We start from the raw sequence: 72,089 nt of genomic DNA, 5'->3' as shown, positions 1-72,089 counted from the left end.
GGGATTTTGAATTCAGCACACAGATAAAACAAACAAAATGAAATGAAAACATGCCACAAACCCAATTGCCAGCAGTGTACCAAAGTCAATGTAACAAATTGCTCAGATGGTTGCAGAACTGGTCTAGCATAAGTGATGAATGGTAACTTCTCTTACTTCTTTTTTTTTTTGCAGTGAAATATAGAGTTGAGCTCTTTTTTTTATAAAGACATAAAAGCTTGTATACCCAACAGAAAGCACAGTGTAAACCTCAGTGCTCTCAGTGCTCTGCTTTACATGTTTCTGCCCTCTAGGTACTTCCAGAAATGCCACTAAAACAGATGTCCTGTTGCTGCCAAGCTGTTACTTGAATGAAACACATATGTCCATGGGTAAATTGAGAATTCAATTTCATAGTGACGTCATTTGAAGGTATCAAAACATTTGCACTGTTTCATTATAATATTACATTTATTAAAACAATATAGCTCTGTATATAATTGACCACACAAATAAACAAGGATGTGACAAGCATCTACAATTAACATGTCAATAAAACACCATCTTATAGGAATCCAAATCACAGCTTCAATGAGCATACATGTATCTCAACCATCAGAACAACACAAACCTTGCGTGAAGGAAAGAAAGCATTGGGTATCTTGTTATAGACAAGCCATTCAATCTAAATGTCAGACTCCCTTGAAGAAAAGGGTCTTCTTATTGAACAATGATTTTCTTTTTTTCATTGTAAACTTCCTTATTTTTACATTACTTACATGATTCAATTATTTTTTAAAAAAAGAATGGATAATGCAAGTTTTTTTCTCTCACATTTGCCGTGAAATGTACTGCAAAAGATTCCCATGCTAATTCTTAAAACCTTTTTCAGCCTTTTTTGATGAGCAAGTCAGATAATGAAATGTAATGATTTGATGTCTCAACCACATTTAGGAACATATTGAATAAACTCTGCTCTGTGTGGGGATAGATACAAATGTTGTATTTGAACATGTTTTTTATATATATTCTGGGAGATTTAAGTCTGTAAACACATACATCCTCATTTATCTACAAGCATAATTTCATACCATGAGTCCTGTTTCTTGGTAATGTCAATTCAGGCTTTATTAAATGTCCCTTTCTTAATAAATAACACTATCTAACACTATCTAACTTTAAGGTCAATCAGCTACAAATAATTAAATCAGAGATTGTCATTAAAACAGAACACACATGCCTATCTGTCTACTTACCCCCATAACACATCTCCTAATTAGATAATTAGCAGTTTGAGCACACTTCCAGGCAGATGTTGTTTAAAATACTGTTGTTCATAAACTATAGCTAGCTTGTTCCTTAGCTAGTCTAGTTTCAAAATACACTCATTTATTTAGAAGTCACTTTAAAGATTTTTCTATTATTATTTTTAAATAATTTTGTTGTGTGAGGTTATGGCTGTACAGCTGCCCTTTGTGCAGTAGCTCACTTCACTTCATTTATTGCATGTACCCTTCAGGTTTTCAGAATCATAGTTCAGACAAATTCAGTTACAAATTTCAAATAAAAAAGGGAAAACCATACAATAATTGTAAATATGGTAAATATATATACAGTGCAGTGAAAAAGTATTTGCCCCCTGTCTGATTTTCTGCATTTTTGCATATTTTTGACACTGAATGTTATCAGATCTTCAACCAAAACGTAATATTAGATAAAAGGGACCCTGAGTGAACAAATAACACAAACATTTGATACATATTTCATTTATTTGTTCAAGAAAGTTATGCAACACCCAATGCCCCTGTGTAAAAAAGTAATCACCCTAGACTCAATAACTGCTTACGCCACCTTTAGCAGCAATAACTGCAACCAAACGCTTCCTGTAGTTATTGATTCGTCTCTTACAGTGCCGTGGAGGAATTCTGGCCCACTCCTCCATGCAGAACTGTTTCAACTCAGTGACATTTGTGGGTTTTCGAGCATGAACTGCTCGTTTCAAGTCCTGCCACAACATCTCAAAACTTTAAATGTCTTGTTCTTCAACAATTCTGATGTAGACTTGCTTGTGTGTTTCGGATCAATGTCTTGCTACATGACCCAGCTGCGCTTCAGCTTCAGCTCACGGACGGATGGCCTGACATTCTCCTGTAGAATTCTCTGTTACAGAGCAGAATTTGTGGTTCCTTCAATGATGGCAAGGCGTCCAGGTCCTGATGCAGCAAAGCATCCCCAAACCATGACACTACCACCACCATGCTTGATCGTTGGTATGAGGTTCTTACTGTGGAATGCAGTGTTTGGTTTTCGCCAGACATAACGGGGCCCATGTCGGCCACTTTTGACTCATCTGTCCATAGAACATTGTTCCAGAACTCTTGATGATCGTCCAGGTGCTTTTTGGCAAACTTGAGATGAGCATTCATGTTCTTCTTAGTGAGCAATGGTTTCCGCCTTGCTACTCTGCCATGAATCCCATTTTTGCCCATTGTCTTTCTGATGGTGGAGTCATGAACACTGACCTTAGCCGAGGCGAGAGAGGCCTGCAGATTCCTGGATGTTGTTTTAGGGTTCTTTGTGACTTCCTGGACGATTTTACGCCTTGCTCTTGGAGAGATTTTGGCAGGAAGGCCACTCCTTGGAAGATTCACTACTGTCCCAAACTTTCTCCATTTGAACAATATGGCTCTGACTGTGTTTCGGTGGAGCCCCAGAGCCTTAGAAATGGCTTTGTAACCCTTTCCAGACTGATAGGCATCAACAACTTTTTCCCGGAGGTCTTCAGGAATTTCTTTTGTTCGTGGCATAATGTGCCTCTAGAACCTGTGTGCTGACAACTTCACTCTGATAGTAAGGGCCAAAGTTAGTCAGTATTCAAACAGCTGACCCTAATTATCCCTTTACTTGGGTTGAGTTAACTAGGGGGGGCAATAACTTTTTCACACCTGAAGATTGCATGTTTGATTACCTTGCACACCAAACAAATGAAAGAAGCACCAAACTTTGGTGTCATTTTTTCTCTCAGACTCCCTCTATATACTACTACAACCCACAACATAATCTGACCAAATACAATGTGAAAAATGTGCAAAAATGCAGAAAATCAGACAGGGGGCAGATACTTTTTCACGGCACTGTATAATATATTTATTGAGTACTTTTTTTCGAGCTATTAATTATGTTTGGTTTTCATGCCTCAACATTTTTTGGTGTTTGTAAATACAGTGAAGTTTTAAAGAAAGAGGAAGAGTGCATTTAGCCTTCTTAGTATTTCCGTGAGGTTTTCTATATTTTTCAGGAGGAGTGAGGTGTCGTGCAGATCAGGGAGACTTGGCGGTATTTCTGGGAGACTTGGGCTATTTGTGTTTTGTGTGGAGGAAACTTAAAGTCTACACTATATTGACTCCTCTGTTGTATCCTGGGACACTATCACCCTTCATTTAAATATGCTTTATTTTGCTCTTATCTGCCCCCTATTTTACTGCATTTAATCCTGTACCTCAGAATATTGTAATTTGCCAAGTGTTTAATCTGTAGTATTTTGTACTTAATCATATCCTGATGTAACCATCACTATTTAATCATATCCTGATGTAACTTTCACTATTATCTGCTGTATTATTGAATTGTGGTTTGTCACACTTGAAAAAAATTATTGTATTTCTTGCTCTATTGTATGACTTGTATTGTAACACTTGAATGTATTTGTATTTGCTTGCGATTGTAAGTCGCCCTGGATAAGGGCGTCTGCTAAGAAATAAATAATAATAATAATAATAATAATTTTATCTTATGACCCTAACTTCCAGAAATTGCTTCAAGCACATATATGTAGCACAGTGCCTAATTCTGTCAGGATCCCTTGTGGAAGTCTGAAAAGACCCTGTCACTAAGAAGTGAAGTGCTGATGTGATGCTGACAGTTACAGCGGGACACGGCTCTCAGAAACAATCTCCAGATCGCTTGTTCACATCCTCTATGGCTTTCACCTAAAACAGTGTAAAATGTGGACCTTGCTTCTGTTTGGGGATTTGATTAAAAGATTTTGACAACAAAACAGTCCGCTTATTGCCCATTTTATTCCACTCAGACCCTTTGCTTACCTTACCATCTTAGTATCCCAAAATAGATCCCCCTGCAGAATGTCTGGATTTAATTTTTTTTTTAATATTACCCCCCAACAACTGGATTTCTGTAAAAGTGACTCCCTATATATTATAAATTATATATTGTCGAGAATTATATATGTTATTATTATTATTATTATTATTATTATTATTATTATTATTATTATTATATTCTAAATATTCTAAAAATTGCATTATTGCAATTAATCAAACTGCAATTACATTAGAGTGCTTGAGAGTATGGATTAAATGATTTTGACAATTACTGCTACTGGTGTTGGAGGTGGCTTCTGTGACTGCCAAATTGAAAACAGGAATTATAGTATATTATCTATATTAATACCAACTATATATATACTGTATATAGTTGGTAATTTAATTATCAATCATTAAAAATTCACGGTATAAAAAGAAAGAACCACTCACAAACATGGGGTGCTAAGAGTAAATTGAAAACAATTCTGCAAAACAGCAAGAGATACAGGACACCGTTGTGACTGTGTCCCCAACTCAGTGCCGGTCCGGCTCCTGCTGGTTATTTCCAGTGTCAGCCCCACTGTGATGTTAATGAGACAAGAAGACATACTGCTGGGAGATTGGGTAATTACAAAGGCAATGGTTTGTTTCTTCCTGGACTCCTCCATCTCCCCTTCCCCTTCTCTACTTCTTTCTCACCAGGTTCTACATTCTTTGATCAGTAGATGTTTTCTTTTCCAAACACAACTCTTAATTAAATGTTGGATCCCCAGCCTTGTTTTAAACGACTTGCCAAACCAACACTGAACAAGCTGCATGTTTGCTGTTCTGAGGTTATAGGTCACAGTCCACCCTTACTTGATAAAAACTTGCCACAATAAGCTTGAAAGCTTTTGTGTATTATTACTATTTTACTTAAGACTAATGTTAATTTTATTCAGGAGCAGCTTTTTATATATATATATATATATATATATATATATATATATATATATATATATATATATATATGGTTTTATTACAAGTACCCCCTAAGCATCAATGTCCTTAACACAAAATGACATTTTTGATGTAATGAGAAATGTGGCCAGTTATCACCAGTTACTGCAGGAATTGACATAGCTTTTTTTTATATCTAAACCAAAAAATTGACAAAAAACAACTATATGTCATAGGTAAGTAATGCCAATACATTGTGCAAATAAGGTGAATGAAACTTTTGAAAAATTAGATTCAATAAGTCGAATTAATGCAAAATCTGGGAAACAAGTGAAAGAAGCAAACGATAAAAAAATATATACTACATCACGAAAGTTGAAAATGAAATGAAGGTACAAGATACGAAGGAAAACGCTATGATACATTGGGCCCACAGTCTTTATGAAGCTCACATACAGTGGTTAGCAGCCTCTTGCATTCTGTTGACAGCAATAGTAATAATACATGCAATAATTGCAGTGTCTTATAAGCACATTCATAAACAGATGACTGATTGTAATTGCAAGGGTAGCTCTGTGTTAGCAGTACTAACTGTGTCAGGTCCTGAATAGATAATATAAGATCCATAACTGTAGCTACAAGAACTGAAAACTCAAGTTTCCAACCTCTGTTATTCATACAGCATTTCATTTGGGCACCATTTCACGCTCCTATGAGCAGGTCTTCTAATCTCTATTCTCTCACCAATGCAGTTCTTTTATAATTTATTAAAAGCTTGTCACTCCAGAATTGAAAACTTGGCACACTGACTGCAGAACACTGTGCTCTATTAATGAAAGTCGTGATGGCTCTTCAGAATTGCTCTCGCTGTAGGATGTACCCATAACCCTTCAAAGGACAGCAGCTATTTAAAGTATTATGCCTTGAATGCTGAATATTTCCATTTTTTTACAATCCCACAACCTTTTTAATACTGGAATGTATTTCATTAACACAAAACAATCTAGCAATAGGCAATAGGGTTTTTAAGTTTCCCTTGGGTGTTATATAAATAAGTGGCTAGAAAACAAAAACTTGATTAGCAGATTCGCTCTGTTTCGTTCTCACTGAGAATCCCGCTGAGACTACTGGTCCCAGTTCTCATCTATTTTATAGGAAGTCTAACATGTTTTCAGGACAATATCTCTATAGCATCAATCTTGAAGCAAATGTAATCAGCTGATCATTTCTGTCGGTGCCACTTGTTAGGGGCAAAGCTACAAAATTAAGCATTTAAGTAAGATAGAGAGATTCAGTAATTGCTGAGCGGATTAACCTGTATGACATTTCAAAAGGCAGATTTCTTTTATCCTCCTCCTAAAAAAAGACTAATCAGAGCTCATTTCTGAGTAATTAAATTCACACAGATGAAAAAATAAATATTCAATGCATTTTAACACTTTAGCATTGTGTACAGGGGTTAGACACAAAATTAAAAACACCTGCCATACCATTGTCAATAGTGTGTAGGACCACCAAATGAATCACTCATGTGAGGAGCAGTCAATTTATGTAAAAGTGTACTTCAAATGTGCTTTAACACTCTCAAATGTTTTGTCCAAGCCCTGTTTCGGAAGACCAGTATGCATTTCAAAAGGTGGTTAGAAAAACAATTTTGCCTCAATGTTTTATTACATTCTGATATCTGGACATATCAATCATATATGTCACTTTTATTTCATGTTTCTAAACAATTCATCTGAAGTGACATTGCCCTTTGATTCTGCTCCTGGGGATACTTTGTTTTTCTTCATAAAAACTCTTTCAATTTTCTTACCTGTTCAATATCATATTATGGGGTAGATGTACTAAAGTGTTGCGCCTGTCGCAATAGTGGCAAACCAGTTTCAAATGAGTCGTAAGTCTGGGGTGAAATGAACTAAACAAGCGCAATGCTGTTCATGACTTTTTAAGGAATGCTTTGCAGCAGCAGTTTTTTCTTTGCGGTTCAACCTTAGATGAATATGTAATTAAGGGGGTGGAGACAGTACAAATGAGGGTTCTCAATTATTATAATGAGATGTTTCTAAAGCTGCCGACAATTGCAACACTTACAATTGCATCAATTTGTTAAGAACTTTTGAAAGCATGTTTTAAACAGTTGTAATTGTAGCTGGCATTTCCCAGTCCGCTTTTTCTCGTGTGTTGCCAGTTGTGCTCAATGCGTTTTTGAGGCGAACACCCAAGTACCTAATTTTCACTAAAGTCAGGGTGTCCTTACAAGACTTTGAAAGCAAATTTCTATGACATTTCTGGTTTTCCCAGTGTTTTGGAAGCAATAGACTGCACACATGTGCCACTACCCCCTCCAGCTAATTTTGAGCATCTATATAGGACCATGATCTATTGTGTGTTAATTGTCTAGGCTACTAAGTAGACCAAGTTAAACATAATAATAATTAAAATAAAAAACCTTAAAATCATTTAGTTTCAATTTAAAATAATCTTTTATTTGCATTGTATCCAGCAGGATTCATTTTGTGTTACCAGTAGGCTAAAGTTAAAAAAGTGTGATAGGTATTATTTTGATTCTTGCCCTTGCATGTATAGACGTTATCCTTCGGGCGCTCTCTGCTGCAGCAAACCACAACTCAACTGTCACTATTTTATTTGAAAAAATGTCGCACAACTCTCAGTAGACATCTCGCTAAGATGACACAAATAATATTTAAATTAGTATATTGAGGCTCACATCATTAACATATTTTTTCTTAGTTCATACGACAAAATGTGCACTTTGCGAACTGTCGCAACGGAAATGCAAACTGCGGTATGTTTGCACTGTGACTGGCCCGTCTTAGTACATCTACCCCTATGTGTTTCTGCTTAGAATATTATTTACAATGCTTGCTAACTACTCCACCAAAAAACTCCCTTTTTCATTTTAGAAATGACTGCTAGGGATGTGCAACTGTAATTTCTGCCTCTCCGGAGCAGTAACAGCTGTGAGTTAAAAAATTAAAAATTAAAAATCGCTATGTTTCAGTTTCAGAGGGAATAGAAATTACAGCTGTACAGCTTGCCTTTGTATCCTTTTTTCACTTTACTTCAGAAAATCATTGTTTTGAATTGTCTGAAATGGTGTTTGGCATTTTTTGCTGGAATATAGTTAACATGGATAATAATTATCTAAGTGGAAACAAACGTAGACACATATAATAATATATTAAACTGGAAGAAATGAAAAATCCTGAAAATGTACAAGGTGTCCATTACAGTGTGGTAGTAGTATTGAAAGCAGCTAGGCTATTTCTTTCACTGACCAGGATTCAGGTGGGTTTGTATCCCACCCAAAAGCAATTTGTATTGATAATACAGATCCTGAGCTGTTTTATTTATAACTGTGTCTGTGAATCAATTTAGAAAGAAACTACAAAGGCAGAATCTGTATTTGAACAAACCTGCCACAGCATTGATTCTTTAACTTTCTAAAACACAATGATGAGGTACATAAACTTCACCCTGAATTTTCAATATTATTTCATTGGGAGCCGTTTTGGATTGAAGAGTTCAGTACTGTGATATGTTGTTGTGTGCGTGTGAGATGTGAATGTGTAGTTGTTTCACAAACTGGCAGGTAATCCAAAATGTTGCCCACTAAAGGTCTGTCCCTTGCTCAGATAACTTTCCCTTTCCTTGGTGTTTACAATTCCAACGGTATTGGAAGCCTATTGTACAAGGCATTTTCACTTCAAGGCACAAAATGATTGATGGTAGATGATGATGTTTCTTGGGAGTCACAGCCAAGAGAGGCAAAGAATAATGCGAATTGTCATGCTTAAAGTGAAATAAAGCTATTCAGTGTAATTGTCTTTTAATTAAGACACACAGTAGTCCGGCTTAGCAAGTTGGATATTAATTTGCATTCATTAACTTTATGAATATTCCCTATTTAATTTTAGCATATGAAAAACCTCTATTTTGTTGAAGGTCTAGGAAAAGTATTTTAGTAATTTAAGGCCATTATATTATAAAATAAAGTAAAGATTTTATGTGATATCTAACAGGTTGCCAATAAGGAAACATGATGATGCCCTTTTCATACTTTATATTAGTAATTATTTTATTGTTGTCTTATGGGAGGCTGTCCCCTTCAGTATTCTATCAATTTTAAAATGTGTAATAATTAGGATAAACAAGAATACTAATATGTTGTGTGTTTTTGTTTTAGGATACTGCTGGACTACAGTATACTGCTATATTTGGTGACATGTGAGATCAAGGTTTCTTTCTCATCTCTTTGAAAAATATAAAAGGTCACTTTGACACCTACTGTACAGTACAATGTTGGTTAACTAACTTTGCATGGCAGCATAACCTGTTTTTAATATAGATTGACATAATTTAATTTTCTGCTCCACATAAGTGCAGCATTCATGGAGAATGTTGGCACTGTTTCAAGGGAATTACTCAATTTAAGCAGTAATGAATACAAATCGTAATCTAGGAATAGATACAGGATATGATTGTCCTGTAAAAAGGCAGCACAGAATATAGGTTATTAAATCTTAAAGGTGGAATAACAAAGACATGAAAAACTCACCTCCTACTCTCTTAAGTCCTTCATTGTTTTGCTGTTTGAAGAGAAATTAATACCAAAACACTTCATGAAGAGCCTGACCCTTACAGTTATTTTCCATGCTGCCTGTGGATAAACATAATTTTGGTTCAATAAGCACCCATGCATTACCCCAATGTACATTTCAAAACACACTATGCGATTTCCTGGTCCCCACCGTTTTCATGGGGAAATGAAAACTAAGCTAATCGGTCCTGAGTTTTTCCATATTTCACATATTAGTCAGCAGAAAAACAGGATAATATGTATTCTTGAAGGAGAAAGCAGATAATAGATATTTTTATGTTTTGTATGAAAAATATTGGGTAGAACGTCGGTGCCAGAACTGTCCCCTAGTATGCGTTGAGCCTTTTGTATAACATTGCCCATCCTTATTTTGCAGTTAATAATATACAGTAGTAGTGATATTTACTTCAGAGCTGGCGATATATGGTGGTATTAACTTTGGAGTTAGTGATATAGTAGTGATATACTGTAGTAGCCATGTTACAGACCCTACTGTTTATTTTTGTATTCAGTCTTTCAGAAAATATTAGGGGTGGGCAACGATATGAAAATTGTATATCAATATCGTGCACGTATTTCGATATCAGTAATATCGAAGTCTTCCAGAACACAGAATAATATAATAACACAATTGCAATATCAAACATATTGTGGTGTCACGGGGTCTCTTGTTTTGTTTTTAACAGAATAAATGGACAGACTCAGGGATTGCAGGTGCTAACGGGATATCCGCTTTTTATTCTCTACCGTACACTCGGTCTCTATGGCCTAAGACCACACCAAAACAACAACCCCCCTATTCTCTGGCTATCCGATCCTCCACTCCTCTGTACGGTGTCCATATTAGGACATTGTCATTTCTCACGTCTCAGCATCAGTTATCAGGAATTTCTTTGTCATGGATCATTTAGTTTGGCGATCAGTCGTCATTTCTCAATCATTTTTTCTGTCATCCCTCATGTGTTTTTTTTGTCAGCCATTGTTTGTATCAGGTATCATTTGTATTTTGTGTCCGCCATCACTCAAGTCACGGAAAACCTCGGAAAACCACGGAATTTCAAGTCAAGGAAAACCTCTTTCACTCAAATTTCGAGTCATGGATAACCTCTGTCAATGAAATTCTCTGTCAACCATCAGACAGCATTTTTTCTGGGACTTAACATAACAGCCAATCACGTTTCTAAGTTTGCATATCCTAGATTTCATTGGCTACTGCAAATGTCAATCAACTGAAAACAAAAACTTTTCTACATGATTGTTGTGGGGATTAGCTGTGGGTTGTATTTTATGTATTTATTTGTTTGCTATAAGCCTAATATATTTGAACATCTACAAATACCCTAGCTTAAACCTCTTTCATGAATTTAAAATATGAAGACAAAAAAAAAAAAAACTTGAAGCAAATGTTAGTATTGCTACATGGACAAATAAAACACAAAATAACGCTTTATTCCTTAAGTGTCATTAGGAGACTCTATTATTAGAAATGTATTTACGCGTGGATACACCCATAAAGGAATTGCAATACATTTTACAGTCATATATAGTATTAAAATGTGAGCGTGTGGGGGGGAGGGGGAATACACTATACTTACGATATGCTTTTTTTCGTAATGGCTTCGCTTTATGGGTGTATCCAATTCTTATCAGCTGTTGGCGAGCAGGCTTCAGCAGCACCAAGGACAGCGACACCAGCTGCATCGCCTTTGCGGAGTGGCAGTCGGGAGATGGTGAAAGATGGTAATGTTTGGGAAATTATAAATCCCAGTGGTATGGCTTTGGGAAGACGTGCTGCAGAAAACATTTTGACTGATCTGGTTTGAACACCATTTGCAAAACGCAACATCAATAACCCACTGAGTGCTTTCAATTTATTGATTGATAGGACACTGAACATCTAAAATAGTGATTCCTGGACACTGTCTATCAAGGAATTAGAAGCATTCATTGCAATCCTCTATGTTCACGGCATGTATGGGGGCAAAAGCATTTCCTTGGAAAGCTACTGGTCATAACAGCAGGGTATTCCCTTCTTTAGGGAGACGATATCATGAAATCGCTTTCAAGAAATCTTGAGATTCCTCTGATTTGACTTGAGAGCAACAAGAGCCGCCCGCCTTGAGACAGACAGATTTGCCCTGGTTTCCGAGGTTTGGAACAACTTAATCAAAAACAGTATTGCCTACTACAAACCAGGACCTAACATCACAGTGGATGAGCAGCTGTTTACTATTATTATTATTATTATTTATTTCTTAGCAGACGCCCTTATCCAGGGCGACTTACAATTGTTACAAGATGTCACATTATACATTATTTCACATTATACAGATATCACATTATTTATACATACAATTACCCATTTATACAGTAGGGTTTTTACTGGAGCAATCTAGGTAAAGTACCTTGCTCAAGGGTACAACAGCAGTGTCCCCCCACTGGGGATTGAACCCACAACCCTCCGGTCAAGAGTCCAGAGCCCTAACCACTACTCCACACTACTGTTTACCAACAAACCTGACAAGTTTTTAATCAAATTCTGGCTGGCAACAGACGTGAATTCCAAGTACCTGGTAAATGGTGGTTGATTTATAGCTATTGAATGTTTGAAATATATGAACTTGGGTTCTTAGAAAAATAAAAACACCAATCAATGGAATAAGATGGTTAAATAAGACTTTAATGTGTAGTGTTTGCCTATGAGACTAACAATGATTGGTATGTATAGGGTTTGTTGTATCTTAATATAAAATAAACTTGATTACACTGCATTTGTATTTTTAGTAGTGTTAACAATAAAAAGTATGTCTCTGTGAGCCTACCTGATTTTTAATTTTTTTTTTTAAATCCCACTATATCGCGATATGGAAATTATTATCGATATCATATCAAAATATCGATATTGGTGCCCACTCCTAGAAAATATGGATATTCTAACATGGTCAAATCAATGTGTGCCCTATAAAGTTATACAGTAGGGTCCAAAATGCCAAATATATAATAAAGATGGTCACACAGCCAAGGTTGTATATTTAAAATTTTTCACAAACAGGTTGCTTTTAAGCAACACATGTATAGTACTTCTTCCTATGAAGTCAATATATATATATATATATATACATATATATATATATACATATATATATATATATATATATATATACATATATATATATATATATATATATATATATACGTGTGCGTGTGTGCGTGCGTGCGTTTCTGGTCCAGTGGTTAAAGAAAAGGGCTTGTAACCAGGAGGTCCCTCAGCCACTGACTCATTGTGTGACCTTGAGCAAGTCACTTAACCTCCTTGTGCTCCGTCTTTCAGGTGAGACGTAGTTGTAAGTGACTCTGCAGCTGATGCATAGTTCACACACCCAAGTCTCTGTAAGTCGCCTTGGATAAAGGCGTCTGCTAAATAAACAAATAATAATAATAATACTAGAACAGTAATATGCCAGTCCAGCTTACCAAAGTCTTTAATGCGAAGACAGAACTTCAATATCCCTGCAACTTTTTCTATCTAATTAAATAGTGCCACAGGCAACTTTCTCAAAAAAATAAATCAATAAACAGTTTTAATGTTGTGCTTCATGCTACAGTAATTAACATTCTTTCTCATTGAAAATGGTTCATTGATTTATATACCAATAATTAAGGATATTCTAAGTTTTAGATGATGTATCACAACTGCAGTGTGTACTGTAGTTGGCTAGGCAAGGTCAATTGTGGTGATAGGGATACTATTATCTCATAACATAAGGTTAATTTTTAGCCTAAATCCAAGCTATCAATCAGTTTCCAGAACAAGTTTTCTGTCACTTATTCTAATCAACGTTTATATACAAACACAAAAATATATGAATGTACCAAATAACTGTCTACACTATACTTTCCACTTGTAATAGTACTTCAATGGAAAAATCAGTTATAAACAGATGTAATAATATAATTGTATTGCTTTATTTATTGTCGACCATGAAGCATACATGATAGACATGCTTAAAGAAAACTAGCAAGTAGTGTTATTTAACATTCAGTTCCTTGCATAGACTCCATCTCCATTGCTTGTCCAGTCCCCAGATATTGTACAGCAGAAATCTAATGAGATCAATACAGTGATCTGTGTCACAGAAAGGTTCCTGTCATCTCTAATAAGGGGTCGGTTATACTATCTAGAGAATTTAACAATTATCCAGACTTCACTTAGACATAAAAATGGTAGGCTGATGCATGACAGATACCAGTCTAATAAATGTTATATGAGGTTGGGGAAAAAAAAAAAAAACCTTGCTTGACACTGTCCCATATCTCCTGCTGGAGAGAATAAGGTTACTGTCATATGTAGAAGTCTGAAGAAATAAAGCACAAAAATTAACATGACTGCATGACAGATGAATACTGTGAACGATTTTACTATTTGTAAAGGTTCGATAGCCCTTTTTAAGCAGACCGAGACACAAAAACTGTACTTTTAAAGCACTTCCGTGCACTTTTATTGATTACAAAAAATAAGACAAAAACCTAACTCCCACATGCAGTACAAAACTGTTTTTCCCGAACCTAACTAAAATCTGACGGTTAAGCTAATTACCAACTAAAAAAGAAGATTTTTTTCTACAAAACACACACGCAAAAAAAGCTTTACTCACTACCTTTTTTTTATAAACCACACAGGTCTCTCCACGATGACGGCCTTTTTCCTTCTCACAGACTGCAGACTGCCTAGAAAACACTTTTGGCCCAGTTTAAATACCTGCCTGCTAATCCTAGGCAGGTGACACAAATTAAATAAATTAACCAAATAATTACACCTGTAGATGTGCAAACATAGCCACACCATTTAAACTTTTTGTGTATTATTTTTTAAATATTTTCTTCTTGTCAATCTTCATGTTTGTATACTGCAGTTCTACCTTCTCTGAAACCTGTTATATATATATATATATATATATATATATATATATATATATATATATATATCATGCTAACATTACTGTGTTATAAGTGTTCAAACTGCTGTGGAATTTGTTCAAATTACTGTCTGCTTTAATAATACTTTCAGAGATAAAAATGAGTCCACTGACCCTTTGCTTGGATGTTTCTGTAGCTTTTTGCAAGTTAGTCTTTAAACTAGTAAAGCTTTTATTAAACCCCATGTAATTATCATTTGGGAAATCTATTTTATGATTATTTTATCCCTGAAGAATGTGATGTTAGAGCCATGTGATATGTTGAATGAAAAGTATGTAAAATAAATTCAATTTTATAAATCTAGTAGCCCATACCAGTCTGTGCTCATCAGATATTTCTTGTAATTTATTGAAAATTGTGTTTCTTAAAAAAGAAAAAAAAAGAAATAAGTTAATCTTCCAATTCACTCACATCCACAACTTTGCTGTTTCTAGTAGCAGGGATGTTGGCAGTTGGTTCCAGGATTAAATTCTGTGTGCAGTGATGACAAATATTGTCTAGTTTAGCTTTTATTAAAATAGGCGCACCCATCTGAATAAAAAATATGTTCTAATTATAATAAATTGTCTCTGTCCCATATTTCCAAAGATTTAATTGGAAGCCATTTAAAATCTATATTTTCTGCCTGTATAAAATGTGTACAGTGTAATCAAACAAATGCAAATTATGTTGTGCTATTTTAACTCAGATATACAGATCACTTCAAGTGTTAATAAATTCAGGCTCACTCAATATTGTTATTATTGTTAACTTCTGTGAAAACATTAGTAGGTTGCCTTGTTGTGATTTGGCTTAGGGTTGAGGGTTGTAAAAGCAGGTTTTGGGTCAGCCACACGTCTGACCTCTGTGGCCTGGTAATGAAGCTCAGCAGTGCTGTGGACATTTGGAATGAATGTTGAGGGAGTGCGTGGCTAGCTGGCGGGTAGGTAGCAGTGGAGTGTGTAGGTGTGTTTTTACAATACCATAAGAGTGGCTCTGCAGTGTGGTGTTCTTCGTTGGAAGTGTTTGTTTATGAGCTGGTGCTGCATGTTACTTAAACCCACCCAAGTGCTCATGAGTTGACACTCTCATAACATAAGAGACAGAATAAACTGTATATACAAGCTGTACATCAATTAAATAAACTCAACAAATACAATAATTGGTAAAAAAAGCTTGTAGGATTCCAGAGCGCTGTGTGTTAAGTTTTATCCAACGGGAAATGAGGAACTCACTATCCTCTATTATGGCTGTTGGTACAGGAGACAGGTGAACACGTTATCTAACAAGTTGCTTTTTTATTTATTTATGTAATTATGTTTACATGGAGGATGACACTTCACTGTTTTTTATACGTCAGTCATTACTGCTTCCTTTACATTCTGCAAAGGTTTATGGCATCAAAGGTTTACATTGCAAAGTGTGAAAAGTGATTTTAAAAAGTCCTTATTAGAAGGAGAGCCTTTAACATTTGGTGATGTGAAAATAGTTATAGTCATATGTGCAAAAAAGCCTATCATTGTGTCAGAAAATGTTGTGCCTTTTAATAAGAACATGTCTTATGCAGCCCTTACATCTTTAGTTTCATTTGCAGCTGTCACTCATTAATCCCTTTACCAAGTGTAATGCTGGTGGATTAGTAGTGCAAACAGATTGCTGAATTATCATCAGAAACGAAGTGAATGATGTTGCTAATAGGAAAAGTATTATGTAGCTGGTAGGTTTTTTATAACAGGCAAATTAGCATGTCACTATAATATCTTTGTTCATGTTCAGTGCTTTAAAACTTCAAATGATTACTTTACAGTACAAGGATTTCATAACTGAGGGCAGGCCAAGTCCATCTGTGCCTAACTAAAGACTCTTCCATGTATGAGAGACCGAGATTGAATGCTGTTGAAATTTTGCTTTTTTTCTCATCAAGGATAACCAGAAGTGAGTTTCTTAAAGAGCTATTTTCACGTCTGTAAAAGTTATAGCAATACCTGTAAGATGTATTGGACCTTGCTGTGCTGTTTCCTGTCTTTCTGGATCACCTGAAATAATGTTCAGAAGTATGAACTGCTTTGGGTCACTCTGATCTATCCCAGTGCTTGGTGGCTTTGTTTACACTACATCTTTTCCTGTAAATCTTTGGCGGCAGTCCCTGAATTAGCGTCTTCATTTATTCTGGTCAGGTAGCAGCATGATGCTGCCTGATAAAAGTCAGTCAATTCATTATTCTAACTCGAGAGTTTTTCCCTAAGCTAACTTTTACAGATAGTAGCAGCTCAGGTTGCTAGACTACAGTCTGCCTGGCGTCACATGCAGCATTGTCATCTGGGATAAATGAACTCAATGGCCTGTAGGTTTTAGATGTCTTATTTTTGTATTTCTAGTCTCTGTAAGTCGCCTTGGATAAAGGCATCTTCTAAGTTAACAAATAATAATAAATAAATAATTTAGACACCATTAAGTTGTCATTTTTACATTTTGTGAAATGCCTACTGGAGCGGTAATAGTATAAATTAAATACCAAGACCAGAGGTGTGTACGTTCCTGACCAAAAGCCTGGTCATTCCGAACTGTAGTAATGGAGCATTTTGTGTATAGCCTATTCATTCATTCAATCATTCTTTATGTTAATCTAATAATAAAAAAAGACATTTGAATTATTAAAATATTAACCAACTCTGAAAAATGTCTTTCTGTATATTGTGGCAGCAAGAAATAAAACATAACAGCATTTCGCTTTTCTTTTTTTCTTTTTTATAAATTGTTCTTATTATTAGGATATGCATTGTTATTATTATTATTAGGAATACAACATTATAATAGGTATATCTTTGACTCGTGTATGTGTTATATGTAGAGTAGATATTGTCTTTTCTATTTTATTTTGCATATATTTATCATTTTATGCCAGGGCCATGGGTCTTGAAAACGCACCCCTCATTAAATACCTCAAGTATGTGGTAAGCAGGTAAATCTTGATTTCTGCAGTCACAGGCTTGCTCCAGCAGCTACGTTTGTGAACAAGTCAGCCTATATCTTTCTATATACCAGATGCACTGGTTCTTTATCTATTCTTTTTCTTTTAAGTTTTTTATTATTATTATATTGCAGAGTACCAGGCCCAGAAACGGTAAACAAAGAAGCCCTGCTGTCTAACAAGTCGATCCTGAGTTGAGACAAAAGTGGACTAAAGTTGACAACAAAGCTTCAGTAATAATATAAACCTTTTCTTCTTTTTGGCATCTCTCCATCATTATACATTAATTACATTATATTATGTTCTTAGATACTATGAGTGATGTGTACATATTCAACATTGCTAATTCAATGTTCTAGTTTCTGAAATCCCATGTTGCTTGGAGTCCAGGGACACAGGAGGAAGCAGATTTAGAACAAGCTCACGACTAGATTGGCTTGCCTGGCTTGTTGATTTATGATGCGACCACGGGCTGAACAAATTTTCATATAAAAAAATATCCTATCTATCTATCTATCTATCTATCTATCTATCTATCTATCTATCTATCTATCTATCTGTCTATCTATTTATCTGTCTATCTATCTATATCTATTAGTGTTCCACGGTGTATTGATACCTACGGTATATCATGATACGAAAATCCTACAATACATAATATTGGGGTAAAATAAAAATATTGAAGTATCACGTTTTTTCGATACCGTGTTTTTTTTTTTTTGTTTGTTTGTTTTTTTTTGAACTTTTAAAACAAAACTCAGTAATCGTGTGCTTTAAAACCAATATCAACTAAGCTTACTTGTTTCCACTTAGCGGAAGTGACCAACTATCCTGACGCTCTGGGAAAATCTAATTACTGCAGCAGTCATGGTGAATGCCGGAGAGAGAAGCTTGATGTGGAACTACTTTGGATTTCAGCCAGGTGACAACAGCAATCTGGTTGAACGCAGACAGTCAAAATGTCGAAAGTGAAAAGTAAAAAACACCAATTTATTTAAACATCTTTCAAACTGCCACCACGATCTCTTTGCCAAAGTTTACTTTTACTGTAGTTTCTTCCGTTATTTTAGTTTAAGTGAATTCCAGTGCATATTACTAATAAAAAAAAGTCACAGCAAAGATAACACATAAAATAAGAATGCGCTAGAAGCTGATCAAAAGGGAGTTAATTTATGCTTGTTTATTTCGTCATTACAGTGCATTTGCTAAAAATTGCAAAAATATAATTTGCCGACATGTGTCATTACAACTACAGCATGTCAAAAATGTTACCAATGTTTTTATATTCTTTGGGTTTTGTGTTAATCCATATTTTATGTGCATGTAATGTGACAACTGTGAAAATCCTGTGTTTTGAATTGCATGCACGAGCGGTGGAAAGACCAGAATGAATACAGACTTCATTGCCAGCATATCAGTTTCCCTACCAGGATCAATGTGACGCTTCACCTGCAGAGGAAAGCACAGGACCTAAAGCTTCCGAGTCACACTGCAAAAGTCCGCCAACACAGATGGCTACAGGTTCAGCATGAAAGCAATAAAAAGTACTTGGAGTTTTTATTGCAGCCATACTGGTTGTCTTTTGTGTAATTTACTTCCTTTGCAAGATTTTTAACAACCAAACGAGCATGATGGGCCGAATGGCCTCCTCTCGCTAGTAAAATGTCTTATTGTGTTCTTATTTAAGGTGCACTGGGGCGTTGTTTTAACAGAGACATTTGGCTTGAATACGCTTAAACAGCATTCTGTTCTAATAGCACATAAGAGGAAGGCATCTACATTAGTGGCCTGTTTGTTTTAGAAATGTTTCATTACAAATAATGCTTAACTGTGAATATCTTACTATTGAATTGCGTATGTTAGCAGCATTTTTAGTAAAGCAGTTCTCCAGAAATACTTTTTTTTTTATCCGCTGAACATATAAGAAATAAAGAAAGTGGGTTGTGTTATATTTGATGTTAAAATGAGACATCCTCCTTATTTGGTTGGCTTCATTACATGTATAGATGTGGTTTAACAATTAACTCAAATATATTGGATAGGAGCTGGTAGAAAGCTCATATATAGATAGATAGATAGATAGATAGATAGATAGATATATGTTGTGAGAAAGTGTAGTCCTGGAGAGCAAAGGACTACACCTCCCAGAAGATCAAAGGCTGAAAAGCCTTAATTTCTTTCATTGTTGTATTGTTTAATTACATTTGTATCCCCTGCACCTGGCTATCATTGTAAATTAGAGCCAGCTGCAGGGTATTTAAAGAAAGCAGCCAGTCTGTTCTGGGCTGCTGGTGTGTGTAGAAGCCCGACTGTGCTGGTGTGTGTACAGCCGTAATTATAGAAGAAAGGTAGTGTAAAACCTTTTTGTGTTGTGCTGTGTAAAACTGTGTTTGTTTTGTTTTGTAACTGTTAAACAAGCTTACCTGCCAGGTTATTAGAGAAGGTTCCAGCCTGTGTTAGTTAGTGCTCCGACGGAGCTAGCTGTTTATTTTATTTTTGTTACTGTTTATTAAAAACAGCGAGAAAGTGCTTTAAAACCTCAATTTCTGTGTGTTGGGGCTGCTTTTAAAGGGGCAACGAACCGTGGAGAGTGCAGCCGGTTCACAATATATATATATATATATATATATATATATATATATATATATATATATATATATGAATCAGCCATTAGAAATCCTGGCCTGTGATTGGTTAAAACCTCATCATAGGAGGAAAAATCCTTACACCACCAGTCAATAGTCTACATCTGTCATGTGATTGGTTCACATCACTGTCAGTCCTGCCCCTTTTCAAAGGAATGCCTTTCTCCCTGCACTGTTCACAAGAGAAAATGGCTGAACACTGATTTACACTGAACACTGAATTACAAAACATACTTCAAAGGAAAAATGCTCCAAACACTAAAATGGTGATTAAAACATCACTGCCACTGTTTTCTGGCTTTCTGAAATTCAAACAAATTCAACTCAATGAAAACAAATATGACGGACGGGATATAAACTGGATTATGCAGCAGTGGCAAACCAGACGGAGACAGAGATACGGTATTCTGACAGAAATACAATGATTCTTGGTTGTAAATCACCCTCCCGACCTGTGAGGGCGATAAGCAGTGAGAACAGAGTTCCTTGCCAGGAAAGGGGCGAGACTCCATTGACCGGGAAGGGAAACGACATGGCAGCTACAGATTGGAGAGGTGGTTGTAGTCGTTTACCAAGGGGTCATGTGTGAAAGCATAAAAGGGGATGGAGAATCGTAATTTGTTCCTTCGTTTTGGTTTGTGTTTGTGCACCGAGAAGGACTGTGAGAGACCCCGTAACCAGTGTTTCAGTAGCATGAGTGTTTTGTTTGTTTGTCTTTGTGTAATTCGTCTTGTTTGTAAATCACTAGATGGCTAACATGATTCCGGAGCTGTCGCCGAGGACCAGCACTAGCCGGAACAACACGGCACTACTGTCACAAAATAATCTGTATCACCCACCACGAACACTGCTGCATGCACCCAGGACTAGTGACAGTGTCGGTATTATTGTGGGGCAAATACGTATTGTTTATTGTTTAGGATCTAGAAGCACATTACTGTCTACCCCGTGCAGTACACATTGCTGTGTATTGCTGGGAGATTACTGTTTATTGGTCACCAGACCTGGATAAAAATAATGCACACTTTCCAAACTGGATTACGAGGCTCTGTCTGATTAATTACTGCACTGCATCACATCTGCACCTGTTCCCACTCAGCCACTTTGTCACAGGTATAACTTCAAAAATATTTTCTGTTATTTATTTATTTACTTGTGCTGTATCAGACATATTTAAACAAAATATGTAAGTCAATATTTATTTACATATGCTGTATCAGCTATATTTAAACAAAATGTATGAAGTCGTATTTACTATCCAACCTTGCCTCACTTATTTTCTTGACTGATTCATATATTAAATATGTACTGCAGACTCAGCCACAGTGGAAAATTAAATGCGCCCTGTTGGTAACAATAGTCTTCCCTCGGGTCAATAGTTTTCTACTATAGCCCTCCTCTCCAGTCCATATTTACTATATATGTTTTTACTCAAAAGAGCCAACTTCCAAAGTTTCAGTATATTTATCATACCTTTGTCAAGGGCAAGTGTGTTTGAGATACTTAGAGGTTTATGATGCCATGGTAACTACACTCACTTATTTCTTGTAAATTTATTAATGTGTTTGTGATGTAATTTACTACATAGTTAATGATGTGGAGTAGTGGTTAGGGCTCTGGGCTCTGGACCGGAGGGTCGTGGGTTCAAATCCCGGTGGGGACACTGCTGCTGTACCCTTGAGCAAGGTACTTTACCTAGATTGCTCCAGTAAAAACCCAACTGTATCAATGGGTAATTGTATGTAAAAATAATGTGATATCTTGTAACAATTGTAAGTCGCCCTGGATAAGGGCGTCAGCTAAGAAATAAATAATAATAATAATACTATTCCTTTCTGTTTAAACCTTCAGACATCATGGTATTGAGTTTATTTATCAATGTATTTTCCTTTATTCTTCTGTATTGTATATTGTCAAATTTTATTTGTTCTAAAACTACAAATTATAGGTAATTCATGTTATGTTAATTTTTTTTAACATAACTGAGAAGGACATGTCATGGTATGTTAATTATGTTTGATAGGCGATTCTGTATTATTTTATATCATGTTGTACCTCTCTCCTATATAATTTATTGTTACATTTTTGGCAAAATATACCTTAAACAAGGTTGCTAGTTTTGCATGATGGGTTTCTTAAGAATGTTTATTTGATTTATATCTATACAGTATATAACTCCACACACTGTATGTACTGAAATCAATATTGAGGCCCTGTGGTTAATCATTTGATTAGAAAAAATAAATAAGATTGAAAAATCTTTTAGTTCATTATTTACAAAGATGACCCCAAGGAATGGTTTAATTTACACTAGGTATACTATCAAAAACGTGTAGTGTAACTATAAGCATCTATAGAGCCTCCTCATTTTGTAGCATCAAAGTCAAAATTACTCAAAGTTCAACATTTTATGAGATTTCTGTTTTGCCCTCTAATTGGGTAGAGCTTGTGCGTGCATCTAATCACAAATCAAGGAGCTTCTAGATGGATATGATAGTCAGCATCCGTCAAATGTGGCCCTCTACAGCAAATAATGTTGGTGTTTATGCCACTTTAACAATACAAGCTGGCAGTAAAAATTATCTGTTATTGAATGTGCATTTAAAAAACAATCTTCATGTCAACTTGAAGTGCTGGAAAGTTTATCCGAGGGACAAGATTTTTGGCTGGTTTGATAGATGTTGAAAGAACCAGAATTCCTGATGACGCCAGCTCTAGTGTAATGCTATTGTCTCCACCACTGTTTAATGTCAACAGATTTGTTGCTGCAAAACACGCTAGGAGAGTAATTATTATCATTCTTGAGGGCATTCATACCAGCATTTCATTGAAATGTGTTGCCCTTTAATGATTACCATTTCAGGTATATCACAGTAAAAGCAGAACCTTTAAAGGTCAAAGCATTGTCCTACAGTTTCTGGATCATTTAAACAGAAATGTTCTTGCATTTAGGTTTCCCAGAGGTTAATAATTTAAAGCTAAGCTCCCTTGTCTCTCCCTTTCAGTAAACACAACATGACAGTTTCTAGTTTGATGTGTGTCTAATTCATTTTTTTCCTGTCTCAGCAATGTTGCCCCAAGTCATTTACTATTGCTCTCTTGCTGAGTGTAGAGTCGCATTCTCTGCAAGAAGTCAGGTTGGTTCCAGTGATTATCTCTGTTGAATGAGCATGCTCAGATCTCGGATATGGTCAATGGAGTGGAATGGAGTCTGCTGGGAATATGGCTTAACTGCATGTTAATAAACACTCAGTCAGAGTGTCATGCAAATAAAAAGCCTTAAACAGCTCCTTTTGATAATACATGTAGTATAGTCACAAAACAACTACTTTGCATTGCATCATGAATAATAATATGGGATATTTACCTATAATATGCTTCAATTTAGATGAAGAATTAGATTTTACTTTTCTTTGTAGGTCTTTGTTGGTAGCAGATATATGACAAAGTAAATATTTTATTAAAGATAGTCAGATTATCCTTTCACTTTAGGCACACTAACATGCATGTTAAATATAACCCAGTATTGACTAAAATGCAAGACAGTGCTGGGTCACTATTACACTTGAGTTATCATAACCCAGCTAAATGGATTAAAATTATCACCCAGGCAGTTGGGTCAAAAAGTTGGGTCAATCCATTGGATTATTTCAATTTTGTTAAATTACATAATTTATTCTATTGGGTCAGGCTACATTAATTGATCTACATGACTGTTAGTTTTTGTAATGTAAAAAAAAATGCACAAAAGGGGGATTCATCAAGTATTAGCTTTTTATGAGACGTCAGTATCTTAGTGGTGCACAAAGTATGGGAGTCAGTTAAGGTAGCGCGACTATGAAAGGGGGAGTTCTGTAAAAAATAAATAAATAAATAAATAAATAAAAAACATTTTTAAAAAAGTTTTAAATGACACCTAATTAGTCCAAATTCTTACCTTTCAAATGAGCCATTGACAATCACTCTAGGGCTTGTGGAATCTGAGAAATGATGTTTCAAGTGGCGAGTGTCAGTGAAACTGCAGTGAACAGAGCCGAAATGTCCATGTATCAGACGCCAAGTGTAAAAAAAAGCACACATTTTTAACAGGTTTTTTTTTCCCCGGATTTAATGTAAATTGTGTATTTTTTCCTAGATTTAACCAAAAAAAGTCCAGCCTTAAATACATAAATGTTAACAAACACATTCTTAAAAGTTTGAAAATGTGTACATTTCTTTTGGGGCATTGCATGCAGAGGCAGGGAAGCGGAGGGATTGCGTCTCAGTGTAAGGACAGCTCTGCAGCATACCACGCCAAATCAAACATGTCAATGGGCAGGGGCTCATGTCCATGTTAGCTTCAGATTTAGCTGGCAAAATAAATATATTTTTGTGAAAACCCAGATTTATTTTTTCAGACTTATTTTTTCAGATTTATCTGTTAGGTAAATGTTGAATCGCCAAGTTAAAAAAAAAAAATTAAGTTACGTATTTTTTCACTGATTTATTTGTTAGAAACCCAGATTTAAAAAAAAAAAAAAAGATTTATAGACTGATTTTAAATGTTAAATTTGTGTTATGTGTGATAAATTATATCTGAAAGTAAAAATTTCAAAACTTTTAAGAATGTGTTAACATTTATGTATTTAGCTAAATCAGGACTTTTTGTGGTTAAATCTAGAAAAAAAGACGTGATTTACATTAAATCCTAAAAAAAAATTTAAAAAAAACCTCCTGTTAAAATGTGTAGTTAAGTTATAACATTATAATATTTGTGTTTTAACAAAACGTATGCTAAGAAAAGGAGGCGGCATACACAAAGTTTGCGCACCACTGGCCTAGAAAATAGTCGCACATACTTAATATTTTGATGTTCAGAACTGAGTGGTTAAGGTATTATGATTATGAAACCTATTGCTTGAATAATTGTATAAACAAAGAAATCGACGAAAAAAAACCCCTGCTAATAGTACAAATAGAACTGTTGTGATGTCGCTTACAATATTTTTGCGATACAGCAATATAATAAGAAGTAGGGGTGTGCCCGTGTCCGAGAACAAATAAGCACTCGTAACGAGTATGGCAATTTTTTCAACCAATTCACAAGTAATTTTGCTATTCAAGTAAAACCGAAACCTGGCTCTCCTTTTTTTATCTAGGCTCTGAACTTTCAATTTTCAACCCCAGGAGGGATACTAGATTTTGCACTTATGATGTCTTTTTGCTGGAAAATGTATTTTATACAGATGGTATTCATATATTTATGCTGCATCTCACGCAGCACTCTGGTTTTCAGCATCTCTGTGTTTTCTCAGATGTTGCTGCCACAAATGATTGTGGTTCAAGATGCCTTTTGAACCGTTACTGAAGCAAGTCAGTTTAAATTATTATGGGATTCGTTGGATTCGCTTTTTTTCCCCAAAGTCCCAAGAATCAAAGGCAACTTTAGCAGTTCTCGTTCTTCACAAGAGAAAGCTAAATTTGGTGGCCTAATGGCAAAGATGACAGAATGGCTATATGTAATAGAATTAGCCATAATGAAGGATGCCCTTGAGTCTCTAAAGGGCGTGTCCCTATTTCTGCAGAACAGGAACTCCAGTGCTATCACTGCTAAGAGTGCGATCTGCAGCAAAGGCCATTCATGTTATGGAGGATTGGGGTAGCACAAATACCATAGCTGTGAAAGATAAATACTCAAGAACCAGTGCATTTAAAGTGGTTCCAATCGTAGAACCATCTGAAGCAGAACAACAGACATGTGCAGGGTTCCAAGGATTAATAGACAATATAGAGCCCTGGAATAGGCAGCCATACTCAACCCTTCATCATGGCCATCAGGTGAAAGAATCTTGTTCAGAGATAACCGTGAAAACAATCCCTTTAATATTGCACCATAAGGGAGTTCAGAGAGTACAATGATGATCAGCATATGGGAGATAACCTGAAGAAATTGTTAATTGCAATTGGTATAATTTCTGCTGAATGTGACCGTGGATTTAGTGCTATGAACCTTGCTCTTACAGACACCAGAAAGCATATGCATGTGAGTACTGTCTACAGTATGTTATTTATTTCAATTAATGGCTCCCACCTTGATGATTTCCAAGTCGACAAATACACAGAGATAAGGATTAAAGAGGGTCATCACTCTACTGAGGACACCCTAGCAGGAAAGGCAAAGAAGGAAGAAACAATCTCCCACTAAGCCAAACTGCTTTGCTTTTAAAAAAAAACAGATTAATCATATTAATATCAGCTTTTCGTCTTTTTTTTATTTTGATATAATGACTCACAATATATTTATATGTGTTTGTGGCTAAGTCAATGCAAGTTAAGAGTGTACTTTCTCTTGCACTCTTTGTATGACACACAGAAAAGTGTGCACAAGAAACACACTCTCAACTTGATTAGCGGTGTTCTCCGAACACTAAACATACGATAACTGCATTTGCATGGCGACAGATTTTGTCACATGAGGAATTTCTTAACCAGATGTATCTATACTATAGGCTTGGTGCCTTTTTTGTAGTTTGTGTGTTTTATCCCCCTGTCACAGGGAGCCCTGTCGCTGGTTCATGGAGTGTGTGTGTGCCTGGGAGAAATCAGCTGCGACTCGCAGACGGAGACGTGTTGCTAAGTGACCAGTTGAGCGGGAGGTTCGCCCTGCACTAAGCTGATCGGGAGTTCCAGATTGGCTGGGAGGGCGTGCCCAGGGATGCTGCGCAGAGCTCAAAAAGCTTGGGGAGATTGCAATGCCATTGACACACAGACAGGCGCTGTGTGTTTATTAACATCAAGGAGGGGAGCGTCCGCTCTGCAGGAGCTACTACCACAAAACCCTTTAACTGCAAGACGGTGTCTGTGAAGGCAACTGCCCAGCCAGGATTGTTGGAACGGCCAGGACTTCGGAAGCACACAACAGAAGTAGGTCAGCTTAGGGGATGTGGATCCCAAAACAGTATAGAGAAGGTTACGTAGAGTAGTAGTTTCCTGGAGCTGTACGTTCCTTTTAGTGGGACTAGCGCTCGTCATTTTGTGTGAAACTTTTCTTTTTAGCTTTGTTTTGTGTTAGTTTCTTTATTAAATGTGACCATTGTTGGTACCTTAGTGTCAGTACTGAATTGAAAGATGTGCATTCACTGCAGACGGTATTACAGTAAAATTGTCAATGATTTAAAAAATAAATCCATCTTGATATTCTTTTGCATTTGTTTCATGCAGTACATATACCTCTGGCAGACTGGTATGCAGAACAGGGAAATACGCTGGACAAGGGAAATAATGTGTCAGATGTCAAAGTGGATATGAGAATGGCTGTGATGACGGCCAGCCTGAAGAGTGAAATCGGAACAGATAATTCGGGCCAACTTGAGTAATTTAAAAGCATGGAAACAGAGGTGTGGGGGGGATAAGAAATTACCCAGTAGCCTACATGTACTAATGCTAATGCTGTTTGTTTGGAAATGTGTTCAACAGTCTGTTCAGAAAGTTTATTCAAAGCCTCCCTGCTTTTTTATTTTTTTAGAGAAGAGAGCACAATGCCTGGCAGTAGGCTGAATTAAAGTTGCTGAAAGTAATCAGTCTGCATGCAGTTGTTGGATTTATAAAATTTGCCATTCAAACCAGAGAGTAGGTGCTATTTGTGATGTATTTTATTTTATCTGATGACGTCACTCAAGTAAAGTATGAGTATGAATATTCGTATGTGTATTGGTTTCTGAGTACTTAGGGAATTGCTAACCAGTATATGGGGAATGTCATTTAGTGACTGAAAGCAAAAGTCTGTCTTAATCAGTTTACAAAACAGGCACTCCACAGTTCTAGTTGTTAAAGAATACAGCTTGCAACAGGTTTATTGTTCAAAAGTAGGTTGGTAAAGTGTATTGGTTAGAAATATGGAGTACTTAAGAATGAAAGAATAATTAATTGGGATCCCGAGTGGCGCATCCGGTGAAGGTGCTCCTCATGGAGTGCAGGATGCGCCCTATAGGATGTCGCCAGTTCGAGTCCAGGCTATTCCACTGATGACCGTGGACGGGAGCTCCCAGGGGGCGGCGCTCAATTGGCCGAGCGTCGCCCGGGGGGAGGGAGGGTTAGGTCGGCCAGGGTGTCCTTGGCTCACCGCGCACTAGCGACCCCTGTGGTCTGGCCAGGCGCCTGTGGACTTGCCTGTAAGCTGCCCAGAGCTGAGTTGTCCTCCGATGCTGTAGTTCTGAGGTGGCTGCATGGTGGGCCTGCAGTGTGTACAAGAAGCTGTCGGCTCCTTCTCCACCCTTGCCCATCAGTGGTGGAACGACCTACCCACGGATATCAGGACTGCTCAGTCCCTGACCACCTTTCGACGCCTCCTCAAGACACACCTGTTCAGACAGCATCTGTAAAACCTCACAACTTTCGACTATACTGGACTATATGGCACCCACCTGTATCAGTACTTGCATCATCTTGTACTTGCACTTAACTGCTCCACACTTTGCTGTATTCTAATTCTGCTCTCAATAATAATTATACTTTTTGTATCTTCTACTTGATTTTACTCTTAAAGGTAACCGTATTCAGGTTTTTTGTAATTGCTCTTATTTGAAATCATTCTTATTCATTTATTGTACTTACTGCTTGCTCTTAATGGAATTTACTCTTATTACCAAATATTTGTAAGTTTAACTGTTCTTAGTCGTAACTGCTGTCAAACGTAATTATTTACTGTATTTTTTATTTTCTCTCATTTGAATTTGCTCTTACTACTGATTTTATTGCATTCTATAACTGCTATTATCTGTAATATTATACTTTATAATGTGATACTTCGTAATGTGATACTTTGTAACAACTGTAAGTCACCCTGGATAAGGGCGCCTGCTAAGAAATAAATTAGAAGAAGAAGAAGAAGAAGAAGAAGAAGAAGAAGAAGAAGAAGAAGAAGAGCAAAGGGAGTTGTTGCAAGACATAACATGCCTGCAGCACTGTGTCACTACTTATAAATACATTTGTTAGGGTCTATTTATTTGATCTACAGTGTACCAAGGTTATGAAAAGCAACATCTTCAATAGTTAATTTGATTGTGTCAGTGTATTTGATCTATAAAGCTGGAAAATGTAAAGTAGAACCCTTTTTAAAGATTTAAACAACAACTTTTTTTTTTTTACTGGCCAAAAATGTAATTAATTAAATAGCCCCGGATTTGTCTTTTTGTACAAAAGCCTGGTGTTGTCATTATCCAGCAGCAATAATACAGGAGACCACTAGCACCAATTCCCATCTATGCTAATTTAATACATTTTGGGGTACAATCATGTTTTTTTTTGTCGTTTCGTAGGTACCCATGATAGATGTTACTTAAGGCTAGTGTACAATGAATTGCATCTCATTGCTAAGTTACAGAAAAGTCTAGGCTTAAAGCAATCAGCTATCCGATGGCCAAATATGATGAAAACAAAAGCGTAAAGGATAAAAATTATCTATTTAAATATTTATTTATTGCAAAGGGCTGCATTTTTTAATTTGTAGTAGCTTTAGTATTTTTATAACCTTAAACTATAAAGCACAATAATTTCAAATGTCAAAAATATGAAACGTTTAATAAATGGTGTCACTTAAGAAAAACACTGAGTGAAGAGGTCTCTAAACCTCTCGTAATTTATGCTTATGTTTTCCTATTTGGTCAAAGAAACTTGCCTGGGCTACTTCCAGCAGATCTCAGTTGTTAAAGAATTGCTTGGTTCAGCCTTTAGTTGCAGTAGAGAGTTGTGCAAGATTACGTCACAAACGGGAACTTCACTGCTGAAGTCTCGCGAACATAAGGAACGGCTTTAGGGCATGTTTACATGCAAGTGATATGTGCACGCTACGCCACATTCTCACAACAATGGAGGGAGAATTTGGAGTTTCTAAACTGCATGGAAACCCCACTGTGGTGCGGATGCAGTTTCTGTTCCAATTTCCTAAAACAGAATAAACATTAAATAGTATTGTGTTAGTTATTTATTTTTTTCATCAAGGATATCAACAACCTACCCCCAGTCCCCACCAATATCCGAGAGTTGATAATCTTTTCTCAAATCCTTGAACCTTATTTTAACAGGTTAACACAACTCTATTGAAGACCATTCCAGAACTCTATGCCAACAATGTATCAAGAAGTAAAACAGAATTGAAAACCAAATAATGAAATGTGTAAGAGAATTAGCCATGTTTTACCTTTCAAATTATTTTAATAATAATAATAATAATAATAATAATAATAATAATAATAATAATAACAAAAAAGGGGTTGATGTAAGAAACCCTGAGATCATATGATTTATCAATTGAGCTTCAGACTCAAACTCTTAGTCATTTGTTCTGATGGAGTATATGGTATCCTCATTTTCAATTCTGCAGCTCCACCCCAAGCACTGTGTATTTTTTTTATTTTTTAAAATAAAGTATTTATTTATTTCCATCAAGGCCACTATCAATCCAAGTTTGAATAGAGTGCACTTATGAAAAATGTGGGGGAGTCAGCCTGCTACTGTCCTTTGCTGGTTAAAATCCCAGGAGTGTTCCTTCATAAATTAGAAATTGACCAAAAACATGCCACACAAATGACATTTCATACCAAATAGCATGACATAATTGCACCATATATGAGAAAGAACAATATGCCAGCTCCAAGTATGTGCATATTAGTAATTAGTAATGTACACTTTTATTTTTTTGCTGCACTAAACTATGATGCTGATGCATTACAGTACTCATTATTATTATTATTATTATTATTATTATTATTATTATTATTATTAGTAGTAGTAGTAGTAGTCGTAGTCGTAGTCGTAGTAGTAGTGTAGTCGTAGTAATGTTTATAATCTTATAATAATGCAATACAAAAAGTTAGTCATTTCCTTCCACATGACAGAGACTGAGTGATAGCCCTTGTCAAATTTTAAAAAATACTCTACTAAAATGCCACTGTTTTGCTCGTTGAAAATACAAATAGTGGTAAATATTTATAAACTAAAAACAAGCCAGTAAGATGTCACAAATCAACAGGAAAACCTGAAGTTGTTGATAGCAAGGGTGCCACTGTTTCAAGGCTACTGCAACTTGTGAAAAGGGGGGTGGGGCAACTCATCTAAAAATGATTTATAAGTTGCTGGCATGTTTTTACCGTTTTATTATCACTGGAAATAGATTAGAACAGGGAGAGATTGCCTTCAGACATCAAACACCAGATAGGCTATAATGGGGGGAGGGGTTCTTAACAACGCCGTCCTCTTTGAACACTCCCACTGCATTCACATGGAAATCTATCCGGAATATCCAACATCTACCCCCCGCATCCTCAATTCTGAAGCTCCATCATCACCAGCCGTTCTCTGTGTGAGTGATTCTTTTTTTTTTTTTTTTGTATTAATCAGCCAATCAGAATGTCAACCAATCAGGAGGAGATGCCTTCCAGAGCAAAAAAAGTGATGCGGGGAGCAGACTGTATTGACTCAGTTCAACTGCTGCAGTGAAAGGATACACATCACGTTCTTTGACAGTGATTTGCCTTATGCTAGGATTGTGAACTTCTGTCGGTATCAGGTAAGTGTGATTTAATACAAACCTCTTATTGGATTTACTTAACTTTATTAAAACATTTGTATGTAAAAACGCGAAAATAAACCATATGAGGACCCATTGTATTAATTAAGTTTGATTTCTTAAGTACTGTGTGGACCTTTCTTAAAATAAAAAATAGTGACCCGATCCCCTCCCTTATTAAATATCGCAAAACGTCCAATTATATAAATGCACACAGTGAAAAGTGATAGTGCAAGTTCAAACAACCTTTCCTTGTCGTGTGTTTTATTTATTCTATTTAAAATAAACACAATCCTATTCATTTTACATGTATTTATGATTTATAGTGCTCGAGTGCACTTCTTATAAAAAAAGTGGATTATGAACGCTTGTTTGTGCATCTGTACACACTTACATTAATTATTACCATAATTTGACATATGAGCAATATATTTTCTTATTAGCTACAGTTCAAACACCATTAGTAGTTATTAGTTCCAAAAACATCAATTTATAAATCATCTCGTTCTAAATGAAAACATTCTTTGTATGTAAAAAGGTTTAATTATTGTGGGAAACATACACCTAGATAAGGGAAACTAATAGCACAATATTGCAAGCAGTTTAAAAGGAAATTGTTTTGCATGTCAACAGGTGTGTTATTTTTAAAATTATATTTTTTCCAAAGTCATCAGTTGTTTATATTGTTTCTTGAAATAGGCTATTGCAACCTGAAAGGTTCTTGTGTGACACCTATTGTTCATTAGCCTACCTATTATACATTTTTGCACCATCTCTACAACAGGCTTTAGACTCTTCACATTAACATTTTTGATGCAGTAACATTTGTTTCCACTTAACCAGACTTTAAACTATATGAACTGTGGCTATGACATAAGCCCATACAGTATTAATGGATGCCACCGAAAGAAAACCATACAGTTTTGTAATGCAGTTGTCATTACCCAGGGCACATGAAAGGGGCATTCATAATTCACTTGTGGGGTTAGTATTTATAAATATGCTAATTATGTGAATTCAGGGAGGCACATTTCTTTGTACAACATAAGACATTCTTGCAAGTCTGCAGTTGATTGATTTTGATAAAAATGTGGATAATGAATAAGGCTGTATACATCAGCTCTATGAAAGAGGCTTGTCACTGCTGCAATAAAATCCATATTTTATGTGGATTTAGTGCAGCACTTTGTATGATGAAACGAACTATGTAAAAGTAAGTGCTTTAAATATGTCAGGAGGCAAAACCAACCCAAGGGACTTTGTCCAACACTGAACATATGCTTCAAAGTGCTGCTCAGGCTGACCAAGGTCAGTTGCATTAATACTGTGTGGGGGCCTCATCTTAAATCCAGGGCAGCCATTAGCATGCATTCCTTGAATCTTAAAAAGATGAAGACCAGTGTAGATGGCAAAGTTCAGAAGTATATATCATTGGAATATCAACCAACGAAAAGACCAGAAAAAAATATATTAAATACAAATTGGAGAGGGGCACTGGAAAGGGATGCCATCACCATAGTTACATGGATTATGGTTAAATCAAGTTTTTATTTTTTTAAATACTCTCAACATTAATATGACCCACTCCCAAAAGAAATACATTCATATGAATAGACAATTGTATCCCACATAGCTCAGAGTGTTCAGTGTTTTTCATAGCACTGGTTATAACACTACACCTGCCTCTACTGCCTTTTTAACACCCAAAATTAATGGTACATTAGCCTGAAGTACAACTTAACTATTTTGAGGGCATTTTGTTTATTCTACATGCTGAATTTGAAAACAACCAGTTGTATTTGTTGTTGTTTTTTTAATATTTTAAGCTTTTACTCCAGAGTACAGGTCCCATGACCAAGAGTTTGAGTCCGACATAAATTATGTATTGAATGATGTGGAATCAAGAAACATACAACTTATAGTTAAAAAGGGCAGTCCTGTGTTTCTCTGACATGAGAGCACTATGTATGTGATTTTGATGTTTCAGGATTAAAGAATGTTAGGTTCTCTCTGGGGTCAACATAAAAAAATGCTTGGATGATCAAAGCCATATTGACAACACAGGAGATAGGATATGTTAAATATTTAAAGGTATAAGATATGTAGGCACTTTGTAAAAATAATATATGCTGCATAAGAAAGGATATACTTTTATTACTAAGAAACCCTGTTAAGTATTTTAGGTTTGATTATTTAATGGCAGGTACTGAAGCACCTTGTTTTTATAGCCCAGTTATTCAAATTACACCTCATCAAATGTGGCAGAGTAATGTACTGCAACTTAGACTTGACTGTACACCTTGTTTATAGTGATGTATTGAGCAGAGGCTTGAAGGGAAATACCCCCCATATATGCATTGTATTACTGTGTAAAGTTATTCAAGGATGTCAAAAATGTATTAGAAACCAAGAATAGAGAATTACACATAGCGTGTTTGTGGTAATAGCAAGTGTATATGCACATTCTTATGGGGTTATCATCATTGTTAATTAGCTTACTTTATCATGGACATACCACCAGTTTAAATGTGTAATTAACATAGTACATAAGATATTGTGACTCATTTCATTTGACAAACCTATGTTTAAATCTATGTGTTAAACTAAAAGGCAGACATAACGAGTGGATGATTTTACTCAAATAATCTAACAGAGGGGGCTACCTGTTCTGTAGTTTCCTGTAGAGTCTCTACACCTATAACCCTTGGTCTGAGAACAATAGAAGTCAGCAACTGGAATGAGTGCCAAGCCTGACTTGGGTAAAAACAAAGTTAAGCAAAATCAACCCAGTTTTCTGACCACCTGATACCGAGCTCTAAGCAAGTTTATAAAGATGAATCTTAAGCAAAAATACATTAAAAAAAAATACTGTCCGGTAGCTTACTGCTCATAGATAAATTAATAAAAACACTGTCTATGGAGAATATAGGCTAGGTCATAACTCATAATATAAAGTACTGGTTTTGACCTGGTCAGACATTTAACTGTTCATGCTGGTTTAAGAGACTTGATTTTGGATGAAGAGCTGATTATCCTGGCAGAAGATAAAAAAGACAATTAAAAGCCTGTCTGTTGTTGTCCACTCTCCCAAAGTAATGTAAGTGCTGTCAACATGTGCCTTGGTTTTATCTAACTGAGTATATCCAGTACTAAATCAGTAAATGTATGCTCCAAATGAGGCAGATTATTATTCATTCAAAATATTTAATATGTGCATGCATTTAAAGTTGTTGTTGATGAGTCTAAAGGGTATCCATTCATTAAAAATGCAATTAACATGAATTATGACATTGATAGCAATAATATAGGATTAGATTACTCTAAAAGAGAGATGTATTAAGATTAAGAAACGCTGTTCAACACTATATTCGAAGATGTAAAAGATGGGAAAATAGTGTTTTCCAATCTTTTAAATCTTCAAATACAGTGTTGAATATTATGACCAAATCAAATTGTAGCCTACATCAATGTCTGTGTTGTAGATAAGACAAATGTGTAAGTAAAGAACTAAAGCCAACTCTGGCTATCTTTAGGACCACCTACCTACTGTCTCACAAGTCAACCATAATCTACTGATGATATAGTAGCAAAACTGTCTAGTATTAGCAGTTTGTTGTCTGGTTTATCTACAGTATAATTAGTGAAACAGTTTCTGTGATTTCTGTTGGTACCAGTTAATATGTAAACAAATATTTATACTGTGAATGGTATATAGAAACAAATGTAAATTACATTTTATTCTCAAATGATAATCAAATGGCACCAGTAGAATATTCCATTTAGCAGCTGCAGCACAATCTGTGTTTTAATGGATTATTGAACCAGTTGTAAAACAGGCCCTGAAACAGCAAAACAAAGCCGAAAAAAGACAGCACTGTTCAGCCTGAAACAGAAGATCAATCTTGTGTTGCCTTGCTAGCTATGAGGGTTATTTAAACCACTAGCATGCTCTTGTAAGGACTGGTTTTTCTTATTCTGGTCTGTGTTTTTTTTTTTTTATGGTAAAAAAATTGCTTATTTCACAACACTTCACAAGGTTTTAAGATTAAACATAATATTTATTAAAGTCATAAAAAATTGCGTTTCACATTGAAAAGTGTACAACACATGTTCCTAAATATTTAAATCTTACCTAAACAACAGTAAATGCTAAAATGCAGTATATTTCATTTTTTATGTCCACCTGTGAAAGTAATGACATTCCATTGTTACCATCAGTGAGTTATCAAACATAATAATAATAATAATAATAATAATAATAATAATAATAATAATAATAATAATAATAATAATAATAAAATAGCCCCTTGTACTGGACAGAGTGATCTTTAGCAAAATATTTTCCGATGTTGGTGACTTTTTAATTGAAGACATTTAAATAGCAATCATTATTATTTGTTCATTTAGCAGACGCCTTTATCCAAAGTGACTTACAGAGACTATCATCATGCAGCTCTATGCAATGTGCTCAATCATTTACTGGAAGCAAACTAAACCAGCTGGCAGGTTTTTAAATGTGACAGGTAGTGCTTCACTAAAGCAAACATTTGCTGTATTTATTTTTAAGTCAGAAATGGGAATTTCCTGTGGAACTACATATTGCACGGGTAGATTTGATGGAAATTGTGAAATCTAAGTTCAAGTCCTTATCCAGATGCATTAAAAAGAGTAGGTACTCTGTAGAACTGAACATAGATAATAGCCTCTGATTTTTATATTTTATTTGAATATGTTATATTGATATGGATTTTATTTCCAGTGGTTAATCTTTTTGAGCAGTATGTGTTTGTATGTCTATTTTACCTTTACTTATCAACTAAAGTAAGTAAGCAATAAATAGATCTTTGAATTATTACCCACTTTACCACCTTATATTGGGTCATATTTTAACACCCTGCCATGTGTTTTTGCCTTTATACTAGTTCAATGTCAATATGGTATCAATATCAATGTCTATCTTACTGTGAGAGTAGTGGCTATCAGCTTGTATACAAATAAGAATTAAAGGGTATATAAGGACTTTATTTTATTGTGTAACATGCTCCCATGTGTTGCTACAACTGTTTACGTAAGGTGTGTGTATTGTTTTACTTTTTTTCTTTACATTTTGACCACTTTTTAAACTTTAAAATTGCATTCCCTGCCTCAAGATGTCTTCACATGTACCTGCATGAACCTCTCAGAACTACATTTCCCATCATCCTCTTGCTCACATATATAACTGAGATGGATTTACCAGTGAGCAGGAGGAGGATAGGAAATGTAGTTCTGAGAGGTCCATGCAGGTACCTGAGAAGCCATCTTGAGACAGGCAGTGCAATCTAACGCTAGCACCGCAATAGCCAATTTTTGAACAGCTTTTGCAGTTTAAATTTAAATATCTCTGTGTATGTGAATATGTCGTGCATGTCCGTTCTTAAGTGTTACTAAATATTTGAATTAAATACCCATATGGTGTTTCAGCTGCAGAATTGTAAAAATGAATAAGTTATAAGCACTTGCTTCTTCAACCGCCAGACACGCAGTTTATGCGGCATATTGAAATCACTACAATATAGCCGACAATTTAGTCTGGGCTTTGTAATAAAATCAACGTCATTATGAAATAACGTATTATAATCCCGTTGAGTGCTTGAAACACTGATGAAAGTCATTCTACATATCATATATTATTATTATTTACACTACATTTCTCAGGCAGAATGACTGTGCCACGGCTGTATTCTGTCAAAGCTGGTACTCTGTGTCTGTTTTTTTATAATGTTTTGGACCTGGCAGCCATCAACGCTGTGGTTTTGTACAAGGAGTGCACCGGCAACACAATCACTCGGAGGGACTTCATTTTGCAGATAGCCCTGGAGCTACGGCAGAAGCATTTTGATAAGAGACACGAAAGCCGGCTGGCAAATGCCCCTCATTTTCATATTGAAGCCGTTTTAAAATGGAGCCGCACATTTTGCGGGTGCGGCGGTTGTATGTAGTCCGAAATCTCAGCGGTTCTAGTGTTACAAATTTAAAGTGGTCAAAATGTAAAAAAAATAAAAATAAAACAATACTGTAGCGTCAGACGGGGTCATAATATAATTCTGTGTATGAAAGTAACAGAATTGAAATGTACAGAGGGGAATCTTAAACCATTCTCTGTGTCTTCTTGGTTTCTGGTCACCAACTCCCCTACTGACAAAGAATGCTTTTAAAAAGAGTCGTAAACTAACTGCTGAACAAATGGCTTATCTTCACGATCGCTGAATGACTCCATTGGCGCCTCAACCCAGACAGTTCTGGGTGCTTTGACACCTAAGACAGGAACGTCCATCACGTAAATCCAGTCTACAGGGGGCGGAATAGCGGACCAATGGAGAACAAGGGGCCGCGTCGGAAAGAGAACAACCAATGAAAAACACTCCACATGGACTCAGGCACTGCCCAAAATAGCTAAACTATCCAATCACAGGGGTAAAGAGAACATTACAAAAGTATGAGCGCGACACTCAAACAGCGCTCCCGACAAGAAATCCAAGGTTCTGATACTCAAACCTTTGAACTGTGACAATCTGGAGATCCAGCCTACGACCAGCTGGAACAGAGACACCGTTTTTGGATGCTCGAATGTGAGAACTGTCCTAGTGTTTGCCTTAGTATGAGAGTCTGCTGAGTAAGACGTCTAAAATCATAGTACTTGTAATCCAAGTCTCTAACTTAGCCCTGATTGATCACCGGAGAAAGAGTTGGATGAACATTTGAAGTCAATATAAATTGAAATATATTCAATTTATTGAGCTAGCAGTGCCGGAGTTTGTGGTGGAATATCCCAGACATAACCGGATGAAGAGTGCACGTATTACTGGAGGAATTGCTGTTTCAGTGGAATACCTAAATAGTTAATGAGTCTAGTTCTTTGCAAAGACATTACTTTCATACCCTGAAGTGGAGACGAAACGTGAGGATGGCAGACCCCCGGAATCTGGACCTGTCCTTGCCAGCAGGCGATCATTCAAGCACCTGTATTGTTGAAGACAAATCAGCTGGATGAGGCAGCGCACGTCCATTAAGTATTCAATGAGTAGTGTTTTAATCCTCTTATGAACTCGAGAATAAGCAGACCTTAAAGTAAAATTACTGTTTTGTTTTAAGTGGAATGTAAAAAGTATTATTGCTTTCAATTCATGCTTTGAGTTAATGAACACTATGTTTGTATGTGATTTATACAAATTGATGTGAGTTTCACAAGGCAATTATCATTCTGCGTTTAATGCTAGAATCTAAATTTAGCTGTCTTGATAATAGATCATTCTCGATAGGTGGTCTGGACGCAAAGAGCGTCTTTATCTCGCAAGAGCGAGACTTGCCAAAACACTTTTTGCCACTCCCACAGATCAGTGCAGCATTATTACATTTTTTAGGACTGTAGGAACTGTGATGCAACTGCATACATCTGTGGTGTAGCAGGTACTGTGGAATTGCATCTTTGCCATCAGTAAAAGTCACATATAGCCCAGTACAAAATCATAAAATGTAAATACTTATGTTACGGATAATTAAAAAAAAAAAAAAAACACATTAATGGACATCGTTGATGGATATTAGGCATCATTTGGTTCACCTGAGCCAAACTGGAATGCTCTGTTTGCCAAGCTTGTTAGACCAACCTGATTGACAGGCAACCAGAAGTATATTAAACCCCTGAAGCACTATGTGTGCCTGGGGCATATGCCCTCCAGGCATACAAACAAGGGCTACATCTTTTAAGTCTGAGAGGACATGATTTTGATCAAATTGATCACAGGGAATCTAAAAAGGAGAAACTGAAATGTGAGTAAGATCAATAGAAAATAATAGAACATCTTTGGATCTATTGAGCGTGAATTGTGCATTGAGAGTGAGGTTAAGTATTCTGTGGATAAGACTGATGAAATGTATCCTGTTCCCACAAGGTCTGAATTTCTTTGTCAGCAAAAATTCTCAACTGTATGTGAGATATTGCTTTGATTTTAATACCAGTTGATGGCAACCCCTTGAGTATTGAGAAGCAGACCTTTTTATTTTGTTGTTAAGAAACCAATCACCCTAGAAATCCCTGACATGTAGAGTTGCTCTCAGTTGTACTGCTGGGTGGACTGAAGTTAAACAGGATGACCTCTGATTTAAAATGGACACCCTGCACTCAACTAAAACATTACATGAATAAAAAAACCATTGTGTTGGTGTCTGTTGTATATTTTTACATGTGGGTGTATCTCAGTGAAATCATGAAGCAGCTTGTACAAATAAGCATTGCACCATTGCTCACACCAAAATGATCTAGGCTGATTGACAGAGAAGTGAATAGTGTGATAGCTGTTTAAGTAAATAAAAAGTAGATAAGTAGGCAAATGTAAGTACAGCAATCCAAAATAAATAAATTGTTTTATTAATTTAGTCTCTGGAAGCTCTTGATCTTAGCTGAGTGGAGTTTACGATGGGTCAGTATATTCCCAGTTGTCACTATATAAAAGTTGTATGCAGGCAACTACATACTGTATGGCAAACTAATAATGCAATTGGAATAATGTACACCGAGATGAAGAGCGAAGCAGTTGGCAAAGATCTGCTGTACTTCAGCAGGGAAAATAAAGTTAGCCACGTAACTGTGGTGATGCATACATTTCCTGATGTGCACAAGGTGCATGGTGTAATGGTTAACAAGATGTTAAGGTCATAAAAGCCCACATAAAAACAGCTGTACATTGTGTTGTGTCACACTGCCTTGACACATGGATATGTAAGCCTGAAAAAGCTTCCAATTACTTTTTGACACAGTTGTCAGTCAAACTAAAGAGTGGACATTTAAAAGGAGCCCTGTAGTATACTAATCTGTGTGCAAGCTGTCTTCTGACAGATTCAAAGAAAAAAAGAAGGTAATTTAGGTTCTGATTTACTGGCAGCAGGTCTTGATGAGTACAGGGAGAGATGGGGTGCTGCTAAAGGTGACCTCTGAGGCTAACATAATTATTTTCCCAACAAAAGTTTAAACTTATTTTGAGCCACTTTAATTGCAAATCTACAAGGCATCAAAATAAATAATAACGTATATTTTCTTAAAACACTTTCTGTGTAAATAAATGTGGTATACTTATCATACTTTTGCAAACATCCTCACAGCCAAAAGGTATTGTATATTTTCTAATTGAATATATCTGCTGGTTAAGGAATAAAGTTATTTCCTTGGTATTATGAGCAATAACAGGAGTCTGCTTAGAAAGACCATTTTAAAGAAATAATTGAAAACTATTTATTTAAGATTTGTTTGCAATTCAGACTTCAGTAAACAGAGTTTGTTATTACGTTCAGTTTCAATACTTTCAATGTCCTTGAGCTATAGCAAGTAGAACAAATCGTGTACCACATCGCCACCTTAAAATCAATGATTGGAGTATTGATTGTGTACATGCAACATCAAAAGCAAAACTGACAGTGGCCGTCAAATTGTGATCTCCTGGAATTAAACACAGTGGTCAATCATTGATTGCAATGAACCCTCAAGGAATTGATTTGAGGTTTTTCAGGAAATGCTTGGCAAGGTACCATTCTGAAGTTTCCATCTTGTAAAAAAATTACTTGTAAAACTAACGATTAAAAACAGCAATAGGAGCGAGACAGATAAAGATGCAGGAAGGTAAAGGAAAGGAAAAATCCAAGACCAATAGTTGTAAATCCAGTGAGGTAATAATCTGAAACTTCCTGGAGAAATAGCCACGAAAGCAGTAAACATTGGAATAAACATACAATAAAACTTCCTCATATAAAGGTCACATTGAGGTGTGAGACCAGGGGTCAGATTGGAAGAATAGCCAGCCACTTGGAAGCATAGCTTAGTTTTGAGTACTTGCGCAGAGTGCCAGAGGATGTACATACTGTACACACATAACACATTACATACATTTTAAGGTCACAGTTTTTTCAGAACTTTCTGTTATTTAATTTAGTGGGTTGGTTGATGATAAACAGCACTTAATTGCAAGAGAGAAATAGTAATTATATACTAGAAATTATAAATCCATAAACTCCTGCTGTGAAAATTAACTTCGACTTACAGCATTCAAAATGACAGTGCTAGATAATGACTTAGGGTAAGAGAAATACAATGTGCCATGAGATCAGTCAGCAGTTAACAAAGCAAATGCACAGAAACATCTTCTGTTAATTACAAAGGTCGAGGTTCACATTGTTTTGCAGTTCAAAAGCTCACAGTTGTTTGTAACACAAACTGTCTTAACTTTGGAATGAGAAAGTGAAATTAAAATAATAATAATAATAATAATAATAATAATAATAATAAACAGATCATTCATTAAAATGTGTAGTGTTGGTATTTCTGTTGGACAGTTATTATTATTATTTATTTCTTAGCAGATGCCCTTATCCAGGGCGACTTATAATTGTTACAAGATATCACATTATTTTTACAGTTGGGTTTTTACTGGAGCAATCTAGGTAAAGTACCTTGCTCAAGGGTACAGCAGCAGTGTCCTCCACCTGGGATTGAACCCACAACCCTCCGGTCAAGAGTCCAAAGCCCTAACCACTACTCCACACTGCTGCCCTAAGCATATACTCCATGTGTAATGCCATTGCCTCTATTAAAGGTTCAACTATCACAGTATGTTTCAAAACCGAGATATTCTTAGTTGACATGGAAAATAATAAATGGTTATTTATCAGTCTGTACAGAGATGTTGTATTAAATGTAACCATGAGCTCTTAGCAAACTTGTTTCTTTCTAATTGTTATAATGGGAGATTTTAAAACCCAAGTGGAATAAATCAGTAACAGTGTAGGTTCATTTAGTTAATGCAAATAATATACAAATCCGGTAACCGCAGTAAGCTGTGAAACTAGCATGTAATTCACATTGCCATGCATTAGCAGTCTCTATAACTCCTCTGTTGTTTTTACAGCACTTGCACTTGTCCTTGTTCCTTCTTCTCAAGCACATATTTAACATTCTCCTTTTTTACATTTAATTGTACCTATGGGATTCATTGGAGTCGATCCTTTAGTTTGTCACCATGGCAGCAACAGAAAAGTTCACCATGTTCGATGACTTCTCAAAGTTATTGGTGTCACAGGTTTTGCTCAACTGTACAGTACCTGTCAAGTGTAAGCTGGCTGAAGGATTTTTTTTTCTGCTTACTGAATAAGTCCTGGTATTACACAGCATGTATGGAGATACCTGAAGCCAAGCAACTTCATACCAACCATGTATATCTCTCCATACTGTAGTCTGTATGTATATGGCTGTATAAACTGTATATGACAGGAAATGTTTTTTAGGGCATTAAGTTATTGATTTTAGGGATACAGATCTAAAAAGATATCCCAAAAAACAAATACTTTCAACTATTAACATACACCGAGAGAGGATGCGATCCTGAGCTCCCCTAACAGTATGACTCACCCTGAATGTTCAATATTCCTAGTCATACTGATACTTCCATTTGGTTATTTTTTTTTTCAATGTCTCTAACTGACAAGCCTATGTGACAGGCAGTGGGGAAACAGATCCTAGACCATATTAGTCATGTCTCATGTCTTAGTCATGTGGCATAAAATGATGTGAAAAACTGTAAACAATGTATTGTTTGTAAACTGGTGTGTGAGTGTATACTTATTTTGTCCCATTTTATTATTTAGCTGCTGAATGGCAGCATGTGTGTGTGTGTACTCTTAAGTCAGTTGACTTGTGATATCAAGGGATTATTGGGTCATGAAGCTAAAGAAAATGGTTTCTAAGACATGACTAATATGGTCTAGGATCTGTTTCCCCACTGGGAACAACATCTTGTATATTGCAGGACATTAGCTTTCCTGGCTACATGAAAATAAACACAATATTGATGGATCTTTTGTACTGTATATAGGCACAATTATCTACCTACCTTAGTACTTTGGGTACCCTGTGGCACAGTACTCGATTCATACAGACTAATTAGGTGCAACTTTATATCTACTATAACTACATGTAGCACCAGAAATATTCAGCCAAGTTTCAATATCCATAGTTACATACATTATAATGTATTTGTATACAAAAATAAAACAATATTATCCTGGCAGTTTAGCAAACCTAAATTGGTGTTAAAGCACACTATCAGCAATCAAATGGATTAATTTAAATTGAATAATATGTCTAGCTATTTAAAAGGCAGTGGATATATTTGTTTTATATATTTTTGCAAGCAAATATATAAAACCTTTCCATAATTTCTAGACGGTGACTGCAGCTGATACAAACCTCATTGCAATAGGACTGCAAATGTACTGTACTAGGGGCTGCAAAAAAAGCCTGCATGGTTTTTATCTATTTATACAAGAAAATACATATTTAATAATGAACAAACAAAAACAAAATGCAGGAACAAACTTAGTTAGCTAATAACATCTTCACCTCTGTTTCAGGTGGCCCCAGTGGATGACAAACTGGAGACAATGAAGTTGGGCAGAATTTATTGAGGAGTGACGTGGCAGGAGTGAAGTGTTCTCTTATTATTTAGATTCTACTACACTGGATACAATGAGAACTTGCTTACTGATAGTACTTTGGGCATGCTTGTCACAACTTGGTGATGCAAAAGCCTTATTTGAAAGGACTACAGATGTGGTTGTCAAGGAAGGGATGGTGGTGGGGCGAGGAGATGACGGGTGGGCACTAAAGCGTTCCAAACGAGGCTGGATGTGGAATCAGTTTTTTCTGCTTGAAGAATACACTGGGTCTGATTATCAGTATGTTGGAAAGGTACGTTTCTTTTTTTTTTTTTTTTTTTTTTTTTGCATAGATACATGAAGCAGCTAGAACACAAACAATGTATGTAATTGGCTTTCAGTGGAATATAATGGTTGAGCCATTAACCTTTGTGAAATGTTATACTAATGATAATAAAAAAGATAACCAAATTGATGGAGAACTAACCCTTGGCATTTTTAGTCACAAATTCTATGCTTGTATACAAACAAAGAAAAAAACACCGAACAGTCACAAGTAGTCATTTCATCTCTCACAGACATTGATTGTCCTGTCTGTCATTCTTCTCCCAGAAGGCTGTTCAAGTATGAAATGTAAAGTGGATGGATGGATGTAGTGTCTTGAGTATTCTGCATGAACCTTTTAAAGAAATTATTTCTACAAAGCCTCTGCTATATAAATCACTCAAAATGGTCACTTCAGTTAATAAGAAGGGGTCTCCAAGCTTTTTGTTATCTAAGATTGTACAGTAGATTACAAAAAAGAGCTGCAAATGGGACATGCCTGTAATAGTGTCTTTGTAATCAATGCAGTGTTTATCATTACGTGGCCTCCATTTTGCACCATATTGATGCAACAAAATGTGTGGATATCCTTTGAGTGTTTGTTTTACACAGTTAGTATTGTTCATCAACTAATAAAAACTCATTCCTGGTCATGTTTTGCTAGATTTAAGCTGTTGGCTAAAGATCCACTTATTCTAATTTCTCATAAGACAGTATGGTGGACACATTGCTTACAAAATGATATCAATGTTAAAGGGACATTTCAGCTCAAATGGTCCCTGAAGGGTAGGTTGTCCCCTTGTGTCAATGGATTATGTTAACATTTTAAATGATGGTGATGTTAGATATCTCATTCATCCATCAAGAAAGAAAAATGAGGTCAAATGTCATCAAAATGGCACAACACCTACCCTTTACTCCAAGGGTCTCCAACCCTGGTCCTGGAGGGCCCCTATACAGCAGGTTTTATAGGTGTCTTTACATCATTAGTGGCTAAAGATCTGGAACACCTGTTAATCTTGACTAATTAAGCCAATAATTGGTTCAATTAAGTAACAGGAATTGGATGAAATGAAAACCAGCAGCCACAGTAGCTCTCCAGGACCAGGGTTGGAGACCCCTGCTTTACTCCTTTATGTATCCTCAAAAAAGAACAGAAACACACAAGCACACAAGAACCATGCCTCTATTAACAGAGTATGTGCAGGCAATACCCGCCTTGGAATATATGTTTTGATGCAAGAGTGCACCGACTAATTATGTGTTTGGCATTAAGAGTTTGCCAGAGCAAGTATAAGTCGTCATGCCTACAAAATGATCACTGCTTACTCTAAAATAGAATGGAGGTAAGTGTTTCATTTGTCACTTGACAGAGGCATTTAGGGTCTTGCCCTTTGAAATTATTGTATGTATTAAAAATATAATCAGTTCTAGCAGAGACTAGTCCCAGCATTAATGGAAATGTGGTCATGCTAAATTGGACTAATTGATGTCTTACAATGTTTTGGCCAGCCAGTGCAGTTGGCTCTAGTTTTGGAATATGGTAAGGTAAGAGGCATGGCTGTTAAAATAATGATACCGTAATGACTGTGTGGGCAACACATTAATTACAGTATTTTCTTATGACCTTTTTTAAGTTAATCACAGCATCAGTGGGAGTGATGAGCCACAGAATAAGAAGCACTTTTTTGCTGCCGTGTTCTAATTATTTTGTTGATACAGTGCTTCTGAAACTCGAGATGATTCTTTTTTTTTTTTTCGTTGCCAATTATTTTTATTATTTTCTCCCAATTTAGAATGGCCAATTATTTTTTAAGCTCAGCTCACCACTACCACCCCTGCGCTGACTCGAGAGGGCGAAGACGAACACACACTGTCCTCCGAAGCGTGTGCCGTCAGCCGACCGCTTTTTTTTCACACTGCAGACTCACCATGCAGCCACCCAAGAGCTACAGCGTCGGAGGACAACGCAGCTCTAGGGCAGCTTACAGGCAAGCCCGCAGGCGCCCGGCCAGACTACAGGGGTGAGCAGTGAGCCAAGGACACCCTGGCCGACCTAACCCTCACTCCCTCCGGGCGACGCTCGGCCAATTGTGCGCAGCCCCCTGGAGGCTCCCGTCCACGGTCGGCTGTGGAATAGCCTGGACTCGAACTCGCGACGTCCAGACTATAGAGCGCACCTTGCACTCCACGTGGAGCGCCTTTACTGGATAAGCCACTCGGGAACCCCTCAAGAGATGATTCTTCATAGTTAATAATTAGGTGATGTCTGTGATTTCAGTGAAGCTTAGCTAACTTCTTTGTTAGAAACATCCATCTGGCTGTACCAAAAAAAGCTGGATCACAACAATCTTCAAGTGACAAATACACGCCAAGTCGACAAACCTTCACAGTTAGTGCCTTCATTTGTATGCTGATTTTTGGACTGGGGTACATTGGGTTTGCATCATTTAAAACTTGTACCCTGGACCCTTGACCCTGGAATTAACTTCCCAACCATTCAGTACAAGGCACACAGTTCTTGTTGTACAGTGCCCTCACAGGTCGGAAGGGAGATTGTTGATTCAGATTCATTTGCTGTCTGTCACAACACAGAATGGAGGAACCTTACTGTCTCGCCATCCTTCCATTGGCACACTAATATTTTTACATGTGTATTTGAGGCTGTAGATCATGCTGATTTACTTGTTTTTAACAAGAAGTTTACACCGGAATTATCATACTCATTTATTAATATTTGGAATACATGATTTGAAATAATATATATATATGAGAAAGAAGCTGGTCTTTACAAAAGGAGCTTATATTAAATAGCTTCAAATGTCATTTAAATTTCTTTATTATAATTATAATTTTTAAATATAAATATTGCAACCTATAATATGAAGCTGTGTAATAACCAAGATTAAGTGATCATCTTTATAGATTTCAAAGTACTAGTCCAGATAAAGTACCTTCAGTTCAGAGCTGCCATAATAATTTGTGAAATTTGTTTAGAAATAAGCTTTTGCTTGTTCTGCCATGCATTCTATAAACTACCATATTTCCCAAGACAATATGGATGAGTTTTTGCTTGTTGAAAAATTACAAATAAAATAACTAATGTCTGCACATGGGACAAATCTGTTTACTTGATCACTGGTTTTAAAAGATGTATTGTACACGACACTAAGCAATATGTTAATATGCTTTTCTGGACATAAGAACAAAAGCAATATGCTTGTAGCTCCTTCCTGGAATTTGAAGAATAATAACTTCAAAAAATATCATCCCCATCTGTCAAGCTGTAGCATTATAATTCATGTAAGAACATAAGAAAATGTACAAACGAGAGGTCATTCAGCCCTTCAATGCTCGTCTGATAAATGGTATATGGACATGCATACTTTTTGCATATATCTGTGTCATACATTTTACACACACATAATTGTTTTTACCATATCTAAAAAACTGCTTACTTTATTGTGATAGTAATTTAGTTTTGACATTATTCCTAGGAATTAATCTGAATAAGTGTATACTGTATATGCAGGAACCTCTCTGTCTCTTCATCCTTCCATTGACACTAACATATTTACCTGTGTATTTGTGGATATAGGTCAGGGTGATTTACTTGTTTTTAACAGAAAGACTACACTGGAATTATTAACATAGATCATTTCAGTTCTTACTATTTATCTTATGCAGAAGCTTTTTCTTTATCTAAAAGATGCTTATATTAAGTAGCTTCAGATGTCATTTTAATTAATGAATTTAATTTTAAGAATGTTTGCAATCATTTTGAATGGTTCTGTGGTCCTGCTGCTCCAATATTGAGTTCTCTACCTGCCTCCACATGGCTTTGAGCTTGCTCTGAGCTTGTCTGGAGAATCACAACTTCTGTTAAAATGGTGTGACACTGTTTCGTTAAACTCTGCCAGTCCCACCTCCTCAGCGTGTCTATAAAATGAAGAGCAGGTTGGTCTGACAGAGTTGATACATGATTTGATACCCAAATTGAATGTATTGAGGATGCCTGTTCAGTCCTTGCGCCTCAGTAAGTCGATAAATTCCTGTTATTTAGCTATCAGCATTGTAAAATGGAGATGGAGACCCATACGTTTTTGTTTGTTTGTTTGTTTACATACTGAAGCTTCCTCTTTTTTTCTAGCTGCACTCTGACCAAGACAAAGGAGATGGAACCCTGAAGTATGTCCTTTCTGGAGACGGGGCCGGTTCTTTGTTTCTGATTGATGAGAATTCAGGTGATATTCATGCTACAAAGCGTCTTGATAGAGAAGAAAAGGCTTACTACACTCTCCGTGCTCAAGCAGTAAACAAGAGGACAGGCAGACCTGTGGAGCCAGAATCACAGTTTGTCATTAAAATCCATGACATTAATGACAATGAACCAAAGTTTACAAAAGACACGTATATTGCCAGCGTCCCAGAAATGTCTGATGTTGGTAAGTTGCTTGCAATGCTACTCTATTGGGCTTTATTTTCCACAAAGGAATGGTGACATATTTAATTAAATAAGTTCAACAAAATGCTTAGTTTTATTTTTCTCTTTTTGAAACTATGAATCTGGGATATTTAAATAAATAATGGGATTTCTTTTAACACAACATAATGGAAAAGTGTAAAATACAATTGCTGTAACATAAAAGATATAAAATGCAGAAGTCCAGTTGCAATGTTTATTCTGAAAAACAATAATGGAAAAGTTTTTAAGAACTTCACAGCAGCACACTTTTCTATAACAATGCAGTCACCCCGGTGTTTCATTAGTAATGACTAGACAGTATTATTATAATAAAAAATAATAAATGCTCTCATAACATTTCTAAAAATAATAATCCTATTCATACTTTTCAATAATCTCAACAAATATAAATTAATATCCCTATTGATTCCATTATAAATTATTCATGCTAAATCACACTTGCATACATTTTCAATAATAACCTTTTCTTTTTTACTGTACTTATTATATTTAAATCATATCACTGTATTAACACTTCCCTTTAGACATTAACAACATAAGAATTAGCAACATCCTGAAATTATACAGCCTCATTGATACCTAATATGTGCATGTGTGTATATATATATATAATATATACACACATGCACATAGTCTATAGTATAGTATCATGCGTATGAACACTCGGTTTTAAACATTCTATTTCAATCATTTCTCATATACTTTCCTAATATCAGTAGCAATGGGGTTGTCTGTACATCTTTGTCACACATTTTTGCATATATTCGCTTATCAAATTGCATTGGTAATTCTTATTCTATACTGTTCTATGTAGAGGTCATCAACTTTTTCATCATACTGATAGCTCTACAGAGGTCACCCTTTATAACGCTATAGTCGAGACTCTACTATTTGTGTTCGCCATATAATGAGAATGAAAGTGCCAGTGGAATGGCATTACAGGGCAAATTTGTTCTGCAGTATAAAAGGCAACTGTATAACGTGGGAGGCCTGTATGCTACTCACATACTTGTTAGGAAGGTGGCCATACCCTCAGTAATTGATGAAAATGAATGCTGTGCGACACCATCCATGTGCACTGTGCTGGTTTCTACAACTTGCTGCGTGTGATTAATATTATTTCACAGTACATTGCCGTTCTATGCCCTTATCACTGAATAGTTCCTTCCATGTGGCTGTCTCTGACTGGTCAGGCTCGCACTATCATACTTCATTCAAACTCTGTTTATTGAAAGGGTTGCAGAACACTCTGCAGTGTGTTTGCTGCATTAAGGACATCCCTGGTTACAGAAACAGTTAAAGTAATGTGTTTCTTATACTGCAGGTTGTTTTGTAACAGCAAGCTGCTTCAAGCCTGATATAGTCTTTATGTGTCTACTTTATTTCCTAATAGCTTCTTTAAATTAGGAAAAGGCTTGATTAAAGGCATTCAGACTTTAACATTAAAAAAACATACTATTTTCCTGATATAAATTGTTCGTATTACCTACTTGTATTTTCTGTTTACCTGTAACCCTGTACATTTTACATTGCAGTTGATCATGTCACTAAAACCCTAACTGAAATTACTCCCTATGTACAGTATTTCCTAAATTGTTATTACTGTTTTTATGACACCAAACATGCAGTGTTGGTTGATGAAGTAGGTCCAGGTCATCTCTAGGCAAGGTTAAGTAATATACTAATGTTAATGCTTCAGACTTACAGATTTTAGTGTTCTCTGCTTATTACAAAAATGGAAAGAAAGTAAAAAAAAAAAAAAGCTTTTACTGTTAACATAAAAGCTAGTCAATTATTAAAGCACTACATTAAGATCATTAGTTGCTGCTTCTGATCCCAACAGGCACCATAATACAATTTGGAGATGCGTCATATAAGGGATAATTCAGTGAACAGCAGACCAACTGGGCAAGTGTAAATGGTAACTTGAAACTTAAAATGTATGGTACGGTATAGGACTTTGACTTAATTATCAATTTTTGCCTGACACAGGCTTCAAATAAGATGTTTGTAAATTGTTTCTGTTGTTTTAGTTTCATGGCCTTCGATATAGCAAGACACCCTTGGCTGCATAATACTTTTCTTACATCAAATTTTAGTTGGAGAATGTGCCTTATCTTTTTATTTTTTTTAACCTAACGATTCCACTGTGCCTTCAGGTACCCCGGTTGTTCAAGTCACTGCGACTGATGATGATGACGCTACCTATGGGAACAGTGCTAGAGTGGTCTACAGCATTCTCCAAGGACAGCCATACTTCTCTGTTGAGCCTGACACAGGTCAGAATCTATTTTTAATCACAATTTCTCCTTTTGCTTTTCACTTATTTCAATGAACAGATTAAACACAAGCACCCTCTTCTAAAGGGAATTATATACAGTATCTGCAGTCTGTATTTACAGCAAAATCTAAGCATTTTAATGCATATTTTGGAAGCTTGCCCATATATATATATACACACACACACACAGTGCCTTGCATAAGTATTCACCCCCCTTGGACTTTTCCACATTTTGTAGTGTTACAACTTGAAATTAAAATGGATTTAATTAGGATTTTTTGTCACTGATCTACACAAAATAGTCCATAATGTCGAAGTGGGGAAAAAAAATCTACATATTTTTCAAAATTATTTACAAATAAAAAACTTAAAAGTCTTGATTGCATAAGTATTCACCCCCTTTGCTGTGACACCCCTAAATAAGCTCTGGTGCAACCAATTGCCTTCAGAAGTCACATAATTAGTTGAATGGAGTCCACCTGTGTGCAATTAGTGTCACATGATCTCAGATTAAATACACCTGTTTCTGGAAGGCCCCAGAGTTTGTTAGAGAGCATATCTAAACAAACAGCATCATGAAGGCCAAGGAGCTATCAAAACAAGTCCGGTGTAAAGTTCTGGAGAAGCACCAATCAGAGTTGGGTTATAAAAAAATACCCCAAACTTTGAACATACCCCGGAGCACCGTTAAATCCATTATTAAAAAATGGAAAGAATATGGCACAACCGCGACTCTGCCTAGAGAAGGCCGTCCACCAAAACTCAGTGACCAGGTAAGGAGGGCATTAGTCAGAGAAGCAACCAAGAGGCCAATGGTAACTCTGAAGGAGCTGGAGAGATCCACAGTTGAGATGAGAGAAACCGTCCATGGGACAACTATAACCCGGACGCTCCACAAATTTGGGCTTTATGGAAGAGTGGCGAGAAGAAAGCCATTGCTGAAAAAACCCCATATCAAATCCTGTTTGGATTTTGCCAAAAGGCATGTGGGAGACACAGCAAACATGTGGAAAAAGGTTCTCTGGTCTGATGAGACCAAAATTGAACTTTTTGGCCTTAGCGCAAAATGCTATGTGTGGCGCAAAGCCAACACTGCTCATCACCCTAAGAACACCATCCCCACGGTGAAGCATGGTGGTGGCAGCATCATGTTATGGGGATGCTTTTCATCGGCAGGGACTGGGAAACTAGTCAGGATTGAGGGCAAGATGGATGGAGCCAAATACAGGGGAATTCTAGAGGAAAACCTGTTTCAGTCTGCAAGAGACCTGGGACTGGGGCGGAGGTTCACCTTCCAGCAGGACAATGACCCTAAACACACAGCCAAAGCTACACTGGAGTGGTTTAAAAACAAGAACCTGAATGTCTGTCTTAGAATGGCCCAGACCTCAATCCGTTTAAGAATCTGTGGCAACACTTGAAAATTGCTGTTTACCAACGGTCCCCATCCAACTTGACAGAGCTTGAGCAATTTTGCCAAGAAGAATGGGCAAAAATTGCAGGATCCAGATGTGCAAAGCTGGTAGAGACTCACAGCTGTAATTGCTGCCAAAGTTGCTTCTAGCAAGTATTGACTCAGGGGGGTGAATACTTATGCAACCAACAAATGTGTTTGGTTTTTTTGGTTAATTAACTTTTGTGTCACAATAAAACATATTTTGCACCTTCAAAGTGTTAAGTATGTTGTGTAAATCAAATGGTAAAAATCCCAATGAAATCCATTTTAATTCCAGGTTGTAACACTACAAAATGTGGAAAAGTCCAAGGGGGGTGAATACTTATGCAAGGCACTGTGTGTGTATGTATATATATATATATATATATATATATATATATATATATATATATATATATATATATATATATATATATATATAATAACATTAGGGCTTGAAAAGGAAGGGATTGGTAACAGTGATTTTATTTCTCAGTCTTAACCTTCAATTTAATCCATTATGCGACAATGCCACTGGAGTGATTTCTTAACAAAACCGCTACACAGTTTGGGACAATTTGGCACCGTTTAAACTCTTCTGAAAAGAGGCTTCAGAATAAAAAATAAAAAAAACACGGAAACAGAATTAGGTTCTCACTCCAAAGGAAGGGTGGTCCCTCCACGTGAGTGAGTTTCAATGGGAGGGTGCTGTGGGAAAGCTTGCACTATGGCTACCCACTGCTTTACTGTATTTGATACAATAATATACAGAGGACTCTAGTCACTCCTGTTGCCAATCCACACACAACAAAAACAATACAAAATAAATCAAGCCAAAAACGTTAATGTTAATACAGTGCTTTTCTTCTTCTCGTTTGCAGGGATCATTAGGACAGCCCTGGCAAACATGAACAGAGAAAACAAAGAAAAATATCAAGTGGTCATCCAGGCCAAGGACATGGCAGGGCAGATAGGTGGATTATCAGGGACTGCGACAGTGAACATTTCCCTCTCTGATGTGAACGACAATCCTCCCAGATTTCCTCAGGGTAAGCTGCATTTTATGTATGCCTTTGACAATCAAATAAAAGCAGGAACTTGGCAATCACCATCTGGTCCCTGCAGAAAAAAAAAGAATATGGATTATAGTGCAGGGTTATCAGTGCATGGTACCTCTTTTATTTGTGCTTAGTTGGGAATAATTAAATGCAGAACCATATGATGTGGTCGCAGGTCGCGTAAAGTGCATCAGATCAGTATAGTAATCCCTATTAAATGAAAAGAGGAGACTTTGGGTTTTACTTCTCTCTCTTTCTCTCTCTCTCTCGGTACATCTAGCATTTCCTCTCTCTACAAGCAAATAGCAAGGCTGCTGATTCAGATTGACAAATAGCAAGGTTGTTGTGTTGTTTTTTTTCTTCTTTAAGCAATGCCTGGTGCAGTAACCAATATATAATGAAAAAGGAAAAGCAAATCTGAATTTGAGAATATCGTTATAAGGCATAACAAACCAAATTTATCACGGCCCTTTCCTTTTTTTATTTTTATCTGTTCCAGGATTCAAAATGCTGGCATGCATCTGGATGAAGGCTTATTGCATACCCTGTATAACTGATCTAGTACAAACAAAAAACTGGGATTACTATACATAAATGACTGTTGCCTTGAAGCCAGGAAAACTATACTTGCCTATATAGTGCATTAAATATGGAGATATGCTGTTGAAAAAATACAGAGCTTTGTCTTTATTTCTTAATTCTATAGTTTACAAATTTGATTAATTCACAATTAAGCCATGTTGTACATGCAATATACTTTAATGTATAAGGGCCTACGTTACATTCAGTATTTGAATTATTTTTTTGATGTGCAAGTCAGGAGAAAACAAAACACAGTATTTTTTATTCTCATTTTTTTACCTAGTGTCTCAGTGCACCATCAAATATTTAAGCAACAGTCTGAATCAAACACAATTTCAATCCTAGCATGTTAATAAGCACCTTGGTTTTATTGCTCAATCCTAATACCTTTTTTTTCTTTCTTCATATCTTCTGTCATTTTTTTTCAATGGTTCTCTGCGTAACCCTCTCCACAAACAACGAATGAATCTCAGCTCTTATCACCTCAGTGAAAATGGGCTAATTCATAGAAAATAGGCAAGCATATTTGCTTTTTATGGTGCTTGGATTGAAATCAGTCCTGAATCAAATTTTTTCACAGAAAATAATAGTTGTGTCATTTGTACTTCAATTTGTAATGTTCCTGCGTCCATCAAAATAAAGATTCATGAATAATTTATTACGGGTGTGATTTCAACATCAGGGATGACTAACATGTATACTCTCTTGTGTTAGGTACATATCAGTTCAGTACCCCCGAGTCAACAGAGGTTGGATCACCAGTTGGCAGGATCAAAGCTAATGATGCTGATGTTGATGAAAATGCAGAAGTTAAATACAATATCATTGGTGGGGATGGAGTGGACATGTTCGATATCATGACAGACAAGGACACACAAGAAGGGGTCATTACTGTGAAAAGGGTAAGCCCATATAATGACCACAAATGTTTGCTGTTACATTTTCTATACTTGTATAATTTTTTCAAGATACTAAAATAATTGATTAGAATTGATATTTACAATATAGCCTTTCAAAAATACTTTAAAAAGCCTATATTGGTATGTAGTATATTTGTTGTGTTTTGATGTAAGACTCTATGGCTTGATAATTAACTCACATTCTTGGTAATTAATAACATCAAAGAAAATGACTGCATACTGACTGTATACATTAATTATCAAGACCGTTGTGCCAGCACTGTGGGCAGGGTATTTCAAAGCACAGTCCAATTATTTTTAAAAGATAGGTGTTTGAATACAGAGGGATGATTTAACACACCTTGCTATGGTGAATGGATCAACCACATAGTGGACATTTTGTAAATTGTTTTTAAAAAATCTTGACATTTACAGCATATTTTGGACTCCATTATTCAACTCTCTTCTTGATTAAGGCCCATGTGACACTCTGGTTATATGTTCTGCTTCTCACTGAATCCTCTAATTAAATATACTCCATTTAAAAGAGCATGCCATTTTGAATTACTTTAAGAAAATGTTGCTTTTTTATACTTCGTATTTAGGTTGGTTAGTAAAGCTGTTCTTTTTAAAACTGTGGACAGTAATTATGTAAAAATGTGCAATATGAACAACATGGACAGAAAAAAAAAAGATTTAACTACTGTATTTACACACTGTGTTACTTTCCAGAAAAGTAACCCTTCAACACGAAGACACTTCCAGAACAGTAAACCACATACATATCTTATACGTATGACTGATAATATGATCTTGAAGGCTAATACTACTTGATGGCAATGCTAATTGTGTTTTGTATATTGCTATTTTATTTAGCCTTTGGACTATGAGAGAAAGAAAATATATACCATTAAAGTGCAGGCAGAGAACACACATCTGGACCCTCGATTTCTTTTACATGGCCCCTTTAAAGATACAGCTACTGTGAAAATCACTGTGGAAGATGTTGATGAGCCCCCAGTTTTTGAAAGGGCGAGTTACGTCATGGAGGTGAAGGAGGACGCCAGTATTGGCACTTTGATAGGTTCTGTTATTGCAGCAGACCCCGATGCCACCAAAAGCCTTGTCAGGTAAGACGGACACAGATGTGTCAACATCATTACAGTTTTGAAATAAGATCAGCCTTTAATTAGTAATTGCCAAATTAAGAATATATGAATATATAATATGAACACTTCACAGATTTGTGTTAGTTCATTTTCAGACTGACCTCTGACATCCCCTGCTGTGTGACAAGCGTTCCATTTTTTTTGTGGAAAACCCAAAGATCATTACTCAGAGAAAGAATCTACTGCTAGTATTTTTCCTAACATTTAATTAACCCTATGTAATTCCCAAGATTACACAATCATTTCATCCTATGGTTAATGACTGCGTTTACTTTTGCGAAAGGGTTTTTTATATGTATATTGTTGCTTATTAAATTATAAATCTGTGTATCTCCTGATGGCTTAATTTACTTGCGCTTAAAATATTTCCAACTTAATGTTTTAGGGTTATGAGTGCCTTTCCAAAACTCTGATGCAGTACGTGACTCTTGGGGTTTCTTTATTCTAACTTAGCTTTGGGCAGTAATGCTGCTGTTTAGTAGATGCATAAATGTGCTGGGGCACTTAAGACATTTTCTGCAAAAGAAAGATACTTCATTCGCTATGGGGCCAGGGACCTCTTTTAAAACCAACCAGCTTGTAAACAGTTAGAAGTAATGCTGTTCGGCACTAACAAACAGCTCAGGGGAATGCTACATCGCTGATTTATGTGTATACCGAAATGGTGTGTTAGACATTTGGAGAAAGAACATAATAGGCAATGCAATTACATCAGGGTTAACCATGTTTGTAGCAATGAATGTGTTTTACAGAAGCACTGTATACTTGACAAGCAGAAAAAAAGATTCAAAGTTGTACACGAAGAACAATCTAGTTTTAAAATCTTTGTGCAGGAAGATATCCTGCTGATGCACTCTTGAGATTCAGTTTATCTGAGCCACTGCTTTCTTGAGGTTGAGAAATCTACAGCAGTCCCTGCAGAGTTTCCACAAACCCCTGCATTCATTAATCAGCCTGAAATATTACACTCGCCACTAAAAACGGTGTAAACTTGTGTTTGCGTGCTTTGAAACAATGAGGCATGTGCAATTACTACACAACATTTCTAGTCAGAAAACTGGGTCTTTTTAGTCAATGACGAAGTTAATACTTATGGTGCTCATGCGGCAATTTAGTGAAAACATTTTCTGAAAACTAAAACTGATGCAGTAGGCACAGATGGTTAGATCGCTAGTAATTGAAAATTAATGAATTGCCGCACAACTGCATTGTCACAAACTGGAGGCGGTTGACAACAACCAAACCGCATTCTCCTCCTGATATATATATATACAGTGCCTTGCATAAGTATTCACCCCCCCCCTTGGACTTTTCCACATTTTGTAGTGTTACAACTTGGAATTAAAATTGATTTAATTAGGATTTTTTGTCACTGATCTACACAAAATAGTCCATAGTGTCGAAGTGGGGAAAAAAATCTATATATTTTTCAAAATTATTTACAAATAAAAAACTGAAAAGTCTTGATTACATAAGTATTTGCCCCCTTTGCTGTGGCACCACTAAATAAGCTCTGGTGCAACCAATTGCCTTCAGAAGTCACATAATTAGTTGAATGGAGTCCACCTGTGTGCAATTAAAGTGTCACATGATCTCAGATTAAATACACCTGTTTCTGGAAGGCCCCAGAGTTTGTTAGAGAGCATATCTAAACAAACAGCATCATGAAGACCAAGGAGCTATCAAAACAAGTCTGGGATAAAGTTCTGGAGAAGCACCAATCAGGGTTGGGTTATAAAAAAATATCCCAAACTTTGAACATCCCCCGGAACACCGTTAAATCAATTATTAAAAAATGGAAAGAATATGGCACAACCGCGACTCTGCCTAGAGAAGGCCGTCCACCAAAACTCAGTGACCAGGTAAGGAGGGCATTAGTCAGAGAAGCAACCAAGAGGCCAATGGTAACTCTGAAGGAGCTGGAGAGATGAGAGAAACCGTCCATGGGACAACTATAACCCGGACGCTCCACAAAGCTGGGCTTTATGGAAGAGTGGCGAGAAGAAAGCCATTGCTGAAAAAAACCCATATCAAATCCCGTTTGGATTTTGCCAAAAGGCATGTGGGAGACACAGCAAACATGTGGAAAAAGGTTCTCTGGTCTGATGAGACCAAAATTGAACTTTTTGGCCTTAGCGCAAAATGCTATGTGTGGCTGTGGCAATGCGCCCCGCCCTTGTGTGCATTTGTGTGTTCTGTGTTGTATGTTGTCTGTTGCGTGTGTTAATGTTGGTGTATAGTCATTGGTACACAGGATATAAACGGGTCTGTGTTTCACGTGTATTTAAAAAGTGTAGATTTGTATTTAGGCACGAGGAGAGCACAAATCACTTCACGTGCTGGTTAAATGTAATATGTGAGCACGGGGTTGCACAGAATTAATTCACGTGCTGGGATTCAAGTGAATAATTAATTAGTAATTGAATCCCAGCACAATAGTATATATAGACACACATTTCTTGCACTCAGGGTTGGGTGTTCGGAAGAGGAGAACGGGTGAGAGAGAGAGGAGAAACTAAATAGTGAAAGATTGTAAACGTAAAGTGTTTGTTCTCACCGTGTCTGTTTGTCTGTCCGTGCACCGTTTGTTTAGTGTTAGTCCGTTTTGTATGTCTGTTTATTTTGGCGCAAGTGCCGTGTCCAGTGTTTTTGTGCTGTTTGAAACCTTTTATTTGTTAATAAACGCTGAGTGCAGCCATTGCACTCAGCTCATCACCATCACCGTCTGTCTGTGTTTGAATTCCTTCCTGCTTCCGGTCTGACGCCACCCACTCTGGCCGTCTTTGTGACAGTGGCGCAAAGTCAACACTGCTCATCACCCTGAGAACACCATCCACACGGTGAGGTATGGTGGTGGCAGCATCATGTTATGGGGATGCTTTTCATCGGCAGGGACTGGGAAACTGGTCAGGATTGAGGGCAAGATGGATGGAGCCAAATACAGGGAAATTCTAGAGGAAAACCTGTTTCAGTCTGCAAGAGATCTGGGACTGGGGCGGAGGTTCACCTTCCAGCAGGACAATGACCCTAAACACACAGCCAAAGCTACACTGGAGTGGTTTAAAAACAATAACCTGAATATCTGTCTTAGAATGGCCCAGTCAAAGCCCAGAACTCAATCCGATTGAGAATCTGGCAAGACTTGAAAATTGCTGTTCACCAACGGTCCCCATCCAACTTGACAGAGCTTGAGCAATTTTGCCAAGAATGGGCAAAAATTGCAGGATCCAGATGTGCAAAGTTGGTAGAGACTTAGCCAAAAAGACTCACAGCTGTAATTGCTGCCAAAGGTGCTTCTACCAAGTCTTGACTCAGGGGGGTGAATACTTATGCAAGCAACAAATGTCTTTTTTTTTTGTTTAATTAACTTTTGTGTCACAATAAAAAATATTTGCACCTTCAAAGTGTTAAGTATGTTGTGTAAATCAAATGGTAAAAATCCCAATTAAATCCATTTTAATTCCAGGTTGTAACACTACAAAATGCAGAAAAGTCCAAGGGGGGTGAATACGTATGCAAGGCACTGTGTGTGTGTGTGTATATATATATATATATATATATATCTATATATATATATATATATATATATATATATATATATATATATATATATATATATATATAAATATATAAATAACATTAGGGGTTCAGGGTTTTTTTTTTTTTGCCAGTTAAGATCTTAGTTTTGAAATGCTTTGAGGCTCTTTTATGTTTTTCAGCCAAGTTTGAAATGTTGCTTAATGGATATTTAAGAAATCCTAGAATATAATACACCTCCTAAGTGCCATGCAGGTTTGGTGTTCAGTCCTAACCACCAGTTTCCCTTTGATTTCTGTGTGTCTGAATATCATCACCCTAAGCATATCATTAAGGTTAAATAAATGGTCTATAGAATTGTCACAATTGACCCTATTCTGATGGAAGAATTGCAACAGTATGAAACTAAATACCCTAGTCATAGAAAGGAGCTGCTAAATTATTGTGTAAATTCTAGTTTAAAATTTTTGCAATTCATTTTATTTCACTCAGAACATTTGCTTCTGTCTTGTCTCAAAATAGGGCCCTGCATGTTTAGTTATAGTATTCTTGCCCATTATCCAAGGAATGGATCTTATCCACCAATATCTAATACAGTAGATGATAGCCTTGTTTGTTTAGCTTGTGGATACATTCTAAGTAGTAAGTTCAAGCATTTTCATTTTGGATTAGGGATTAAGCAACAAAATATTTCAGTGTAAGAAAAATAAAACATGAACCAGTGCTTTATACACCATAAAAAGCATTATTATGTGGTTTTGTCTTAGATATTCCATTGATCGACTTACGGACCTGGACAGAATGTTTAACATCCACTCTGGAAATGGCTCAATCGTCACTTTTAAACACCTCGACAGGGAATCATTTCCGTGGCATAACATCACAGTCACTGCAATGGAGATCAGTAAGTAAGATTACACATACATTTAGTATTAAAGGAAATTATTTTATTAGTGTATTGGCTTACTGAGTGAGGGTGGGGGTTATGAACAACATAATTTGCAGAGGAGAAAGGGAAATAAAGTTGTACAAGGTCTGTTAATCTTGAAAGTTGAAGACACACAGGAATTATTTTCATTAAGTATGATTTCTATGAATCTTGATTTATGCTTGTTGCAGATGTTGAGGACAGCTATAGGTGTGAAGCTTCTTCCAGTAATTGTCATTTAATTAACCTGGAATTATTTTCATTAATTTTTTTAAACAGACAACCCTAAACAAGTGGGTCGTGTTCCAGTGTACATCAGAATTTTGGACATTAATGACAACGCCCCAGAGTTTGCCACTTTCTATGAGACATTTGTCTGTGAAAATGCAAAAGCTGGACAGGTAAGGTTACATAACTGCAAACCTTGCAAAAATACTGACCCTGTTGATACTAATGTGAATGCAACGGTTAACACTTGTGCACACTTTTATTGTTGGAAAAATGAAACAAAGAAAACAAACACAATGTACATAGTTCTTATAGCAGTAAAGCAGATTTAGACTAGTCCCTTCTTTGCACTATACTGTAAACTTGTATTCTCAAGGTGACACAGCTTGTTTGAGCTACACGACTGAGAAGCTACCCCTACAGTGGTTTCACCCTGAATACTATATATTCACAGGGCCACAACCATTCTTACTATATTAAAGATACAAGCCACAACTTGAGAATTCATTACACAATAACTTTACAACATTGTGTTAATTATTAGAAAAACACTAATCTTTATTAATAACAATGTGATTGAACATTAAACTCACCAGTGGCAAAAAAAATGATTGTCCATGCTAATACAATTTTTGTAAATTCCTATGGCACTCTATTAAAAAAAAAATCTAAGTATTTACAGATTTGTATCAATGTTTTACAGTCTTTGAAGCTTTTGATTGATTTTGATCAAAGTCAAATGTTTTGATGAATGTAAATCATCCTAAGAGAAGAGGGTTCAAAGAGGCAGGGATGAAAAAAAATATGCCAGTGCAGTAATCTGCACTCGTTTCATCAATCTTGTGAAGTTTAAGAATTGATCAAAGTAAAAAAAAAGTATTGCAGATTTCATTTAAAATAAATTACGCCTTTCTTAGAATTAGTTATTTGGTGTTGGAAGTGTTAGAAGCACAGCCAACCTTTACTATCACACATTCTGAATCCACACACATCTGAAAACATCTTGTGAAATATATAGGTAGGGCTTTGCTACTCTAAATGTCAGCACGTGGTAAAATGTATTGATCTAAATAACTTCAACACTTATCAATATGCACTCTCCCTGTCAGTTTCTGTGGATAACATGTCTAACGTTTCTCCTTGCCCAATTAAATACATTGCTAAACATTGAAAAGAAACATAAAATGACCAGAATAAGAATAAAAACAGTCACAAGGGAAACACACATAAAACCCTCCTCGCTACACCCTGATTCGACAGAATTGTGTATTTTGGACTATGAACACAACACAGTGACAACTCTCTATATTCTAAAACATGGTATGTGCAGCTTTTGGAAAATACTGTACAACAAAAAGTACAACAATACAACCTTCTTGATGGACAAGACAGTATTTTAAATGGTTAGAATTGCACCTGACAAAGGGATTAGATTTGTTTTAAATGTCAGAAATACAGTGAATGGGAACTGTCAGCAAAGAGCCATAAACCCCACATCTACAGCTCCTGAACTTTTGGAAGGTTGTGGGTTTTTACAACTCTTTAATTAGTACAGGGGGTCAGACAATAAATGATCATTCCAAATTGGTAAATTGTAAATTATGAAGCCAAAAGTAGATTTGTCCAAGCTTGAAGGAGTGCTATCAGTAGTAATGTTTTAAAACAGGTAACACAGCAATGATGATCCACCTGTTACAGTGGGAGGCAGACTGTGGTCGCCCGATATCACGATACAGATACGATACGATTTCGCAAACATACCACGGCTTAAAGCCACCTTTTTTCTGACAAGAATATAAAAAAAGATCACTACGCTAGTCAACCACCAGATGGCGCAAGGGTGCAAAATAAATATAAAATGTGCCTCTTTAGTGTGACATCAACTAGCAGGCTAATCTGTATGGCCAAAGAAATCGATGCGTTTTAAAACCTCTGTAAATTAAATCGTAAGTTTTTTTTTTTTTTAAAGAGTAAACAGCATGGTCTAGTGTTTTGCTGCAAACACAATTCAGAAACTTTCTAAGAAAGAGAAAGCTGCAGTTTCGGTCGATTTCCTGTGTTGCAGATCCCGACAAAATAAACAACGCAATTTATAAAATGTATTTATTTCCATTCTTATAATTAAAACTGGTAACGGGAGCGTACAGAAACAGCAAACCTGCCGTTAATTCCAAAATGTCACAGAATGTAGACTACAGCAGTTCAGTGCGATGAGGCACAGAACAAATTATAGGATACCTTTAGATTCTTTTATTCAGAAAACAGCAGGAACAAGGTTGCCAAGAAAATCACCCAAATACATTTTAAGACATTTGTTTATTGTAAAATCCTAAAGTAGCCACACATTGTTTACAAGGTACTTGTTTAAGAGCCAATGGGTGCGTTTACAGAGATCATTCTCCGCAGATTCTGCACAGAATCTGGGCAGAATGATCTCCGTGAACGCAATCATTCTATCCACATTTAGGTAATGAGATTTTGAATGGTTAAATAAGGTTCATATTAATGAGGTCATGTATTAAAGTGCAACAACGCTGCTACCCAGCGAATAGAGGGAATGCATTTTTAAGGACACAGTAAAACTGTCAAAAAAACAAAATATCGCGTACTATAAAAAAATCCACACACACACACACACACACTGAGTGCAGTGATTGAGACAGAGAGAGAAACCAGCATCACAGTATAGCCTATTCTGTTTCACTTCCTAAATTTCTGTCGGCTACCGCCAGGCTAAAAACACTATCAGCCCAATGCTTAGTCTGGATGCTCCATTTACTGGTCCGTTTCACTCTCTCTTACTCGTCGTTCCAAGCTCCAAACGCTGCGTTCCCACTCCTGCACAGACAAACACAAACCCCATGTGGAACTTTTTAAGAACAAGGATTTGAAAAATGGAATAAACACATGCACTTTAATAAAAATGCCTGCCGTTTTCTTCAGAAACTATCATTGAATTCCTGTGACACCGCAAGATTTCTTTTTTAATCTTCTGATAGGTTATAGGCTATATTGCCCGTCTGCTTTAAATTGGCACATTCCTGAAATCAGCTCTGTGATTCCTATTCATTTGCGGTGTAGTTTGTGTTCTACGTGTTTACAGTTTGTTTCTATATGTTTACAGTTTGTACTATTTTGTGTAAAAGAAAATGTTCTTAAAAAAAAAAAAAAAGTTTTTTGTTTATTTAAAAGATTCTTGTTTTTAGATTTTTTTAGACTAAGGGATTCGTTCATCAACGTGTTTTTTTTTAGTTAAAAAAAAAAAAAAATTCGCTGTTGTGGATGTGCGCCAGTAATTACCAAAAATAAATCTTCACCTGGGGGAAGATCATTTTAAATGATTAACATGCTGTCGAATGGTTGGAGGCGGATCAACGCTTATTCAGTGTGTTGTAGGGGAGGGGGTATCCAGGTCGACTTACAATTGTTACAAGATATCACATTATTTTTACATACAATTACATTATTTTTTACAAACAATTACCCATTTATACAGTTGGGTTTTTACTAGAGCAATCTGGGTAAAGTACCTTGCTCAAGGGTACAGCAGCAGTGTCCTCCACCTGGGATTGAACCCACGACCCTCCGGTCCAGAGTCCAGAGTCCTAACCATTATTCCACACTGCTGCCCTAAGAAATGTGTTCTAAATTATGTTGGGGTATGTAAGGATTATTTTGTAAACCAAATAAATACACATAATATAATGTGAATACAATGTTTATTTAAACAAATTGCATACAAAAACGAATGCTTTGAGTTTTTACACAATAAACACCACAGTGTTTAACAACATCACCTCATGATGTCTGATCTAGGCATTCCGAGCTGTTCGTTTATTCGATCCCTTACGAGTTTGTTTTGCTGTGGTTCCATTCTTTCTGTGTACGAAAATAAAATGTATTTTCGTATAAGCAGTAGCACACACTTTCCAAATAGCACAAGCTTGAAAGGGAATTTCATGTTTAAAATAGAGTTATTATTTTGGAGTTGAAGTAGCCCAATACAACCTGAGCACTACATTTAGCCTACATATTTTATTGTTTTTAGTATCTTTTAAAAATGTTGTGCCACACAAGTATTAATGTGTTGTTTGTTTGTCTGTGTTCCAGGACCCCCTTGTAAACGAGGCCTCGGTCTCAACGGGTAAATTTCCTGGTAAAATAAATAAATACAAAATGTGTAGCCTATAACATCATACCTTTGGCTTATTGACAAGTTTCCTCTTTTTATCTGGATGTCAGCTTTTATTGTTACAAAGCTTCATTTTTCTTTTCTTCTGACCGTCATTTTTGATCTACTGTCTCTCCAACTCCGCTTTTGATTTAGCAAGTTTATCAGCGTCTGGTAAAATAAAAAGTACAAGATAGATTAATGAATTGCATCAGTACATAACAAAAAACGAGAGCTTCCCAGTATTCAACAATAAAATATAATTTGCGAGCAAAAAAAAGCTTCATAATTTTCACTGGAAAAGTTTCCTTCTCTTTTCTCTTTCGGAGAACCACGTTGCTGCCCTCCTTCAATGTTCCAACAATATCTTTAGTCAATGTCAGTCTTGTTCAGTTCATATCCAATATTGACACAAGGGCAAACGTATCACTACCGTGTGAGAAGAAAGACTAAGGGATTAATTCATCAATGTATGTAAAAATAACGTGATATCTTGTAACAATTGTAAGTCTCCCTGGATAAGGGCGTCTGCTAAGAAATAAATAACAATAATCAATGTTTTATTTTCTTTTGATATTTAATCGTGTTCTTGTTTTTTACCCTGAATATCTCTTTACAGTCTCAATGACGGTTTTAGATAGAAGATTAGCCAACTAAGAGTCAACTTAAAGATAATGTGTTTAAAAACAAAAACATCAACACTACGGTATTTAACGTACTGAATGACGCAATCGCCAAGCGCTGGTTTGTATTTCAAATAAAAGCTCAACTGTCACTTGCCTTGCATGTTTGGTTTGGCCAAGGTCGTAATATTGCTACTGCATCATAAAGAAAATACTGCTGAATAAGGAATACCTTTCTACCACAGAATATGTTTGTAAAAGATCGCGTGAGAGAAGTGGCTTATAAATAGTAAATACAAACCTTTCTTTTCATGTTTTATTTAAGTTAAAGTTGCCAAATGTTCTGGGAAAATATAAATCAAATTCTGTTTTTAAGTGTCAAACTGTAGGCTACCCCGAGGTTTTGTTTTAATAGCTATTACTGATAGAAGCAAATATTTGTGGAATGGTTTTAGTAGCCTACCGTATATTTTTGTTTTCTTAAAAAATAAAAAAGACAACTTATTTTTTATAATTAGGAAAACATAAAACCTCCTTCACGTGCATATAATTCATGTATCCATTTCTTAAGAAAAAGCATGCTTTAACTTATTGGTATATGCTACTGTACAGTTTATTTATTTTGGGCTATTGCCTTACACAAAAGAGTTTACTACAAGTTAGCTTTGCCCTTTATTTGTTATTCGTTAGTTTTATCTCAACCCTGCTATTAATCTATAGTCAAAGCAGTTTCTAACTAGGTATTGCCCTCTAGCGGTCAGAAAAACGCTTAACAAGCCCCAGCGTAGAATCGTGCTGTCGGGGGAAATTATAATGACTGCATCTGTGGTTGTGTTTTTTTTTTTTTTTTTTTAATCTCTACATGAAGTGATTTTGAGGACAGATCTCAAACCCTAGTGCACTAGAGCGGCCATTTTGAAAAGAGCTTTGAAAACGTATTTTAAAGCTATAAGTGTCTAAGTTGTCAGGATATTAACAATGTAAAGAATGTACAGGTATGTCATTTAAACAGGTGTAGCAACACGTGGGGGATGTGTAATGCTAGACTTTTCGAAACCCCGCCACTTACTCTTTAAACTCGGTATAATTCACCCCATAGTTAAAATGCTGTTCTTTGTAAAGCTACTAGACTATGTAATATCCCTTGTAATTTTATCCCCTTTAGCGGATACAGACAGTAAGCGCAGTGGATAATGACGATCCCATTGGTGGACACAAGTTTTTCTTCAGTTTGCCAGCTGAAGCATCTGTCAATGCAAACTTTACAGTCCAAGATAACAAAGGTAAACACAACCCACATAACCTAGGCTTCAACTGTGCTCTGAAACTCTTTGTTTTCTTGGAAATTAATATTCTCTCTTAGTAAGCTTTTTAAGAAATATACACTCAATGCTAAAGAGGTCATTGCATTAAACAGAATGAACTAGATGTGGAATACGCTACAACAAAGACTACAACAAAATGGGTTAAATACATTTAAAGGCTAATTTGAAGGAGGCTACTGTCCATTTGTTAAAAAAAGTGTGAGCTTTATATCTTCACTCAGTGATACAATTGAACTGATCCAACTGTAAGTAAACTATCCTAATATCTTAACATCCAAGCCATGGGGAACAGACATATCTTTATATATTTGTACAATTATGAAGCAAATATCAAGTAAAATGTCCGTCATATTCAGTCATATATTTAAAAAAATAAAAAGGTTAAATATACAAATCTGTTTTTTTAAAGAAAATGCAAATGTTTTTTTTTTTTTTTTTTCATTCAGACAACACAGCTGGAATCCTAACTAGACGAAGTGGTTTTAGCCGACTGGAAAGGAGCACCTACCTTGTGCCTGTGGTAATATCAGACGGGGGCTATCCCATGCAAAGCAGTACCAGCACACTAACTATCCGTGTGTGCACCTGCGACAGGGAGAGGAATATGCAGTCTTGTAATGCAGAACCTCTCATCCTTCCTGCTGGTCTCAGCACTGGAGCCCTTATTGCCATTCTCCTCTGTATAACTATTCTTCTCAGTGAGTACTGTCTTTTTTGTTAAGTTCTGAATTTTCTCTGGAACAACCATAAATGTGTTAATTTGCAGATCAGTTTATATATCTGGTTTGATCTACAGTCACACACAAATCTAATTGTGTGTGTGTGTGTGTATATATATATATACAGTGCCTTGCAAAAGTATTCAGACCCCTGACCAATTCTCTCATATTACTGAATTACAAATGGTACATTGAAATTTCGTTCTGTTTGATATTTTATTTTAAAACACTTAAACTCACAATCAATTATTGTAAGGTGACATTGGTTTTATGTTGGGAAATATTTTTAAGAAAAATAAAAAACTGAAATATCTTGCTTGCATAAGTATTCAACCCCTGTGCTGTGGAAGCTCCCAGTTTACACCGATGAAAGAAATTGCCCTAACGAGGACACAATTACCTTACCATTGGCCTCCACCTGTGAACCATTAAAGTCGCTGTCACATTTTCTGGATAAAAACCCCACTGTTGAAGGATCATTGGTCAGGCTGTGAATCTGAAGGGAAATGAAGACCAAAGAGCATTCTACAGAAGTTAGAGATAAAGTAATACAAATGCATAGATTAGGGAAAGGGTACAAAATAATATCCAAGTGTTTGAATATCCCAGTGAGCACAGTTGGATCAATAATCAGGAAGTGGAAGCTGCGTCACACCACCCAGGCACTGCCAAGAAAAGGCCGTCCCTCAAAACTCAGTGCTCAAACAAGAAGGAGACTTGTGAGAGAAGCCACAGAGAGGCCAACAATCACTTTGAAGGCGCTACAGAGTTCAGTGGCTGGGAGTGGAGTAATGCTGCACCAGTCAACCATATCAAGAGCTCTGCATAACACTGGCCTGTATGGGAGGGTGGCAAGAAAGAAGCCGTTACTCAAAAAGTACCATCTGAAAGCACGTCTGGAGTTTGCCAGAAAGCATGCGAGTACCCAGCTGCGATGTGGGGAAAAGGTTTTGTGGCCAGATGAGACCAAGATGGAGCTTTCTGGCCAAAACTCAAAGCGCTATGTGTGGCGCAAACCTAACACTGCCCATACCTCAAGACACACCATCCCTACAGTGAAGTATGGTGGTGGCAGCATCATGCTGTGGGGATGCTTCTCATCAGCAGGGACAGGGCATCTTGTTAAAATTGAAGGAAGAATGGATGGAGCAAAATACAGGGAAATACTGCAAGAGAACCTGCTTCAGTCCTTTCAGCAGGACAATGATCCCAAGCACAAGGCCAAAGCAACATTGGAGTGGCTCAAGAACAAAAAGGTGAATGTCCTACAGTGGCCCAGTCAAAGTCCTGATCTCAATCCCATTGAGAATCTGTGGCACTATTTGAAAATTGCCGTCCACAAGTGTCGTCCAACCAACCTGAACAACCTGGAGCAAATCTGCCAAGAAGAATGGGCCAAAATCACTCCGACACTGTGTGCAAAGCTGGTACATACTTACCCCAAAAGACTTAAAGCTGTTATTGCAGCGAAAGGTAATTGATTTTAAGTTTCAGTGTTTTAAAATAAAATATCAAACAGAACGAAATTTCAATGTACCATTTGTAATTCAGTAATATGAGAGAATTGGTCAGGGGTCTCAATACTTTTGCAAGGCACTGTATGTATGTGTGTATATATGTATATGTATATGTATATGTATATATATATATATATATATATATATATATATATATACAAACTACACTAAAGTATCCACTCTAACCAAATATATCTGTTTCTTTCACCAGTTATAGTGATGCTGTTTGCAGCCCTAAGGAGGCAGAAGAAGAAGGAGCCTCTGATCATTTCCAAAGAGGACGTCAGAGACAACATTGTCAGCTACAACGATGAAGGAGGTGGAGAAGAGGACACGCAGGCCTTTGATATTGGAACACTAAGGAATCCAGAAGCAATAGACGATAACAAGCTACGCAGGGATATTATACCAGAAACGTTGTTTCCATCACGACGGACAGCACCCACCAGGGATAACGCAGATGTCAGAGACTTCATTAACCAAAGGCTACAAGAAAATGACACAGATCCAACCGCCCCCCCTTATGACTCTCTAGCAACATATGCTTATGAAGGCAATGGGTCCATAGCAGAGTCCCTCAGCTCTCTGGAATCTGCCACCACAGAAGGGGACCAGGACTATAATTACCTTAGTGAATGGGGACCTCGCTTTAAGAAACTGGCAGATATGTATGGGGGAGAAGACAGTGACAAAGATTCCTAACCAAAGCTCTTGTCAAACAATTGTAAGAAACTGTACTGGCACATAACGTGGCCCATTTTAAAAAAAAAACAAAAAGGAAAATAATGTAGTCACTGTTCTACAAAGTGCCATTTTATTCTAATAATCCCGTTCTTGCTAATTGATTGTGACTGAGCATTAAATTGGTGATGACTTTATCTTGTATAGGTTTGATCAGCAAATGAGTGTTCCAGACTATGGAATTTCAAGGATGGACTTCTCTCCAGGTTGCTGTGTAAACTTCAATGCAGACTTTAAAACTACGGACAGTTTCTACTTAATATGCTTACTTAGAAATGTGGAAGAACGGGCAGGCATTGGCATTATCTGATAAACATTCACCTCATTCAAAGTTGCATTTATTGGAATACATTTGCATTTTGCAATGTTTATCGTTAACTCCCTTGCAATGTACCTTCTGGACAGCATATTGTATTTTGAGTTTCTATTTTAAGGATCTTCTCTATACTAATACAAATCTGCTCCTCGTTGTACAGCACGGGAACCTGAGTATGAGGGTGAAGTTCACATAAAGCACTCGTACCAGTCATTTTATGTCACATTTTATATAATCTAATAGGTAGCTTCACATGTCCTTGGTTGATTTAAAATGTAAGGGCATTTCAACAAGTTGCATTTATGAGAGGGCAATGGGAAGCAAATATTAGGGACACACATGATTAGGGATGTAACGGTTATGATACTCCAACCGCAACAGCAGCGGAAGCGGCATTTTCATAAAATTCCAAACCAAAGTTGTTGAGTCCGTGGCGTCTGTTAAATTACCGTGTAGACCAATTAGTCCAGAACTTAAACCAAATAAAAAATTATATCATTTTGCTAAACTGACTAATACAACCAAATGAAAAAGTATTGAAAAGAAAAGAAAATGTTAGTTGAAGTCCTGAACTATTGTGAAAATGGAACAAGTAGTAAAGTAGGCGAAGCTGCAAAACAAGCGAAAGGGATGCTGCAGCTATGGACCGACTTGAGACTACCTGGTTCCATAATTAGAAAAATAAGCACCTGGATTCATATGGGTCTGATTACTTTGTTGCTGCATTCTATCACATACTGATGAATTTAAAGTGCAAGAGACTTGGAGTCACATGCATTATAGTAACAGGACGTAATAAACCAGCATACTGAAGAAATTGGCATATGATTTTGGGGGGGGGGGGGCTGGCTGGCTTTAGTTCTAGGTTTTTGCTGGCATAAGTCTAGGTGACATTTTAAATTAGATTTGTTTTCTCATCAGAAACTATTTTAAAATGTCACCAAACATCTCAGTTGCTTTGAAGCCAACATGTTGATTAAATCATTTTAATTAAAAAAAAAAAAAAAAAAAAAAAAAAACGAGCTGCAGCTGTACTCAAACATGATTTGCCCATTACGACCAGAAAAATAAATACAAACCTTTATGTCTCTTAATACATTAAGTTTATTTGTATAATCAGGTTAACACATTTTATTTACTCGTTTATTTAATATATAATTTTTCACAACAGTCTGGGACTGACAAATTGCTGAGACAGAAAACCAAACAGTAGGCTTCATTAATAAAACTTAATTGTTTTGGATGCAAATAATTAAAAGGCAGTATTTAGGAATCTTTGGAAACACACGTATTCGCTTTCTATTGGGAAAAGTCATTATAAATAATACAAATTAGTCTGCACTGTAAATGTTTATCACGTTACTATTTACTTCCCACCTCAGCATAATTGTGTGCCGTTTAAAATGTTTACAGTATTAAAAACATTAACCTCAAGATAAAACTATAATTACTAACAATAATACACTTTTTTTTATTAAAGCTAGCATAAAATGATCCAAAGGGAATCTCGTGTTTTCCTTTGTTTT

The 72,089-nt window shown here is 36.3% G+C and overlaps 1 protein-coding gene across 1 annotated transcript; it reads left to right on the top strand.

Moving 5' to 3' along the window:
- The first annotated feature begins 31,605 nt into the window (after window positions 1–31,605).
- On the top strand, window positions 31,606–71,582 carry LOC117399786 (cadherin-10-like). The gene is made up of 12 exons (XM_033999158.3): window positions 31,606–31,762; window positions 44,201–44,537; window positions 48,699–48,993; window positions 51,194–51,313; window positions 53,632–53,799; window positions 55,105–55,292; window positions 56,166–56,419; window positions 60,763–60,899; window positions 61,203–61,324; window positions 67,111–67,228; window positions 67,717–67,968; window positions 69,718–71,582. Exons 2-12 carry the CDS (start codon window positions 44,316–44,318, stop codon window positions 70,206–70,208), a joined length of 2,367 nt encoding a protein of 788 aa, XP_033855049.1. The 5' UTR covers window positions 31,606–31,762; window positions 44,201–44,315; the 3' UTR covers window positions 70,209–71,582.
- The last annotated feature ends 507 nt before the right edge of the window (window positions 71,583–72,089 follow it).

The sequence above is a fragment of the Acipenser ruthenus genome, chromosome 4 (genome assembly GCF_902713425.1).
Source record: "Acipenser ruthenus chromosome 4, fAciRut3.2 maternal haplotype, whole genome shotgun sequence".
Classification (NCBI taxonomy): Eukaryota; Metazoa; Chordata; class Actinopteri; order Acipenseriformes; family Acipenseridae; genus Acipenser; species Acipenser ruthenus.
The sequence above is the reverse complement of the archived record's forward strand: the minus strand, read 5'-3'. Positions and strand labels throughout refer to the sequence as shown.

Excerpts from the sequence above, each read along its gene's own strand:
- LOC117399786 (XM_033999158.3), top strand. The coding sequence starts at position 44,316 with ATGAGAACTTGCTTACTGATAGTACTTTGGGCATGCTTGTCACAACTT. Across the intron at positions 51,314-53,631 it reads CTCTGTTGAGCCTGACACAG|GGATCATTAGGACAGCCCTG; the intron begins GTCAGAATCTAT and ends TCTCGTTTGCAG. Across the intron at positions 67,229-67,716 it reads TACAGTCCAAGATAACAAAG|ACAACACAGCTGGAATCCTA; the intron begins GTAAACACAACC and ends TTTTTCATTCAG.